The 72,089-nt window shown below is 38.9% G+C and overlaps 1 pseudogene; it reads right to left on the reverse strand.

The window, feature by feature from the left end:
• Window positions 1–34,871: 34,871 nt before the first annotated feature.
• Window positions 34,872–53,037, reverse strand: LOC123328966 (annotated as a pseudogene).
• Window positions 53,038–72,089: the final 19,052 nt, after the last annotated feature.

Consider the following 72,089-nt stretch of genomic DNA (forward strand, 5'->3'; position numbering starts at 1 on the left):
ATGAAAAGTGTAGAAATCCTGGCAAATAATTTTTTAAAAATCACAATTTAATTCTAACTAATTAAAAATATCTCATTTAGCTCTTTTTTGTATCTTTCCATGTCTTAAACATTTGTAGAAATGTTAGTTATATTAGTTTGAGGTTTCCTTTCCCTAGATTCACATACATTTTTTTCTATGAAAAATAAAATGACAAAATCTAACAGCATCTTCCCTAAGAGTGAAAAATTAATAAGAACAAATAAGACCATGTAATTTCAGGATGTTGTACTGAACTTAAAAGCTAACTTCCACATTATCTTAATATTTAATACTTTATTTTTATGATTATGTATTCATAATCTAAAAATACTTCCCATTTATTAAAATCTTATCTTATAATTAAATATTTTAGAAAAGTTGTGTAGAATTTCATAAAATGTCCTCATAATGATATTTTGTACATTCATCTGCATCATGTCTTACTTTTCTGTTTTTACATAGTATTATTTCAAATGGAAAAAATGGTAAAACAGGACACAATAATTTTTGAAGGACAAGGATGAGCAAATTTTTCTAAAGGAGTTTATTGAATGGATTATAGATTCAATATCTGTGAGAAGGACCCAAGTAACTGTGGTTTAAATAAGATTATTTCTTTCACAACAGAATTCAGGGCAAACATAAATGGCTCTGAATGCCAGGAATCCAGGCTCCTTTATCATTTACTGTTTCAGGATCCTCAAAAAATTATTTTCACTTCTTGTTTTAAATGTCTGTTCCAACTCCAACCATTATGTCAGTGATCTAGCTGTGGATGTAGAGAACATAACAATTTGTTTTCATTGGTTAAGCTTGAAGTTTCACACATCACTTTTTCTCACAATCTGTTGGTCAGGATTTAGGCACATGGCCATGAAATAGATAGAAATGCAATCCAGTTGAAAATCTGATCACTATGCAAGGGGAAAAGGGACATTATAAAATAATTAGCAGTCTCAGCAGCAAAGGACTACAGTGGAGATCTCTATAAATGATCACCTATGAGACAAAGGACGTATTTATTGTGGACCTTAATCTACATTGGTTTTACTGGAGGGCCAAAGGGCCTGTCGATGCCACATATATGGTATGTTTTCCTTCAGTCTAGTGTATGCTCTTTGAAAGTAATTATTTTCCATCCTAAGGTTATTTTTGCATAATAAAATAAAAATAAGGCAAATAAGGCAGTCTTCTCTTCAAGGAATTTATCCTCTATTAGGAAAAAGATAAAAATAAATTAATGTCATGTGTTAAATGTACTGATAGAAGTTATGTATAAACAGGCGGGATAATAGTGATTAAAACAATTACTTGGTTCAAAGAAAAATTTTCAAGGATCTATATAGTACTTGGGGCTTCCCTGGTGGCTCAGAGGATAAAGAATCTGCCTGCAATGCAGGATACCTGGGTTCAATACTTGGGTTTCAAAGATCCCCTGGAGAAGTGAATGGCAACCCCCTCCAGTATTCTTTTTTTTAATTAATTTATTTATTTTAATTGGAGGTTAATTGACTAGCACACACACACATAGAGTACTTGAGTTGGATTTGAATGTGAAAACATTTTTAAGTTTTTATCTATTTCTTGGACAAACAGCAATGACACACAACTTTAGCTTATTAAGGAATTATTTCTCATACTGAATGATCAGTTAGTAATACAAGTAGAACACAGAAGGGCATGTAAATAGTGAGATAATTCATATAGCATTCTTGGTCAAGGGCATATCATACTAGCAAAAATAAAGACCTTAAGGGTTGACTTTCTATAAATAAAGAATTAATATAGAGGCATATGATTTTTGAAATATATTTTATGTTCAATGAACTGAGCTTATGATTTTAAATAATCATAAAACTCTTTAAATTAATTAGTATTAGAAGACTGAGAGCTATTAATATTTCCAGTTATAGTATGGACACTAATTTCAGTTCAATAAATTAAAAAATAAAATGATAAACAAAAAAATGTAGTAACTGTGTACTTTATAAATAAGTCCTTATTTTCACTGCTCAAGAGTTTAACCTAAATTGCAGATAATGGCATATAGTCAATAACAAGATACTGTTATTCAAAATATATGTGGCAGCGCTAATGTAACACTCAGAGGTAAATTCATAATGAAAATATTTTCCATATGTTAGTGAAAGATTGAAAATAAATAAACTAAGCATTAAAATGAAGAACTGAGAAATTTTTGAAAAGCTATGTAAGGGAAATATAAAGAAAATATTAAATTAAAAAATAGAAATATATATTAAATGATGAGTAATTCCAAGAGTTAATTTTTCTTAAAAGAATGAAATGTCAAATAAAATAATATTTTCTGATGAATCTAATCAACTTAGAGAGAGATTGCAGGAAGCATATTTGGGAGGAGAACAGATAAAACAAATTAGAAAAAAAATTTTGAATCCTAATATTGTTTTCAAAAGCATGTGTTATCTTACAGTTTGTAAAACAAAGTTTAAAAGCATGAATTCTAGATGAGTGGAAGACTCTAATTTAATTCTGGGAAATATAAATTACCAAAATTGATTTAAGGAAAAATCCAAAATCTAGAAAAAAAAGATAGTTAAAATGTTTTAAATTATAATCTCTAAATAATTTCCATGTTCTCTCTGGGTTAGAAAGTTCATTAAAAACACATTCAATTGTCTTAAGAAAGACAAGTGGAAAGACAAAATACCACAAAATTTAGATTAAATTGCTTATTCCTGCACTAGAAAATCTGAGACCCTTGATGAAATGGATCTTTTTTATCTTTACAGAAGCATAAGGATAGGAAGCTCTTTTCCAAAAACTTATTGATAATTTTCTTGACAAAGACTTAATGCACAAAGTAACTATTGAATAATTTGACTTTTGCTTCTAGTTATGATGAAGTAACAGAGAATAGATTTAGCTTCATGCAGAGAAGGGGCTCCAAAGGCAGATCATGCCCATCTCCCTGAGCTGAGGATCAGAACTTTAAGGGCAGACTTTCAGAGACAGGCAGCTCTCAACATTTAAGGGAAAAAAAGAAAAAACAACACCAAATTCTTCTAGAGACTTGAAAAGTATAAAACATCCCCTATCTCTTTTGATGAACTCAACATAACTTGGAGAGCAAACTTACAGGAACATTACTAAATAATGTCTATTCCAGTCATTTGACTCATGAACACTGATGCAGCAATTCTAACTAAAATACCAACAAACTGAATCCAGAAACATATTTAACTCCATACCATGTGGTAGGTTAATTGTATGCTTTTTCAGGAATGTGAAGTTTGTTCAATAGTCAACATTCCCTACACTATTCCCTCTAGTCCCCATGAACAAAATAATGGAGAAAAATAACATAGCTGCCAAAATAGCTACAGAAAAGCTTTGATATTAGATATTTAGTTATGAAAACACTTTTATAACATTAAGAATAGAAGGGAACACTGTGAATATGATAAACTCCAATTCCTGAACTCAGCACCATTCTTAGTGATAAAATGTTGATAGCTTTCACTTTGGGAGTGAAACAAAGCAGGGATCTTTGCTATTAATCACTTATCTTCAATATTATACTGGAGGATTAGGAAAATACTATTCAATAGAAAAGAAAAAGCTATAAAAAATGGATAATTTTGACTGTATTAAAGGTAAAACCTTGCATCCCTTAAGATAATCTTTTAAGAAAGTGAGTATTAAGCCAAATAACAGAAGATATTTGTGACCTATATAAGTACATATGGCCCAGATTTCATAAGTATTTCATAAAAATCAATAAGGAAAATGTATCTGGTAGAAAATTGGGCAACAAACTTGAACAGACAATTTGTAAAATGGCCACATTGTGCAATAACTATTCAACAGCATATGTGGTGCTATTTTATTAATAGTAATGCCACTGCTGCTGCTGAGTCACTTCAGTCGTGTCCGACTCTGTGCGACCCCATAGACGGCAGCCCACCAGGCTCCCCAGTCCCTGGGACTCTCCAGGCAAGAACACTGGAGTGGGTTGTCATTTCCTTCTCCAATGCAGAAAAGTGAAAAGTGAAAGTGAAGTCGCTCAGTCATGTCCGACTCTTAGCAACCCCATGGACTGCAGCCCACCAGGCTCCTCCGCCCATGGGATTTTCCAGGCAAGAGTACTGGAGTGGGGTGCCATTGCCTTCTCCAATTAATAGTAATAGTGAAGCATAAAATAAAACCACAGTGAGATCTCATTAGATCCTACCAGAATGGCTAAGATTTTAAAAAGCCAGAAAATACCAATTTTTTTTTTTTTTTTTGCCAAAAATGTGAATCCATAGGAATTTTCATACAGCTTTGATGAAGTGTAAACTGGTGCAACTATTTTGGAAACCAGTTTGTTGTAGTTGTTGCTCAGTTGCTAAGTCATGTCCGAATCTCCGCAACACCTGGACTGCAGCATGCCAGGCCTCCCTGTCCTTCACTATCTTTCAGAGTTTGCCCAAGTTCACGTTCACTGAATCAGTGATGCTATCCAACCACCTCATCCTAAGTATAGAATTTATGTGTTCATTCCTTATTACTCATAAATTCTATACTGAGGAAATTTCCAGCAGAGGTGTTAACAGATTTTTCCTAGAGGAAACATACACAAATACTCATAGTAACAGTCATAATCGCCCAAGTTAGGAATAATTTGAATATCTACTATATGGTGGGCCCATGAACTGTGGTTTATAATTACAATGGAATACTATTCAAGAAAATGAATGAACTTAACTACAGGTAAAATATGGAATAAAATGAATGCTTATTATAAACATATTGTTGAAAGAATCCAGAGTCAAAAAAGATGTGCTATACAATTTCATTTATATAAAGTTAAAAAATGGGTTAAATAAACCATGTGTTTAGAGTTGTATCCTGACAAGTGTATAGAAAAGGAAGAAAAGGACTACAATAAAAGGTCTATGGGAGAGAGTGCATGCTAGCTGTTTTTGAAAGTCACAGGCAATGTTCTATTTCTTCATCTGTTTACACGGGGGTTTCAGTTCAGTTCAGCCGTTCAGTTGTGTCCAACTCTGCGACCCCATGAACCACAGCATGCCAGGCCTCCCTGTCCATCACCAACTCCTGGAGTTTACCCAAACTCATGTCCGTTGAGTCAGTGATGCCATCCAACCATCTCATCCTCATTTGTCCCCTTCTCCTCCTGCCCTCAATCTTTCCCAGCATCAGGGTCTTTTCCAATGAGTCAGCTCTTCACATCAGGTGGCCAAAATATTGGAGTTTCAGCTTCAACATCAGTCCTTCCAATGAACACCCAGGACTGATCTCCTTTAGGATGGACTGGTTGGATCTCCTTACAGTCTGAGGGACTCTCAAGAGTCTTCTCCAACACCACAGTTAAAAAGCATCAATTCTTCCACACTCAGCTTTCTTTATAGTCCAACTCTCACAACCATACATGACTACTGGAAAAACCATAGCCTTGACTAGACAGACCTTTGTTGGCAAAGTAGTGTCTCTGCTTTTTAATATGCTGTTGGTCATAACTTTCCTTTCAAGGAGCAAGCATCTTTTAATTTCATGGCTGCAATCACCATCTTCAGTGATTTTGGAGCCCCAAAAAATAAAGTCAGCCACTGTTTCCACTGTTTCCCCATCTATTTGCCGTGAAGTCATGGGACTGGATGCCATGATCTTAGTTTTCTGAATGTTGAGCTTTAAGCCAACTTTTTCACTGTCCTCTTTCACCTTCAGCAAGAGGCTCTTTAGTTCTCCTTCACTTTCTGCCTTAAGGGTATGCCTCTGCATATCTGCATATCTGAGGTTATTGATATTTCTCCCAGAAATCTTGATTCCAGCTTGTGCTTCTTCCAGCCCAGCATTTCTCATGATGTACTTTGCACATAAGTTAAATAAGTAGGGTGACAATATACAGACTTGACATACTCCTTTCCCAATTTGGAACCAGTCTGTTGTCCATGTCCAGTTATAACAGTGGTTCTTGACCTGCATACAGATTTCTCAGGAGGCAGGTAAGGTGGTCTGGTATTTCCATCTCTTTGAGAATTTTCCACAGTTTGTTGTGATTCACACAGTCAAGAATTTGGCATAGTCAAAAAAGCAAAAGAAGGTTTTTCTGGAACTCTCTTGCTTTTTAGATGATCCAATGGATGTTGGCAATTTGATCTCTGGTTCCTCTGCCTTTTCTAAATCTAGCTTGAACACCTGTAAGTTCATGTACAGCTGACGCCTGTCTTGGAGAATTTTGCTAGCCTATGAGATGAGTGCAATTGTGCGGTAGTTTGAACATTCTTTGGCATTGCATTTCTTTGGGATTAGAATGAAAACTGACCTTTACCCAGTCCCGTGGCCCCTGCTGAGTTTTCCAAATTTGCTGGCATATTAAGTGAGCACTTTAACAGCATCATCTTTTAGGATTTGAAATAGCTCAACTGGAATTCCATCACCTCCACTAGCTTTGTTCATAGTAATGCTTCCTAATGCCCACTTCGCATTACAGGATGTCTGGTTCTAGGTGATTAGAATTGTTTTTTAATCATACACAGAGCTGATTTTTTTTTATAAACACCCATATTTTCTCCTCTCTAGTTTTACATGTATCCTTGAAAGATTGTTTTACAAATATTTTCTACTGTGTTGCCTTTGAGCACGTTTATCACAAGTGGGCATAAATGGATTTAAGTAGACATGGCCCATGAAACACTTTTCTGGCTTGTGTTCCACAAAACCCTGAGCAATTGAAGCAATTTTGCTAAGGTCCAGAGATATTGCTTTTGTAAAGAAAACTAGACAAAACGAGAGAGTTCTGGTGTCTGCAGTGTCCAAAGTTCCTGTGTCCTGTGATTAAAGAGATTCATTTTTTGCACCATTTTTCCCCCAAGTACAAGGAAATTGAAGCCCCGAGAATGATGAGGCTTCACTTATTGCTGCTCCAAGGAGAAGGGACTCAGACTTAAATGTATGTTAACTGAATAATGAGTCTCGTTATGTATTTTTGAAGGGCACAGGTAGAAGCCTCTAAAATTTGATTTAATATTTAACTTGGGTGGTGAGTCTACCTGCAATGCAGGAGACCCAGGTTTAGTCCCTGGCTTGGGAAGAACTCATGGAGAAGGAAATGGCTACCCTGTCCCAGTATTCTTGCCTGGAGAAGTCTATTGCAAGAGGAATCCGGGGGGGCTATCGTCCATGGGGTCGCAAAGTGTGGGACATGACTGAGCAACTAATACTTCCACTCTGGGTTGTGATTGCATAAATGTTTGCTATGTAGGATCTCTTCTGTCCCTCTGCTTTTTTTTGGACCTTGCTTCCCCTAGTTTTACCCTGTGGTCTTTTAAGAATTATGTCAAATGCAGGGATTAAGTGCTGATGTTTGATTTGTGAGGTACAGTTCTAGCAAACGAGAGTGAGGGCCAAGGGAAGTGAGATAGGTGCAGTGCAAGGTGAAGCAGTGTGATGCTAGCCCTGTGTCATGATGTACTACAAAAGAGACAGCTGTCTGTTTGGTGAGGGGGGTCTCTTACATCTTATGCAGCAGTCGCCAACTTTTTGGCACCAGGGACTGATTCTGTGGGAGACAATTTTTCCACGGATGGGTTGGGAGGAGGATTTCAGGATGATTCAAGCTCGTTATATTTCTCGTGCACTTTGGTTCTGTTATTATTACATCAGCTCCAATTCAAACCATTGGGTATTAGATCTGAGAGGTTGGGGACCCCTTACAGGTTATCCCCAGGCGAGATCCACAGAGAAACTGCCTTGAGGTAGAACCTTGGCAAAGGAGAGGGAATTTATAGAACTGATGTGTTTTTGTCTCTTGCCCCACTGGGCGAAGTTCACTGCATGAGATATCAATTCCCTTGCACTTGTAGTTTGCATTATTTGGCCCCTTTGGCAGCTATGTGGGAAACCAGATATTATTCTCCTTGGTTTCTCTTGAGTGCAAGAAGTTTTTGAAGAGCCAGGTTCTCCTAGACTATGGTTGTTCCTGTGACTGTGATTTGGATGGAAATATAGTGAGAGCGACTGCTGTGAAGCAAATAGGAGACAATCCATGGGGCAGGAGAGACCATGAGGATATGTGAGAGGAAAATATTTTCAAATAAAAAACAAAGTCATACATATTTGGTATATACATAATCTTATACATAAAAACTTATTTCAAATAAATTCATCTTTCTAGCACACATCACTTTAAAATGTGTTCTTGCATGCTGATAAAAGAATGTCATCTTGATTTCTGTGCTAAGAAAAGTAAATTTTATTTCTGAGACAGAAAACAAATCAATTTGTAGCTTTGTATGGATAGAGACAGAAATTAGTTCATAATCATCTCTTTGTAATAGTTTCTTAAAATTTATGCATGGTTTCCAAAGGATGGTACCATTTATTATTATTACTATATAAACTGTTTTGATACATTAAGTGCAAATTTCCATTCATACTGCAAGTTACTTATTTTCAATCATTGATGCTTTAATATTGTGGTTCTAAGGAGTATTGAGAATAATTTCCTTATTTCCCATCATGTTAGTTTTTGTTAATGGGAAAATATCTTGAAATACTTTCTTCACTTGGTTTCCAACACCACACTTGTCTGGTTTTCCTCTTACCATTGTGGCCACTTGTTTTCATTGTCTTTTGCTGGTTCCTGTTCATCTCCTCTACACATTGGAGAATCCCAGGGTGGCATGGTTGGACATCTTCTCTTTTCTAGACACACTTCCTACCTAAAGTGATGTACTCAAGACACATGGGCTTTACATATTATCTACATGTTGATGACTCCCAAGTGCTGGATTCCAGAAATGCATGTACAACCATCATCTCCATTATCCCCATGACCACACCTGATCAAAGCTTTCAACATTTTTTAAACAACATCATGGTAATATGCTTCAGAGGGTCTCTCTGCTTCTGCCCTTCCCCATCCTCTCCCCTCTTAACACTTCAGACAGAATGATTCTGCTGAAATGTAGATTTTCTTAAAATTCTTACACTGTTTTTTATCTCACTCAGGAGGTCTGACAGGATCTAGCCCTGTGCTACCCTTCTGACTGCATTTTCTCCTCTTCTGTTGACTTTCCTCAGCAACCCTGAATTTTCAACAGTTCCTTGAACGCACCAGGGTCTTTTATTGGTTGTTCTCTCTGCTTATACGCAGGACTGGGGTGGCTCAGATGGTAAGGAGTGTGCCTGCACTCCTGGAGACTGGGGTTCCATCCCTGGATTGGGAAGATCCCATGGAGAAGGAAATGGCAACCCACTCCAGTATTCTTGCCTGGAAAATCCCTTGGACGGAGGAGCCTGAAGGGCTATAGTCCATTGGGTTGCCAAGAGTTGGACATGACTGAGTGACTTCACTTCCCTTCTGCTGTAGGTGCATATCAGTTATTATAGGGAAAACAAGCAGACAGAGAGAGGTTTCTCACAAGGTCTCTACCATTGTCTCTCTCCTCTCTTCTCCCCAACCCCCAATTTTAAATTTCAAAAAATTCCAATGCTATTTTAAATTTAACTAAAAAGATTTCAGAAATTGAGTGCTAAAGAGTGAGAATGAGGGGCAGAGAGAACTCAGATGAGATAGCATAAACTACGTCCACTTGATAGAGTAAGACTGTTTCCTAGAAATATAAGATTATATTTCATGATGTCATTTTTAACATTATTATTAATGAGTGAATTAATTTTTAACAAAAAAGCCCATTTGTGGTTGGAGGCAGCAATATTACTTAATGGTAAATATCATATATTTTTTGGAGTCAGACAGATATTGGGCTTAGATTCTGCCTTGAGGCTTTAATGAGCTGCTAGCAAGAACTTACAATTTAACTTCTCTTTAAGAGTCTCATTCTAACAGTCTCAGTTTCCTCATTGGCTCCATGGGCTAAATATTACGTATCTCCAAAGATTGGATTGAGGTTTAAATGACTCCGTACTTACAAAGATCATTGCACAGAACCTGACACTTTGCAAACACTCAGTAAGTTAAACAATAATAATTCTACCTAATTTTACTTTCTGAATTCTAACGATTTAAACAGCAGCAATTTGCAACTCCTAATTAAACTCTAGTTCTGCCAAGGATTATCAATTAGTGTAGACTATTAGGTTTGATATGTGTGTTTACTCAGTTGCGTCTGACTCTTTGTGACCCCATGGATGTAGCCCACCAGGCTCCTCTGTCCATGAAAATTTCCAGGCAAGAATATTGGAATGAGATGCCATTTCCTCCTCCACAGGGTCTTCCCAACCCAGGGATCAAACTTGAGTCTCCTACATTGTCAAGCAGTTCCTTTACCTCTAGCGCAACCAGGGAAGCCCCAAGACTGGATGTTTGAAGAATGCCAAAGTAAAACCAGGGCTTCCCTGGTGGCTCAGACAGTAAAGAATCTGCCTTCAATGCAGGAGACCTGGGTTTGATCCCTGGGTCGGGAAGATCTCCTGGAGAAGTGAAAGGCAACCCACTCCGGTATTCTTGCTTAGAGAACTCCATGGGCAGAGGAGCCATGGTGGGCTACAATTCATGGATTGCAAAGAGTCAGGCATGACTGAGTGATTCGCAAACAAAAATAAAACCACAGAGATAACTTTCACGTCCTAAGGGAGAGAAGTAGCTGTACTTGAAGGAATCAGACTATTGTGATCTAAATTCATGTGGTTAATCATGTGGCAAATCTCAGTGTCCTGAATGATGAGTCATCCAGACGTCTCCTGATGTGATGATGTGAACTGCATCTTCTATGGTGTATTCTGAATCCACCAACCATTTGGAGCCAAATTCAAGAGAAAAGAACAAGCTAAATTACTCTACAGCACATCTAGAAGGTGAAATATTCTTCAGGAGAACTGGCAAGGTCTCCTCAACAAGTCAATACTGGGAAGGGAAATAACAGAAGGGGAAAGTGTGTTAATTAAAAAAAAAGAGATTCAAGGGCTGTTAAAAAACAGACACCAATATCTGTTCTGGTTTAAATAAACCAAATGTGGTGGGTATTTCTGGGTCAGTTGGGGAAATTAGAATATGGACTGTAGATTAGGTAAGATGAAAAGTTAATAAGGAAATGTAGCGATTAAGCAACTAAGAAAAACATGTGGGGTGTGTGTGTGTGAGATACCAAAATGTCTTGGAAGTTTGACCCTAAGGTCTAGTCCAAAGAGTGTGTGTGGTAATATGTGGGTGGTAGAAATATGGCATTTTTATCTTCTTGCTGTTGTTTATCTGAATTTCCTTACTTTCTACAATGCACACAGATTGCATTTAGACAACAAAGACATATTGCCTTTGTAATCAAGCAAATTTTGAAAAATTTTTTGAGATAAATGTCAACAGATATATTAAGGGACCACATTGGCAGTGCATTTATATTGTATAAGTCAAGGATCATTTAAATTGAATACACAGGCTTGGGTGAACGTGAGGGCATCTACAAACTTTTTCCTAGTTGGGTGCAGGCTGAGCCTAAGGCATCAGCCATTGTCAGTTACATGGATCCCACCTCAGCCATCGTTGTTATTGATTGTTTGGTCTCTAAACCACGTCCAGCTCTTTGTGACCCCATGGACTGCAGCATGCCAAACTCCACTGTCCTCCACTATCTCCTGGAGTTTGCTCAAATCCATGTCCATTGAATGCTATCTAACCGTTTCATCCTCTGTCACCCGCTTCTCCTTTTGCCTTCAACTTTTTCCCAGCATCAGGGTCTTTTCCAGTGAGTCAGCTCTTCACATAAGGTGGCCAAAGTATTGGAGCTTCAGCTTCAGCAACAGGCCTTCCAATAAATATTCAGGGTTGATTTCCTTTAAGACTGACTAGAATACAGCTAAGTGTACAGTAGAGAAATTAATAAGCATCATTGTTTCTAATTACTAATGAAATTATAATTTTACTAAGATTTCTGTAAAGAACATAGTCTGGAATTCAAATAATTAAATAAACTCAAACAACACTATAAATAATTTTTATGTCAATCATCTAACAATAATCATATTTTTCATAAAGTGATTATCAGCAAATTGTAACGTATCTAATTTGTCATGGTTCTTCAGAATGTATTTGCTAACATTTTGCTGTTAGAAAATCACAAAGCAACCAATATTTATAATGTTTTGAATTACACTTTCCTATAATTTACTCTTCCCTTTCGAACTAGTTATTTTCTATCTTGTTAAAATGTAGCATTGCTAACCTTCACATACATTCCTTGTAATTTTCAATTATTTCTATGAACTATTGGTAAACATTCCATTTCTTTTTTTTCATAAAATTATCATTGAAGAACAGGTACAGAATTTCAATATGGGATACTGTTGTGGTTTTGATTTGCATTTCCCTAATGTTAAGCATCTTTTCATATATCTATTGACCACTTTTATATCTTCTTTGAACAAATGTCTATTCAGTTCCTTTACCCATACTTTTGTATCAGCTTTCTGTGCTTTTTGCTATTAAATTCTAGGAGTTTGTTGTTTATTTTAGATATTAACCTCTTGTGCTTCCCTGGTGGCTCAGATGATAAAGTGTCTGCCTGCAATGCAGGAGACCTGGGTTTGATCCCTGGGTCAGGAAGATCCCCTGGAGAAGGAAATGGCAATCCACTCCAGTACTCTTGCTTGGAAAATTCCATGGATGGAGGAGCCTGGTGGGCTACAGTCCATGGAGTCACAAAGAGTCGGACACGGCTGAGCAACTTCACTTTCTTTCTTTCTTAACAGAAATCTGGTTTGCAAATATTTTCTTCTGATCCATAGGTCTTTCCTTTGTTGTATAGAAATATAGATATATTTGAAGAAACCTGTAAAATGCAAGTTTAAGGAAGTGCTTATTGCTTGATTATATTATCTGTGTTTATATGACTGTTTCAGAATATTGATCAAGCCTCACTCACTCCATTTTTTAATAGATAAGGTCCTTGTCATCCAATCTTATCTTCCTAGATCTGTTCTTTAAGATAGCTGTTCTCAAACTTGAACATGCATCAATACCTGGAGGGCCTGTTACTAATGAAACCTGGATTGCTGAATCTCATCTTGAGTTTCTGATTCAATAGATGGGTGGCGGCCAAGAAATTAGTTTTTTCAGTTTGTCTGCTGATGGTGCCAATATGAAGCCCATGGTTTGAGAACCCATCCCTGGGTCGGGAAGATCTCCTGGAAAAGGAAATGGCAACCCACTCGAGTGTTCTTGCCTGGAGAATTCCATAAATGGAGGAGCCTGGTGCGCTACAGTCCACGGGGTTGCAAAGAGTCGGACACGACTGAGCAACTTCACTTACTCACTCACTCACTATAAAGAAGGGAGAAAAAATCAAATTTCATTTACCTAAACCACTGGAATCCATCTTATGGCCTTTCTCTTCACCGTTTCATTTTCTCATCCAAAATGACATCCAAGTTCTTAACTATCAGAACCCTTGATCTCATGGTCAATATCACCTCCCTGAAATGTCAACCATGAGGGTAACTTCCTATCATAAAACATAGCTCCCAGTCACTCAAAAGTGTCTAATTCAGCTCTTCTGAACATTTTCTGTGTCTCCTTTTTCTGCAATGGTTGAAACTTGCTTTCTGCTATGGGAATTAAGACATTACTCATCCCAGTCGTTTTTGGCTGAGGTCAAACTTCTCTCAGCAAACCAAAGTTGACTTTTTCCCACCATGTACTAAGCGGTCAGCTGCTTCAGTGCTCCTGCCAGCATTTCGGACTCCCTGGTGTGCCCTCCCCATCTCCAGCCTTGGATGGCTCCATGGTGAGCCTTCTGCTTGCAGACTGCAGACGGCTCCCAGAGAAAGTCCTGTGGCTTCATACAGCTGGCGCCCTGCTAGAGCCTGCTGTACAATTTCAACTTGGCCAGCCCCTCCTGCTCAGCTTTCCTTTTATTTATCCCTTATTCATTCCCTGGATTATTCTTCATAAATTTCCAGGACTTGTTTTTTTTTTTTTTTTTTTCCTTTCTTTAAGACCTCAGTTTCATCATATCTCTCACCTTTAATTTGATCTACCTACCTATTCATGTTTATCCACCTCTCAAGTCTCTGAAGAAGATATATCCTTCTCTCAAAAATTGTCTGATGTTTCCAGCCAGATGTCTGCTGTTTCTTGGCTCTCATCTCTTTATGCTTCTGAAGGAGCTTGTTTGACTCTTCTCTTTCCTCCCTTTCCCTTTCATTTTTCCTGCCCTCTTCTAATCTCGCCCTTTCCCAAGCTTGGACTCCTTTCCTTCTGCTTTGAATGTTGTCTCAATCATCTCTATAAAAGTGAAATGTTTAGTGAAAAATGCACTAACATTTTCTGTTTTTCTCTTTTTCTCTGTTTTTTTTCATCTTTCTCAAACATTTCCTGTTTCCTCTTCCTAATAGCTCTCTATCTATGTTATCAATCATGTTCTTTGAATAAATGGTTTTATTCAGTGCAATTCATAAATTTCCTAACATCTTTCCTTCAAAATTTCTGGCCGTTTGAATGGGCATCCAATCACTCCATGAAATTGCTTTCTCTGAAGCTAGTTGTGGCAAATTCCATCTCTCCTCTCTTCCTGTTGTAACTGCACTGAATGCCTCTCCTCAGCATTGATTCTCCTTGATTTCTCTGCTGTAATTGTATCTACTTACTTTTCCATTCTCTTAAAAAATACTTTTTTTTTTTTTTTTTTTTGACATCTGAGATACTATATCCTATTGTTTCTAGTTCTCTGGGCACTTCAGTTTCGTATTTTTTTCTCCTAAACTTAACTGTTCTGTCCACTCCCTTCCCAGCCCAAGCTTCATCTTTGGCTTTCACATTCCATTACTCTTTGAAGGATATAGCCATCTAGTCTTGATGAATGAGTGTTCCTGGTGGTGCCACTGGTAAGGAATCTATCTGCCAGTGCAGGAGACACAAGAGATGCAGGTTCGATACCTGAGTCAGAAAGATCCCCGGGAGAAGGAATGGCAACCCACTGCAGTATTCTTGTCTGGAAAATCCCACTGACAGAGGAGCCTGGTGGGCTACAGTCCATGGGAACTCAAGGAGTTGGACATGACTGAGCACACACACACTAGACATTTGACTCAAAATCTTAACTTTGGTCCAAATCCCTAACATGTCTAGATACTTACTGAATTCTTCCTTTGAAAATGTAAAAATTTCCTATCAAAAAATTCCCCTTCTTACCTTCTCTCCCTTTGTATTTACTTACTTGTTTATTTATTTGGAGCAGCATTATTCATAGTCAATATCTTGAAAAAAAATTTTTTTTTGGCTTGTTTGTTGATCTGTGCCTTCCACAAGCTGCTGATCACTGGGCTCATTTGGTGCTTTGGATTCTCTGAATCCTTCCTTCCTTTTTTAAGTTACTATCTGCTTTTATGAACCTATGTTTGGTTTTCTCTAATGCTTACTCCTTGGAAGGAAAGTTATGACCAACCTAGATAGCATGTTAAAAACCAGAGATATTATTTTGCCAACAAAGATCCATCTAGTCAAGGCTATGGTTTTTCCAGTGGTCATGTATGGATGTGAGAGTTGGACTGTGAAGACAGCTGAGCACCGAAGAATTGATGCTTTTGAACTGTGGTGTTGGAGAAGACTCTTGAGAGTCCCTTGGACTGCAAGGAGATCCAACCAGTCCATTCTGAAGGAGATCAGTCCTGGGTGTTCTTTGGAAGGAATGATGCTGAAGCTGAAACTCCAGTACTTTGGCCACCTCATCGAAGAGTTGACTCACTGGAAAAGACTCTGATGCTGGGAGGGATTAGGGGCAGGAGGAGAAGGGGACGACAGAGGATGAGATGGCTGGATGGCATCACTGACTCGATGGACTTGAGTCTGAGTGAACTCCAGGAGTTGGTGATGGACAGGGAGGCCTGGCATGCTGCAATTCATGGGGTCGCAAAGAGGCGGACACAACTCAATAACTGAACTGAACTGAACTGAATGGTCACCTTACAAGAAAAACAATGCATCTTTGTTTCAAACAGCAGTTTACTTTTCTTGCCATGCTGCTTGTATCATGTCATCGAGTTCTGAAAGTCTGTCATGATTCCTTATTCCTCTTGGTGATCAGGTTCATCAGCCTTTGGTTAAAGTATGTATCAACTGGCCCCTCAAATGTCCTGCACCCCCCACTTCCCCCTCAAAAAAGCTGCACCTGTGGTCAGGATTACTCTCTCACCATTCCTATCTACTTGTGTCCCACTTCCATGTCTGACTCCCATCCCTGCCTTAAACTAAATTGTTGCTTTTTTTTCACCTTTCTTCATACTTTTCTTTGATAATCAAATGCCTGTGCTTCTGTTAGGATGAATACTCCTTTCGCCTGAAGCTTTTACTTATTACTGCAACCCACTGCCATTGTTCCACTACTCAACTTCTATAACTCTGTTAGAGTCTATCATTAAATTATGTACTCAACCGAGCCCTTTGTAAAGATTTCATATATGTATATCAGTTTCCCAGTGAAATATAAGTATCAGATTCTTGAGTTCTATTTACTGCAAATATGCATTGAATGAGCCCTCTATGGCTTATTCCATCAGGCCCTGGCTCCTAGCCTTGTGCTGCATAAAAAAGGGGGCCTGAGATGGATTACTTTCCTATTATTTAGAAAGATAGAAGGGCTTACTTTCTGACTCCCCTTAGGCTTTCTGCATGGCCAATTTGCATGATTGACTTTTTAAACCACAAAGTACTAGGTAATCATTATTTGCAGTTGGTTCTTAGCTTAACACTCATAACTATCAGCATCATTGTTATCAGAAACTCAGCCTAAAGAACTAAATAACTGCCTCAAGGTGCAAAACTTTGTACCACAGATTTTGTAGACTTTTAAAAAACTAGAGCTGTAGTCTGATTCTTTGGTCTCTGAGTTTAGCACCTGGGGCCTAGTCAGACCTTAACAGCGGTGTCTCAGCACAAATTTCCTTCATTAGAATGAATTATGTAATATTTTAAATCATTAGCTCAAAAGAACCTAGAAAGAAAAAATGTTGATTGTTTAGAATAGCACATACCATTCATTAATGGTGCATTTTAATTTAAATAACAGTTGTTATGTTTGTGAATCATGTCTCACTCTTTGTGACCCTATGGGCTACCGCACACCAGGCTCCTCTGTCCTCCACTATCTCCTTGAGTTTGCTCAAATTCACATCCATTGAATCGGTAATCTACCTAACCACCTCATCCTCTACAGTACTCTAACCAAAGATAAGTGAAAAAATATTACCAATAATACAAGCCATACTGTTTCAAACTTTAAAAAATAACTTGTAGATTAAATATTTTTAAAATTAATTAATTTATTTTAATTGGAGGCTAATTACTTTACAATTTTCTGGTAGTTTTTGTCACACATTAACATGAATCAGACATGGTGTACATGTGTTCCCACCCCATCCTGAACCCCCCTCCCACCTCCCTCCCCATCCCATCCCTCTGAGTTGTCCCAGTACATCGGCTATGAGTGCCCTGTTTCATGCATCAAACTTGGACTGGTCATCTATTTAAGTGGTAAGGGATATTAATTTATTAATGAAGGTAGAATGAAATAAAACTAAATGTTATAATTTTTATTTTTCTGATATATAAGGTAGTTCAGTTTATGAATGACAAGTGACATGGTAGAGTTTTATTACACTTATGTTAAAATGATCAGTGGTCTTTTTCCTATGTTTAAATAAGAAATACATAAAAATATTTCTGGAATGACCTGAAATCCTGCCACTGACTTGTCATGGCCACTGGATGTCACTAAGACCAATGACATGGATATGAGCCAAAATGTTCATGAAAGGCTTAAATACTAGTATTTCATTTGATTTTAAATTAATTTTATTATCCAAAGTGGGGAAATTCAAGCTTATTAGGTACAAGTGATTTATAAGGAGATAGAGAAAGAAGAATAGGACGATAGTAAAATTAAAATATTAAAAACTTGGTAAAGGAAAACAGGAGATATGAATTATGACAAACCTCAGTGTGACTCCAATAGAGAGGTTTAGCTCTAGTAGGGCAGCCGTTTGTCTTAATTGATGGAAATACAACTTTAACTGAGCACTCAAATAATCCTGCTGAAGGAAGAAGCCAGATAGAAATTGTACTTGGTATTAAAACTAAGCTGGACCCTGTGGGGCTCCTCCCAGGTACAAAAACCCTCTTCTGGGTCCCTCATTTCTTTTTGTTTTTTAAAAAAACGGCTTTAGTCTCCTTGGCTTTTCCTGAGTTCCAAGGAGAAGGCTCAAATGGTTACTAATTAGGGAAGTGAGGGAATGCAGAAGCAAAGGACAAGCAGTTAAGCCAGATAGCTAGAACAATCAGATCAGATCAGATCAGTTGCTCAGTCGTGTCCGACTCTTTGCGACCCCATGAATCGCAGCACGCCAGGCCTCCCTGTCCATCACCAACTCCTGGAGTTCACTGAGACTCACATCCATCGAGTCAGTGATGCCATCCAGCCATCTCATCCTCTGTCGTCCCCTTCTCCTCTTGCCCCCAATCCCTCGCAGCATCAGAGTCTTTTCCAATGAGTCAACTCTTCGCATGAGGTGGCCAAAGTACTGGAGTTTCTGCTTTAGCATCATTCCTTCCAAAGAAATCCCAGGGCTGATCTCCTTCAGAATGGACTGGTTGGATCTCCTTGCAGTCCAAGAGACTCTCAAGAGTCTTCTCCAACACCACAGTTCAAAAGCAGCAATTCTTCGGTGCTCAGCCTTCTTCACAGTCCAACTCTCACATCCATACATGATCACAGGAAAAACCATAGCCTTGACTAGACAAACCTTTGTTGGCAAAGTAATGTCTCTGCTTTTGAATATGCTATCTAGGTTGGTCATAACTTTTCTTCCAAGGAGTAAGTGTCTTTTAATTTCATGGCTGCAGTCACCATCTGTAGTGATTTTGGAGCCCAGAAAAATAAAGTCTGTCACTGTTTCCACTGTTTCCCCATCTATTTCCCATGAAGTGATGGGACCAGATGCCATGACCTTCGTTTTCTGAATGTTGAGCTTTAAGCCAACTTTTTCTCTCTCCACTTTCACTTTCATCAAGAAGCTTTTTAGTTCCTCTTCACTCAATAAAAAACAGAGTCCTAGTTCCCCCTCAGGGGCTTCCACAGTGGCTCAGACATAAAGAATCCACCTGCAATTCAGAAGTTGAAGGTGGGGAAGATCCCGTGGAGAAGGAAATGGCAACCCACTCCTGTATTCTTGCCTGAGAAATGCCATGGACAGTGGAGCCCAGTGGGCTACAGTCCATGGGGTCGCAAAGAGTCAGACATGACTTAGTGGCTAAACAACAGCAAAGTTCCCCCTCAAGAGATATACATAATCTTACAGATACTTTGGAGTTGTTACCAAGCTCAGATGGAGGCTGGTGACTACATCTGACCATAAGCACCTGTAGATCCTAGACCCATTGAAATCAGAAGCTTGATGATTGGAATTCTTAAAACATCACCTCAGTGTTTCACCACCAACCAATCAGATGAAAGTCATGAACCCTTCAGGCCTCACCCTATATGTTGTCTTTAAAACCCTTCCCTGAAAACCAGAGGGGAGTTCTAGTCTTCTGAACATAAGAAGCTTGTATTCCTTACCTGTGTGTTAAGTCACTTCAGTTGTATCCAATTCGTTGCAACCCTATGGACTGTAGCCCACCAGGCTCCTCTGTCCATGGGATTCTCCTTGCTTGGTGCCATGCATATAAACATGTACTTGCCTTCACTACAACCAAGTGTTAGTAAACTGGCTTTGCTGTGTGGTGTGTGAGGGAACCCAAGTTCAGTTCAATAACAGTGTCTGGATTCTTGGTCTCTTAAACAAGGTTAAGTCCCTTTTAGTTGGTGTCTGTTATGGGTTGAACTGTGTCCATCCCTGAAATTCATATATTGAAGTCCTAATGCCCAATAATTCAGAATGTGACCTTATTTGGCCATAGGGTCTTTCCCAGAGAGGATCATATTAAAATGAGATCAGTAGTGGGTATCCTAATCTGAAATGACTGGGTCATCATATAAAGGGGGAATTTGGACATAGTAATATGCAGAGAGGGAAGACCACATGAAGAGACACAGGAGGAAGATGGTCACCCGCAAGACAAAGAGAGAGTTCTGGAACAGGTCCTTCCCTCAGAGCCCTCAGAAAGAATCATTTAATTACCATCACAGCCTTATAAATAAAAACTATTCTGTCTTTTACTCAAGTAAAACTTAGAGATAAGTGAATTATAAAAGGCAGAGTTTATCTCAATCTAAAACCTACACTTTTTCATGACCAGAACAATTAATTATTTTTCTTTACTATTAGACTTAAAATTAAAAGGAACACTTACATCTTTATGAATAATTGGCATTACTTTTAATCATACTTACATAATACTAAAGACTTTTCTACTTGTGTTTCTAATTTCAATAAAAATATAAACTATAAACAATAAATCTAAAACACATTGTAAGTCATAATCCAAATAGAAATATTGTTGCCCAAAGAAAATTGCAAAAATTTATATCATATAGTAGATATTTTTTAGAAATTGGCAATGGTAATTATTTGGATTAATAAAGTTTCAGTAGTAGGGACATTGTAAAAATGGGGCAACACTTTTTAAAATCAAGTGTGCAACAATGAGGAAGTTAGTTGATAGAAGTTGTTAATATAATTAGATTTTATTCTTTGAAGTTAGTTGATAGAAGTTGTTAATATAATTGGATTTTATTCTTTGAGCTCTCAGATTCATGCCCGGTAGTGGGGAAAAATACAATGAGCCATGTGAAAAAATTGTATACTATTACAGGATATGTAAAGGCACCATTACTATTTCTCAAATGATAAGTTAAAAACCTATATGCACTTAAATATTAACAATAATGAATAAATATTTTAAGGTTTTGGGAGTTCTGTTAAAAAAACAAATTTGTTCCCAATTACCAAAATTAAACTTACTTACTAAAAAAAGGTTGAGATGACACAGGAAATGCAAACTGTTCTGCCTTTGCAGTTTCACTGCCTGCTCTGCCACCTGTTACTAATGCTGATGCCAACTAGCTAAGTTTATGCCAATGCCCATTCCACATCTGAGATTTTTCTTGCAATCATTGCAAGTTTGATAGCATCTGTGAGCTTTTTTAAGGTTTGGGCTAAAAAGGGGAATTAACAGTGGACTTGAGCACATAATTCAAGGTACTCATATGTGTATATAATATTGCATTTATGTAAATTTTTCAATAACACCTAAAAATGCTAAGTGGAACATAGATCATCTTGTTCATCTCAGTTTGGCCACTTCATTTTCATCAACAATACTTGATCTCTATTTAGACTTCAAAAGCTTTGCAGTTGAAAAGTAGGTTCACATTCCTAACCTGTTTCAGGGCTTCCCTGATAGTTCAGTTGGTAAAGAATCTGCCTGCAATGCAGGAGACCCCAGGTTTATCCCTGTGTTGGGAAGATCTGCTGGAGAATGGATAGGCTACCCACTCCAGTATTCTTGGGCTTCCCTTGTGGCTCAGCTGGTGAAGAATCTGCCTGCAATGCAAGAGACCTGGATTGGATCCCTGGGTTGGGAAGATCCTTGGAGAAGGGAAAGGCTACTCATTCCAGTATTCTGGCCTGGAGAATTCCATGGACTGTATAGTCCATGGGGCTGCAAAGAGTTGGACATGACTGAGTGACTTTCACTCACTCACTCAACTTCTTCCAAACCTGGCTCAGAGGGTAAAGAGAGTAAAGAATCTGCCTGCAGTGCAGGAGACCTGGGTTTGATCCCTGGGTCGAGAAGGCCCCTGGAGCAGGCAATGGTTATACACTCCTGTATTCTGGCCTGGAGAATTCCATGGACTGAAGAGCTAGGCTGGGGTCTCAAAGAGCAGGACATGACTGAGTGACTAACACTTTCACTTTCTTTCAACTGCATTGAGTATCAAGAAAACATTCCCCTGTAATATTTGCATCCATGTTGATCAAGCTGGTTTACCTCTTTTAGAAGAAATGATTTCATTTTGAAACTTTGAGGCAAAAGAATATCAATTTCAAAACTACACTTAAGTTGGTTAAATTTATTAACTCATGCCATTGAATTAATGACAGTATTAATTATATGGGCTTCCCTCCTAGCTCAGTTGGTAAAGAATCTGCCTGCAGTGCAGGAGACCCTGTTTCAATCCCTGGGTCAGGAAAATTGCCTGGAGAAGGAAATGGCAACCCACTTCAGTATTCTTGCCTGGAGATTCCCATGGACAAAGAAGCGTGGCAGGCTACAGTCCATGGGGTCACAAGAGTTGGACATGACTTTTTAGTGACTAAACCACCACTAATTATATAAAATTCAAAGGAATATTATATACATTAAAAAGGAACTCTAGATTTACCAATGTCAGCAAAGCATTAAGATTTTTCTGGTATATATGTTTTCTACATATATAAAATTTTTTAAATAAAACTGTTCAAATTTATTTCTGCTTAGAATCATACATTTTGTTTTAAGGCAGCAGGTAATACTAACTTTGCAAATTTATGATAATATTTCTATTTTCTTAAAAATCTATACTATACAAATAAAATATCAATATTTACCTTGAAAAAGCAGTTTAAGTTAGTGCAAGAAGCTCACTGAAAACATAGAATATATTCTCTTTGAGAAAGAAATTCAACACTCATCTTCTGTAAAGATCTTACCTTACATCAGGGTAAAAAAATCACATTAAATACCAAATATTGATTAGATCATCTGTCAGAAAATTTATGGATGGAACTAAGGGTAACTTTTGATTTTTTAAGAACTTTAGAAACTCATTCAACATCATACATTTGTTGAACAATTCATTCAAGCTTTTTTTTTTTATGGGAGGAGGTGACAAAAATATGTCTTCATGAGAGAACTCTGTTTAATCAAGTTTATCAAGTTTAATCATAAACATGAGATGTTAATCTTCTTTTTCTATTTTATAAACAAGGTAGAAAGGACAGTCTAAACTTCTACATTTATATTTCTACAAAAGTTAAACCCAGTCTTCAGTTCAGACATGACAATTTCAGCTGAGATGCTTTCCTTACAAGTGGATTGAAGTGAAGAAGTGAAGTCGCTCAGTCATGTCTGACTCTTTGCGACCCCATGGACTGTAGCCTACCAGGCTCCTCCCTCCATGGGATTCTCCAGGCAAGAGCACTGGAGTGGGTTGCCATTGCCTTGGCTTCCCTGGTGGCTCAGCCGGTAAAAGCTTTGTCCACAATGTGGGAGACCCGGGTTCGATCCCTGGGTGGGGAAGATCCCTGGAGAAGGAAATGGCAACCCACTCCAGTACTCTTGCCTGGAAAATCCCATGGATGGAGGAGCCTGATAGGCTACAGGCCATGGGGTCGCAAAGAGTCAGACACAACTGAGCAACTTCACTTCACTTCTACAAGTGGATTAGCACTTGCCTATATTGTATTACTACAAAAGTGGTTAATGATCTGCTTTTGTTCAGAAATATCAAAACTAAAACTAAAACCCTCATATTGTTGATGAGATGCTGTCTTAGGCATACATAACAGTCTAGAAATCAATATTTACAAGAACCATCTGAATGTTGAAAAAAAAAATAGCTCAAGTTGTAACTAAAAGATAGCTAATTCCCATCCAGATTTGAACAAGAATCTGGATGTTTGGCGTCATGTAGGAAAGTTCCAGATGGTTGACAAGACTTCTCACTTTTCATTTGGATGTTTTTCCCAAGAGTTTCATTCAGTTTTAATGTTCATCCATGGAGACAATTTGTGACAGACATATAACTGTCAGGCATATTCTTATAATCTATTAACAGAACATGAGTCACATTTGGGCATGCCATCCTTCAGGAGATTAAAATAACAGTAGGAATTAAATTATTTGTGTATTTGAGTTCTTTGGTAATAATTATTAAACTTGTACCTTACAATGACCTCAAGATACCAGTTAACTCCATTTCAAGTGATATTCAGTGTCTGAAAGATAATGGGCACTCAATAAATGTTTAATTAATGTACAAAGAAAAATAATTAAAGATAATTTCAATGGAAAATATCTATAATAGGTAAAATCTACAGATCAAAGTTAAAGGGGGGAAATAGAAAATTAATACGGTGTGTGAAGGAAATTTAAATATTTGAACTGCGAAGTAATATGTGGAGATGTTGTTTAGTCTGATTTGCATCATTTGTCTGTCTGGCCACACTACATAATCATCGATCTTCTCTGTTTGCTGTGTGCTGTGAAGCAGCAGACATGGCATGAAATACAACAATCCGGGGGTATTCCATTTTACCTTCTGGAGTGCTGGCTGACAGCAACTGGATTGGGATCTCTTTTTTTTTTTTTTAGCACATGACATGAAATGTTAACAGATTATAAATACTGTTTTTCATGGGAATAGAAGTGATTGAAAAGCAGTTCCCTTTTATGTCAAAAGCTATTAAGCTGGGGATGTGTTAATAAACAAGTTACTGTTCTAACAAAATTTAGAGTGCTTGTGTAGAGATGCTAATTTAGGTTACTGAACAGGGGCTAGAATTGGGAAACTGGATTCTGGGCAAGACATTAAATATTCCTAAGTATCAGTTTCCTTGTCATCTCTAACACTTACTTAGGAGTTCATACACTTATGAATATTCAACTTGTGCTGATCAAATGGGTGTGAAAGTTCTTTAAACAAACCCGCCATTCAAAGCATAAGGTGTCTGTCATTACTATGGAAGATTGTAGAACATTCTGCACTAGAGATCTCGCCTAATTTCCCTCTAGATTAATATTGTGATGACAAGTAGGGAAACTTTGTAATCCACTGGCCTCTTTCACCTCCATGCAAATAGCCCAAATGTTCTGATATGCAAGCATCAACTTTCCTGAGAATGGCAGCCAATGGTGAGATTGCTGACTGGCAGTTCCAGCCAAAGGCAGGCTCTTACTGCATGCTTAGCTACCCATCTCACAATTTTATGTTTTGTTAATGAATCATCGACACCTCTTGTTAGCTCCTGAGGTTTGGTGTTGCCCTACTGGCAGCCAAGAATCCCAGATTTCAATTATTTTGGCTGGTAACTCACCACATATGTTTTTGGCATTGTTAACTGAAAAGGAAAAAGAACAAGTTGTGCAATTAAACCAACACTGTAGAAAGGAATAGTGTACGGTCTTTTATTGTGACCAACAAAATCACGGATTTTCTTGTCAGTGGGATATATACCACAGGTAAGTTGCTATTTAAAGACATTTAATCAATACAGATTCTTAAAATTTGTATTTTTTTTAGAAGAGAAAGTAGTTTCACATTTTTGTTTTTGAAAACAAAAAAAGTAGAATATACTAATCCAATCCTTGGAGACTCAAGAATGAATTCAAAAAATAATATGCCTCTGGTGTTTGCTAGCAGCAAGGAGAAAACTTGTAAAATAATACAACTGATAAATATTAACTAAGACTGTTATGTGTTGGAGTCTTTAGGTTTGCTAAGTCAAGAAAATGACATGTTCAAATATGCTTATCTTTAGTAACAGTGGTTAGTTAAAAAACAATGACACTAGTAAAATATAAAACTTTTTGTTTCTGAAAAAAGATTGACTTGTCATAGTAACACCCACCAAGTCACCTGACTCATTAAAGCAGGAATCAACATGGACTCCTTCCCTCTTCCTCACCCCAAACCACACACGGTCTACTGCAAGTTCATTCATGTTTGCTTCTTTAATAGTTCTCACATCTGTTTCTCCTCTTCACCATATCTTTTCTGATGAATTCATGTGCTCACCTTCTACTTATAGGGCCCCCACAATCATCTGTGACCTAATCTTCTGGTTTGTCCTTCATACCCCATCCTTCTTTGAAAACTATTTCCATACAGTTTTCCTATTGTCTTAGTAATTGGATGCTTGTGTCCACATCCTTCCATGGTTTCAGCCAACCATCTTTTTCAGCATTATCATTGAATGCTCCCTCTCCAGCTCTTTCTATTCAACCTGGGCCTTTTTCACCTCTCCATGTAACTTTCTGTGTACCAGTCCAGTGGAAGCATTTGCAACTTCCTCTTGCATGCCATGCTCTTTTGTGGTTCAGGCTAATCTTCTGTGGGGGAATTATTCTTCCAATTCTATTTACTTGGAGAACATGAACTCTAAGGTGGTCATTGCTCCTAGACCACATTTCTTGATCCCCTACTCCTCAAGGGAAGAACCAGCCATGTTCCTCTGCAATGTGCTTTGTTGTATTTTGAAATCATTTTTTGAACCTGTTTTAGTTTCTGTTTTATAGTTTCATTAAGAACATATTCATTGGCTATTTACCACGTGGAGTCCACTGGTTTTATAGTCCTGGCATTGAGTACAGTCCTTGGCATGCAGTAGGTACTAGAGGAGTGTAACATTTGAACTGAGGAGGGAATGGTGACATGGGTCACAAAAGAGAATTGTGACACGAGGAGAAAATGTTCCATGCAAAGAAAGCGCTTTGTTAATGGAAGCTTGGCTGGGAATTTCAGGGTATAGGGGAATTCTGTCTGGATATATGCGCTTCCCTGGTGGCTCAGATGGTAAAGAATCTGCCTGCAATGCGGGAGACCTGGGTTCGATCTCTGGGTGGGGGAAGATCCCTTGGAGGAGGGGATGGCAACCCACTTCAGTATTCTTGCCTGGAGAATCCCTATGGACAGAGGAGCCTGGTGGGCTACAGCCAATATGGTCTCAAAGAGTCGGGCATGACTGAATGACTATATACAGTACAGGGATTCGAGGCTGAGCGATATGATTATTGAGATAGGCAGAAGCCAAGTCATGGAAGAATTTATGTTGGAAATTTGTTTCTGTAGGTTATGAAAAGAATTTTCCAAGTATGTGAGTGCTATGACATGAAACCTTTTAGATCAGTAGGGTGGATGTATTTGGGGTGAGCATACTGGAGAAAGACATGGAGAAGCAGAGTGATACAGAGATCTAAGGTAAAATAAGAAATAGATTGATCATTTAGTAGCTCATTGCAGGATTCTAGATAAGAGATAACTATGTTGAAGTAGGGTAATGGCAGTTGAAATGGCAAAAAGGGGGGTAATTAAAAAAGACTTAGATAGTCAAGAATTCATGCCCAACTCTATGCTTCATTATGCTAATTGGAGGATGAAAGTGAAGTCTCTCAGTCGTGTCCAACTCTTTGCGACCCTGTGGACTCTATCCCACCAGGCTCCTCCATCCATGGGATTCTCCAGGCAAGACTACTGGAGTGGGTTGCCATTTCCTTCTCCAGGGGATCTTCCCAACTCGGGCATCAAACCCAGGTCTCCCGCATTGCAGGCAGACTCTTTAACCCCTGAGCCACCAGGGAAGACCAACTGGAGGATAGAGGAACCTAAAATGACTCTTAGATTTCTAGCTTAGACCACTGGATAGAAGGAGGCCCTTTAAGACCAGAAACAGTGGAAGAATGGCAGATTTGGGGAAGGATTTGCATTATGTTTGAAGAATGTAAACCTGTAGATGTTTATGAGTCCACCAGTTGGACATATCTTGTGGGCAATCAAGTATTATTGGTCAGAGATCAGAAGAAAGATCCAAGTAGAAAAAAATAGACTTGGAGGTCATCACATTCTATAGACTGAATTCATATGTATAAGAGAAACTGCCTAGCGATTGCTAAAAATATAAGAGGTGAGTTGAAAGAAACGTGGAGAATGTATTTAGAGTCAAAGAACTAAAAGAACAAGACAGAGATTGAGAAATTCCTATACCCCAGTGTTTAGAAATCTAGAAATTATTGGTTTTAATAAACCAAGTTAAGAAATATTTTAAAATAAAGGTGTGGTCTATAGTGCCAAAGAATGCAGAGAAATAAAGTAAGAAAAAAAATTGAAAACCAATTAGATTTTAGCCATCAGACACCCTGAGATTTTAGAGGGCACTTTCAAGGGAGTGGTTGGGGTATGGCTCCTATGCAGTGGGTAGAAGTTCAAGTGGATGTCAGCTATTAGGACATGTGGTAAAATGTTTATTTTCTAAAAATGTTGATGTAAATAAAAGGAGAATTGGGGTGACATCTTGGATAAATTGGCCAATTTAAGGGAGGTATAAACAAGGTCAAGTGAAATTTTCTTCTCTCAACCTCAACCTTTGGTCCCTTGCTCTAGTTTTTAATTGCTCCTTCCCTATCTAATTTTCTGCTCTCTATTCCTAAAGATATGACAGATTATTTTCATCTTCAGTTTTATTCTTTTCTCTATTAGCTCATCTTTCAGAGATTTTCCAAATCTGTAGCTTTCTTCCAAATTAATTTCATTAAAAAATATTTCATTTCAAATTCTGGTTCTTGATCCTAGGCTGCTTCTACTCTATAGCTTGAACATTTCTTCCTGGATAAGATTTTGGAAATACCAAGTTAGCATTTATAAAGTAGAACTCTCCCCAATATATTTGACCCACTGTTTTTGTTATTTCCTGTTTTCAGGGTAATCGTCCCTTCATTTGTGTTAAGTCACCAGGTTCTATCTGAGCTTTGCAATGTCTTTTCCATTGGTCCCATTTTTTTTTCTCTTTCTATTGTCACTATCTTCATTAGTTTCTAATTATCCTTGCTGGAATACTGACAACAATCTCAAAAAAAAAATTATCTGAAAGGTATAATGGTCTCTAATGCATTATTTCGATTATATCTGTTCATTAATAGAGAATCATGAATGTAGACTGTACGCAATACTGTATATGTTAAGATTGGCTTTCCAAAAATTAATTACCAGTGATGGGAAAGAATTTCTTAAGTAACTTACTTGAGAAAGACTTACTGTGTGTGGGCAGAGAATTAGGGCCTGGGAGAACAATAATAACTCATGCTTTAAATAAGCACCTATTTAAAAAAAAAATTGACTTAGCTAACAGGATCATTTACCTGTGATCACATTATTGTGTACAGAGAATAATGAAAAATTCGCTTTTACTGGTACCCAGATACATCCTATTTGGTTCAGTTCAGTTCAGTTCAGTCGCTCAGTGGTGTCCAACTCTTTGCAACCCCATGAACTGCAGCACGCCAGGCCTCCCTGTCCATCACCAACTCCCGGAGTTCATTCAAACTCATGTCCATCGAGTCGGTGATGCCATCCAGCCATCTCATCCTCTGTCTTCCCCTTCTCCTCCTGCCCCCAATCCCTCCCAGCATCAGAGTCTTTTCCAATGAGTCAACTCTTCACATGAGGTGACTGAAGTACTGGAGTTTCAGCTTTAGCATCATTCCTTCCAAAGAACACCCAAGACTGATCTTCTTTAGGATGGACTGGTTGGATCTCCTTGCATTCCAAGGGACTCTCAAGAGTCTTCTCCAACACCACAGTTCAAAAGCATCAATTCTTCGGTGCTCAGCTTTCTTCACAGTCCAACTGTCACATCCATACATGACCACTGGAAAAACCATAGCCTTGACTAGACACACCTATTTGGTTAGGACATCCTAAACTGTCAGACTATCCTTGATGTCAAAAAAAGGAAGAGGGAGGTTATTAAGGCTTGTGACTGTGAGTGTCTATGTGTCTGGCTCTTCTTCCATTTAAATTCGTGTTTGTGATCCCTAAGCCACAGTGCAGAGAATTTAGCTTCAGAAATATCTGGCCAAACAAGCCCATATCTAGTTAACAGCCACTTCTCTATTCCTACTACTTCCTTTGAATTTGAAATGCAACATGGGCTCTTTCCTGTGTCTCCATCCTGAAGGCCTTTAGACATGAACTGCATTGTTGCTCTTTCCTGGATCTGTAGCCTGAAGGCCTCTGACTTGACATGCAGGACTGTCCCTTCTCTGGGTCTCCAGCCTGTTGGCCTGCCCTGTAGATTCTGGATTTGCCAGCCTCCTTAATCATTTGCGCAAATTTCTTAGAATAATTTGTTGAAATAAATTTCTTAAAATCTATCATCTACCTATCTATCTTTCACTATCATCTATCAATCCTGTGCCTTCCTTTTCTCCGGAGGACCCTGAACTAAAACACTAAGCAAGAAATATTGCCTCTTGCCAGATAATGTTGTGTACAGGGGACCCCCTTTTTGTCATCTTATTTGTTTCAAGACATAGGTCACAAGCTCAAGTATGGAAGTCAAGAAATGGTTCTGCTGATATTTGCAACAGTTATTCTTTGGTCTTGCCTTTTCTAGTTCATCTTGCACACTGCAGCCAAAGGGGCTTTCTAAAAGCACAAATATGATATTACCTTCTTCTGTAAGATTATTTAATAACTCATCATAACCTTACAAAAATCTAAACCCATGTGTGTGGCGCACCTGACCTTGTATTCAGGCCACTGTGCCTCTGTGACCTCTCCACTCACCCACCTCCCTCATGATCCAGCCATGGGGAGCCACCTGTGGCATTCCACCTATTCCAAGCCTTCTTCCTCCTGTAAATCTTTAATCTGCCAGCTGTTGATTCTGCTTAGAATACTTGCCCCTCATTTGTCTGTCTGTCAAGCACCTACTTGGACTTTCCCGGTGGCTCAATGGTAAAGAATCTGCCTGCAGGGCAGGAGCCAGAGGAGACACAGGTTTGATCCCTGGGTCGAGTAGATCTCCTGAAGAAGGGCATGGCAACCAACTCCAGTATTCTTGCCTGGAGAATCCAAAAGACAGGAGCCTGTGGGCTGCAGTCCATAGGGTTGCAAAGAGTTGAATGCAACTGCAACTGAAGTGACTTAGCACACACGCACCTACTCATCTTTCAGTTCTTACCTCAAACACTCCAAATGATATCATTTCCTACTTGCTTTGGCCAGTGTTGACTATTTTCTATTCTGTGCCCTCACAGAGATGTTTTAGGCAGCTCTGTTTTAGGCAGTTCATGATATCTCAAGTTCTCTCTGCCATCTACCTTTCCACATTCAAGGCTACACCCTGTACTGGAAGTGATGGCTAACGCTTGTTTACTGCAGCCTCAGGACTCCACGTGGACAGTGGTCACAGCCAGGGCTATTTATAAAAAATTGTATGCTTGTCTAGGCAATGGGAGCAATCTATATACCATTGAATCAGGCAATGATTTTAACAAAGGTACTCTGTATGTGAGAAAGTCTGTATGTATTTAAGAACAAAGATTGGGCTTCCCAAGTGGCACTAGTGGGAAAAAATCTGCCTGCCAAAGCAGAAGACACAGTTTGATTCCTGGGTCAGCAAGAAATCCTGGAGGAGGAAATGGCAACCCACCCCAGTATTCTTGCCTAGAAAATTCCAGGGAGAGAGGAGCCTGGCTGGCTGCAGTCCATGGGGCTGCAAAGAGTCAGATGTGGCTAAGCACGTTTGCATGCACAGGAACATGGTAAAACAGCAAAAGAGCTTTCAGCTTACATGGAGAAAATTTGGTCATATTAAGGGAGAGCTCAGATGTATCCGTAATATCAGAGATCAGGGTAAATTGCAAGTATCATCACAGGAGACTCCAGACTTAAGATCCCTTTATGTTTCTTGTTAAGGAAACGAGTTACAAGTTTGGAGTCATCTGTACATTATTCATTCAGAGGCCTTGTAAGACTTCCTTTCATAAAAAAAATAATAAATCTGTTTTTCTCTAAGAGATTGAAGACTCTATTAAGGAAAGGGAACATTGCCTGAAAAGAAGAAAACAAGAAATATTGGGTTGGCCAAAAAAAAACAAAAACAAATCATTGGGATTTTCCGTAAGATCTTATAGAAAAACTCAAAGGAACTCTTTGGCCAACCCAATATCTGTTGAGTGAATGAAGGAAAGGGTGTAAACAGATAATAAAAGCTTAACTCATCAGGTTTCAGTTGATTGTGGTCAGTCAGTCAGTTCAGTTCAGTCGCTCAGTCATGTCCGACTCATTGTGACCCCATGAATCACAGCATACCAGGCCTCCCTGTCCATCACCAACTCCTGGAGTTCACTCAAACTCATGTCCATCAAGTCAGTGAGGCCATCCAGCCATCTGATCCTCTGTAGTCCCCTTCTCCTCCTGCCCCCAATCCCTCCCAGCATCAGAGTCATTTCCAATAAGTCAACTCTTCGCATGAGGTGGCCAAAGTACTGGAGTTTCTGCTTTAGCATCTTTCCTTCCAAAGTAATCCCAGGGCTGATCTCCTTCAGAATGGACTGGTTGGATCTCTTTGCAGTCCAAGGGACTCTCAAGAGTCTTCTCCAACACCACAGTTCAAAAGCATCAATTCTTCGGCGCTCAGCTTTCTTCACAGTCCAACTCTCACATCCATACATGACCACTGGAAAAACCATAGCCTTGACTAGACGGACCTTTGTTGGCAAAGTAATGTCTCTGCTTTTGAATATGCTATCTAGGTTGGTCATAACTTTCCTTCCAAGGAGTATGTGTCTTTTAATTTCATGGCTGCAGTCACCATCTGCAGTGATTTTGGAGCCTCCAAAAATAAAATCTGCCACTGTTTCCACTGTTTCCCCATCTATTTCCCATGAAGTTATGGGACCAGATGCCATGATCTGGTAGTAACTGAAAATTGATTGTGGTAATAACTGAAAATTAGTCATTTCAATTAGTAACTGAAAATTGAACCCCAATAATCCATGCAGTGTAGATAATTGAAAGGGTTGACTTTCCCCTGTTCCTATGTATCTTCTCCTATTGTCCTTCCAGCACAGGAGGCACTTTTATGTTATCTGGTTTGACCTTGACAACCAATACAGGAGGTAAATGCTATCTTCATTTTATAGATAAGAAAAGTCAGGCACCAAGGAGACAAATGATTGTTCAAAGTCTCATAATAGCAGAGCTCCGCATCTCATATGCTCTTTCCAGCCTGTATTTAAAGACTGGCCACGCCTGTATAAAGCCCTTCACTCAAGTTAAACTGATCCACTTAGCACCCCTTAATGCTTCTGCTCTTTAGTTCTTTGTATTCATGATTCTTTACTTCCCTCTGTCATATCTTTTCTCTTTCATTCGTTAGCACTTTAGTAAAATCCCTATTATGAAAACGGCTTAGCTTTAGTCCAGGGTTTCTCAACCTTAGCACTGCTGACATTTTGGCCAGATAATTCTTTTTTTGTGGAGAACAATCCTGTGCATCATAGGATGTTTAGCAGCATCCCTGGCATCTAGCCATGAGACACCAGTAGCGCTCCCCCGCCCAACTGTGACAGCCAAAAATACTGCCAAGCCTGCCTTGCTCAGCATCTTCAGGGGAGCCAACTACTCTCAGCTGAGAACTTTGTTCTCATATATCCCCGCCTGTAAGTCTTTGCAAATCTTTTCGAGGTCTCTGCAAAAACCACAGCCCTTTATTGGTAATCTCTGTATTTAAACACTCATGTCCTTAAGACCTCCCTTTCCTGGTTTTCTTTATATTTTCAGTGTTGTGTTGCTATTTAACTTTTCATGTATAGAACTATCTCTCCAACTTTCCTAAAAGTTTTTTTCAAGTAGAAATGAAGCCCTTTCTGAATCTCAATTAGCCTTTGTGTTTTGCACAGAACACCAATTTGATAATCTGATTATTTTGTGGCATGGAAATTTGAATTAACTAATGATGAGAAATTATTTGACACACCTAATGACTAATGATGCCCAGCAGCAGCTCAAGTCCCCGTTGTGAAGTCACCTGGAGGAAATCGACAAATGCCAACTACTGTTTAGTTTCCATTTGTGCGCTAAGTTAATTCCTTGAACAATAACAAAAACTTGGATTTCTGCATAGTTTCTCTATTATATTGTAAAAGGCAAAAGATTTTTTAAAAATGAGGTGAATTGATTAAATCATGAGATCATGTTTATACTTTCATGCAAGCGCATAGCCACTGTTTGCTGGAGAAAAGAAGACTTTTTTAAAGCTGCAATTTTTTAACCTTACTGGAGAACACATGAACATTTCTGCGTTTCCACAGGTGTGAAAAACAAGCAGATTCTAACTTCTTTCAGGTGCCTGGGCACATGGCCCATTTTAGAAATCTTAGGTTGTACTTATGATTTCACCATCTCATATAGCCACTTTGTTTTGTTAAAGTGGTGAATATTCCTTCAGGACAAGACTTCTGTGAAATCTGTTTTTATTAAAAATATACAGAACATAAAATTTGTCATCCAAATCATTTCAAGTGTACAGTTCCGTTTTGCAAAATGTCTTCACATTGTTGTACAATCTCCAATCATTTTTCACCTGGCAAAACTGAAACCCTGGAGTGAGTAAACAATTTCCCCCTTCCTTTATTCAACCGCTCCCAATCACCAACCTACTTTGTCTGCCTATGGATTTGACTACTCCAGATACTTCACATCAGGGCGATCATACCTTATCTGTCCTTCTGTGACTAGATTATTTCACTTAACATAATATCCACACGGTTCATCCATGTTGCAGAATATGTTAGAATTTCCTTCCTCTTTAAGGCTGCATTATATTCCATTGCATGTATAGACCACATTTGTTTATTCATTCATCTGTTGATGGACACTTGGGCTGCTTCCTTCTTTTAGCTATTGTGAAAAATGCTGATATAAACAGTGTATACATATCTCTTGGAGACTGCTTTCATTCATTTGGGGACATAAACCCAGAAGTGGAATTGTTGTATCATACGGTAGTTCTGTTTTTAATTTGTTAAGGAACCATCATACTGATTTCTACAGAGACTGCATAATTTTACATTCCTATCAAGAGTGAGGAAGGATTCCAGATTCACCACATCCTTGCTGACACTTGTTTTTTGGTTGTTTGTTTTTGGACACTAGCCATCAATGAGTAGTATCTCACTGTTGTTTCGATTTGCATCTCCTTAAGGATGTGTGAGGAGAAGGCAATGGCACCCCACTCCAGTACTCTTGCCTGGAAAATCCCATGGGTGGAAGAGCCTGGTAGGCTGCAGTCCATGGGGTCGCTAAGAGTCGGACACGACTGAGCGACTTCACTTTCACTTTTCACTTTCATGCATTGGAGGAGGAAATGGCAACCCACTCCAGTGTTCTTGCCTGGAGAATCCCAGGGACGGCGGGGCCTGGTGGGCTGCCGTCTATGGGGTCGCACAGAGTCGGACACGACTGAAGCGACTTAGCAGCAGCAAGGATGTGTGATGATTTGAACAACAGATGATTTGAGCAACCTTTCTTGGGCTTGTTGGTCACTTTTGTGTATCTTTTTTGGAAAAACGTCTCTTCAAGCCTCTTGACCACTTTTTAACTGAGTTGTTTGTTTTCTGTTTAGTTCTGGTCATTCTTTACATATTCTGCAGAGTAACCATTTATCAGATATATAATTTGCAAATATTCTCTCCCATTCCATAGGTTGCCTTTTCACTCTGTCCATTGTGTCCTTTGATACATAGAACTTTTTAATTTTGATGGAGTCTGATTTATCTCTTTATTTTTCTGACATCTTATTCTTTAATAAAATCAGGGGTCTCCAGGGGTATAATCTGGAAGCAGAACTGTGCTAAACACTATCGCTGATGGACTGCAGGCCAGCGGAGCCCTTGGTGAAACCAGCCTAAATAATACATAATACAGTATAATCTCTCTGTTCTGATTCATACAAAAACTACAAAATATTCCCTGCCCCAAATCCTTACATTATGAAAATGAAATAAAACCCTAGAACGAGGTGGTTTTACAGATATATTAGACTGGAACACACAGTAAAGCTGCCCTCTGGACATGGCTGCCTCCAGCCAGCAGCTCCAGGCTGAGGTGGTGGTGCAGGTCCTGGGACGGGGGTCTCTCCTGGGACAGGACGCCAGGCCCCCTGGAGTCCCCGGCCCTGCTCCCTGGCTCAGGTGCATCCCAAGCAGGGAGCCGCAGCACTCAGTAGCCCCCACCTCTCTGCTCTGTTGTGGGCAGGCAGTACTGTTTCAGGCTGGGCTTGGTGTCCTTCTGCATGTCTGTCTTCTGGGCTCCACCGACGAGCTTCAGGGGTCTCAGCAGTGGCACCTTCGGGCAAACACTGACTGCAGTGCCGGGCTGGAGTACGAGGCTAGCTTGGTTGCTCCCGACAGCTTGAACCTGGGCAGCTCCATCAGGTAGGTGGATCCCTGTCTCCGGGGCTGGTCCTCCTCAGGCCTCGGGGAGGGGCTGTTTCTGCCTCTGGCCCTTCTGTGCCGTCTGCCAGGTGTTGCTGAGTAGTTCTGGTGCCATGGGGCGCTCAGAGAAGACAGCCTTTCGCCTGTCCCTGGCCGGAGCTTGCTTCTCAGCAGCCCTCTGCTCCTGGAAGTAGGGGTGCTGCAGGACCTGGTGGCCAGTGATTCTCTCATCAGGCTCATAGGCCACCACTTCCGTGCAGGAGGGAGAGCCATTGCGGGGACAGTAGAGGTATCCCTGATCCCTTTTTAAAGGGAAAATAAAAACTCAGCTCTGGACTGTTTGAACTTGGCGAGGGTCTTCTCCGCAGGCATGCCCATGACGTCGTGGATCCTTGAGATCTGGACCAGCTCGTTGGCTCTGGGGAAGAGAGGCTGCAGGCTGGCCATCTTGTAGAGCTCGCAGCCCGCACTCCACAGGTCCATCGTGTAGCTGTAGAAGCCATCGGTGAGGAGACACTTGGGCTGGTACCAGTGGGTGGAGATGTACTCCATGTAAGGCTGCTTAGGGTAGACACTGGCACAACCTGAAGTACCCTAATTTCAGGACATCCTGCTTTATTAATACGTTTTCTGGTTTTATATCTCTGTGAAATATTCCATTTCTGGGCATGTGACCCAGAGACTTACACAACTAGTACATATAGTGCATAATTTTATTTTTTTTTCTGATAATAGGTGTCGTCTCCCTCATAAATATTCATGTCCATTAAGTTCACATTGTTAGTGCAAGAGAACCAGATTTTCTGTCAAAAATCGCTTTGCGCAGCATGAGAATGTTTGGGTGTGGATTGAGGCATCTCAGTGCTTGTATCCTTCGCAGATTGTTCACTTGCTCAATGCTTTCAAAATGCTGTTTCACTTGTTTACATGCATGGCAGATGCCATCTCTCAGGTTCTGCATCTTAGTAACTTCAGAAAACATTCCCTCTTGTATTTTGTCCATTGCTTTATAGTTCTGCATCCTGGATGTGGAAGCGGGTGACAACCCCTTGCTGGTAGTGGTCGGAGAAGAAAGGGATAGAAAGTGGAGGCCCTGGTTTCCACTCCTTAGAGGCAGGGTCCTTCGCGGTGGTCCCTAGATGGAGAGTGTTAGGATCTGGCCGCCATGTGTATCCCTGTCACTCTGGCCTGATTCATCTCTTTATACTTTTATTGCCTATATTTTTGGTGTCAGATCCAACATATTACTTAAATCCAATATAATGAAGGACTTCTGTCAAATTTATCTTCCTCACAGAATCTAGAGCTCATGAATTACTTCCATTTTTGTTGACTGAATGTTTTAAATGTTAAGTAGCAACCAAATCTTCATAAAGTTTCCTCACTGCAGTTCTACTATTTCTGTCCATGGAATTCCCCAGGCAAGAATACTGGAGTGGGTTGCCATTTCCTTCTCCAGGGGATCTTCCTGACCCAGGGATTGAACCTGGGTCTCCTGCATTGCAGGCAGATTCTCTACCAACTGAGCTACTAGGGAAGTCCTTTCACCAACAAAATCTTCATAAAGTTTCCTTACTCTAATTCTACTATTTCTAGAAACAATTCTATTGTATAATCTAGGGGAAAGTACGCTCTCTCTCAATCTATCTTTCCCACTCCACCCTGGCTTTTGTGCTCTCTTGTGTATGGAGAATGGAACCCCTCTATTCTCTTTAATACCAGTCTGTGTATAAAAATAAGAGAATTATACTATCACCTAACATTTTGTAAGAATTAAATGATAAAAACTTATGTGTAGGTTTGGTGACGCTTGGAAATAGTAATTGGTCATGAATCATGGTAATTAGTTATTGACGAAAAAGAAATCAGACAGAACCTAGAAATTCCTTAGGACTTGCTGATACTAATATCTGCCCAACACTGTCAAGGAATCATATTCTTGTTGGGAAGATAAGTTTAGATTAAAACATGTGTATAAAGAGAAGCAAGATCATCAGTGAGTAAAGCAAGTACTGATGTCTATCAAGTGTTCCAAGGAGAGATTACTACAAAATTGAGCAGCACGATAAAGTTTCATGGAGAAGATGAACTTGGGCATCATCTTGATGGACAGCTGAATTTAGATAACAGGAGAGGAAAAGAAGGATGCACCAAGACAGCAAACGCGTGAAGGATGGTTGGTCTATCAGCTGGTCTTCAGAGTGTGGGAGGACTTAAGCATCACACTATGGGTTTTGTACTTCATCTTCTCAACCAAGGGTTGGCAAACTTCTTAACTTTTTCTGTAAAAGGCTAGACAGGAAATATTTTAGACTCTGTATTCACAAGCATTCTCTGTCAGATATCTTCTTTGCTATTTTTTTTCAACAACATTTTAAGAATGTAAAACCCATTTTTAGCTCTCAAGCTGCACAGAAACAGGTCACAGACTGGATCTGGTATAGTTTGCTGACCGAGAGACTCTATCAAAGATTTTTTTGAACAGTCACTTGACATGATCAGAGGTACATTTGAGGCAAATGGCTGAGGGTGGTGAGAATCACCTTATGTATCTTTCCTACCTAGATTTTGTATCTTCAGAGAAAACATGTTTTATAAATTAAACTGGAAGGACAAAGCTTTATATTTTCTGGCTCTGTATATAGAGCAGAGAATTCTACCATCACTGAGAAGACTACAGTGTATAAGTTCTTTAGGATAACATTTTCACTGCATCTCACCCTCTTGCTGGCTACAGATGGCATCATAATTGCTATTAATAGCATTACAAATGGGTACATTGTTGGCACTTAATGGCTACTTTAAGAAGTGAATTTAGGAGGTGAAAATGCTTTATGAACTCTATAATAAAGAAATTTTATTGCAGCTAGTTAAGAAACAAATGTTATGAGAAGAGCAGACTCTTCTAGTATGTATCATAAAATATGACAGTCTTTATGCTAGCAACTTAATTCTACAAGCTTCGTGTGTTTGCCTTTAAAGGTATTTCCATCAAAATGATGATATGGAACCAAAGCCATATATTGTCCTTTTCCTGAGCTCCATATCAGTCAATGATGACCAGGGAGATTTGGGGCAGCTTTATAGGAAGACTGATGAAGGATTTTGTTATATGAACAAAATTAAATTTTTTCATCTTTTAATGAAGTATAGGAGAACCCAAACATTTTGAGTTTGTGATAGTTAATTTTATCCACCAGCTTGGCTAGGCTACAGTACCCAGATATTTGGTTAAATATGATTCTAAGTGTTTCTGTGAAAGCATTGTATATATATATGTATATATATATATATATGCATTATATATATGAAAAGGCAATGGCACCCCACTCTAGTTCTCTTGCCTGGAAAATCCCATGGATGGCGAAGCCTGGTAGGCTGCAGTCCATGGGGTCGCTAAGAGTCGGACGCGACTGAGCAACTTCACTTTCACTTTTCACGCATTGAAGAAGGAAATGGTGACCCACTCTAGTGTTCTTGCTTGGAGAATCCCAGGGACGGGGGAGCCTGGTGGGCTGCCGTCTATGGGGTCGCACAGAGTCGGACACGACTGAAGCGACTTAGCAGCATATATATATATATATATACACACACACACACACACACACATACAGTTGGTTGTTTTTCTCTCAGTTCAGTTCAGTCGCTCAGTCATGTCCGACCCTTTGCCGCCCCATGGACTACAGCACACCAGGCCTCCCTGTCCATCACCAACTCCCGGAGAACCCTAATACAGAGGGCATGTGTGTGTGTCTGTGTGTAGTATCTAACTTAGATACTAGTTGTGTGGTGTACTGGCATATACATAATTAATTTATGGCAATGGAAGGTGAGCTGGTAGGTAAGAAGTCATCCCTCAGAGTGACTGGAATCAAAGTCTGCTACTTGCAGGTTCTTATACACTGCATGCATTAAGCAAGTGGACAAAGAGAACAAATAACAATTTCAACTATAAGTTTTCAAAATTGAAGTCATATGAACAGATGTTGAAGTATTACAAGCTGCAATGGGTATAATGCCAAGTATCCTTTATGGAGGGTAGCTAAGTCATGTGTTTTTCAGAGGGTTGCAGGGTAACTATCTGGATAGTTAATAATTCTTCCAAACCATCTAGTAAAACCTTAAAATTTTTACTCTGTCAGAAGTATTAACGATTACCGAGAGCAAAGTTTCTTTATCAATGATACAAAATATTGGACTAAATTGGAGGCAACTCAGTTAAGTTCAAGCAACTTTTTCTGAGTGACTCCCATGTGCTAATACTAGGCACCATTCACAGATGAATAAGAGACAGTTCTCTCCAGACTATAGTTTCATGATGGCTTGTTGTTGTTGTTTAGTTACTAAGTTGTGTCTGGCTCTTTTTCACCCCAGGGACTGTAGCCTGCCAGGCTCCTCTTGTCTTGAGATTTCCCAGGCAAGAATACTGGAGTGGGTTGCCATTTCCTTCTCCAAGGATCTTCCCAATCCAGGGATCAAACCCACCTCTCCCGCTTGGCAGGCAGAGTCTTTACCACTGAGCCATCTGGGAAGACCTTCATGATGGCTATTAAGCCGTTAAAAGAATGTCTATAGTAATAAGTATGTAGTTTATATAGTCTAAATTCATAAATATCTTTATTGGCATAAGGAAAATTTTCATCTTAATCACAGTTTCTTTGACAGAGTAAATGAATGAAAGAAGCTGGAAGTTGAATTTCACCCACATGTTCTTTGGGAACAGAGTTCAGGTCATGGATATTTTCATGAAGAAGAAGACAGACAAACAAGAACTTGGAGAAATGGTATCTTCAGAGACAGAAACGTATGTGATGAGATCTATTGTGAGACATTAGGCAGATAAGGATGGAATCGAGCCCTGGAGGTTGTGAAGGGATGAAGGACCATAAGTATGGTGGGGGGCAAGGTGCTGCCTAGATGCTTTACCTTGTTGATAATCGTGTCTATAATCCTCCAAACACTTTGACTAAGCAGTTCTTTGATGAACACCCCCAAATGCTTCATGTGGAACTTAAATTGAAACTAATATTACAAAAGGAAAGCATTTAGTTTTGCGCTGATTCTATCTAGACTGTTACTGAGGCTGTAATTTTCCAGTGCTATCTATCCCTGCTTCTAATGTTTTATAGATTTTCTTTTTCTCTTAGAGCAACTAAATTTCATTGGTAGAGTCTGAAACACTTAACAGATTTTTAATCATAGAACTATCTTTTGCACAATCTCCCTGAGGAAAGTAACACCATTCTGGCATTTTATATTGTGGGAAAAGAAGCAATGTTATTTCTTCGAACACTGAAGCTGACAAAGAACCCATTGACTCGCAAAACAGTCCTAAAATAAACTGTATTGCTATTTGAACCATGGGTACAATTACCTATTTTCTACTTCTATTCAGAGGGAATTCAAATAATGGAGAAAAAAAATATTGAATGTCAAAGTGCATTTGCCTTTGCAGAAATAGTCTGAGGTGTTATTAATGAGGATCTGCAAATAACCACAATTTTGCACAGCTCAACATTCATAAATAACTACTGGTTTAATCGAGGGAGCAGTTTCTGCTTTCATTATATCTTGCACATGAAGAGTACATGTTATCTTAACATCAAAGTATGTATAGTACTACCAAAGGAAGGAATCTGATGATGGAAGTATTTTGAACCACAGTTATCCATCGATCACTTAGTGGTATGGCAGTGTTCCAACCAGGCAGTTTTCTTTTATGCTGCAAACAAAGGTTGTTCCTTTGCCCATGTTTGAAATCTGCACTGATATACATGATTAGTTCTACTAGGCTTCTGGCTGATTTAAGTAGACGAGTATTTCTGTTGATTTATATTGTAATATTATTATACCTCATGTGAAGAGCCAGCTCTTTGGAAAAGACCTTGGGAAAGATTGGGGGCAGAAAGAGAAAAGGGTGACAGAGAATGAGATGGTTGCATGGCATCGTCGACTCAATGGATGTAAGTTTGAGCAAATTCTGGGAGATAGTGAGTGACAGGGAAGCCTGGAGTGCTGCAGTCCATGGGGTCACAAAGAGTTGGACACAACTTATCGATGTATATATGTATGTGTATATATGTGGGGTTTCCCTGGTGGCTCAGTTGGTAAAGAATCTGCCTGGTATGTAGGAGACCTGGGTTTGATCCCTGTATTGAGAAGATCCCCTGGAGGAGAGAATGACAACCCACTCCAGTATTCTTGCCTGGAGAACTCCATGGACAGAGGAGCCTGGCAGGTAGCAGTCCATGAGATCCCAAAGAGCTGGACACAACCGAGTGACAAACATGTGTATATATGTGATTAGTTCTACTAGGCTGCTGGCTGATTTAAGCAGATGAGTAGTTCTTTTGATTAGTAATGTAATATTATTGTATATGCATAATATATATGTGTATGTATATGCATGTATGTGTATGTATATGCATATATATGTATATATATTGCATTGGGCAAAATGTTCATTGGTGTTCTTCTGTATGGTGTTATGGAAAAACCCAACAAATATTTTGGCCAAATTTACATAAATTTTTAAAATTGATGAATGACTCTTTGGTAACAGTATATGCTTACCTGGCTGTATTCAGAAATCTAGTTATTGGCTCAGAGAAGACAATGGCAACCCACTCCAGTACTCTTGCCTGGAAAATTCCATGGACGGAGGAGCCTGGTAGGCTGCAGTCCATGGGGTCGCTGAGAGTCAGACACGACTGAGCGACTTCACTTTCACTTTTCACTTTCATGCATTGGAGAAGGAAATGGCAACCCACTCCAGTGTTCTTGTCTGAAGAATCCCAGGGACGGCGGAGCCTGGTGGGCTGCCGTCTATGGGGTTGCACAGAGTCGGACATGACTGAAGCGACTTAGCAGCAGCAGTTATTGGCTGGTAGGGGATATTGCTCCTTGTATAAATCAAATATTGATTACTTCTGTTAAATTGCCCCCTTTTAGGCATTATTTATATTTCAACGTTTCAAGTTTGAAATTGGCAGACTAGCCGCCATGAGTTAAAATGGCTCTGTTTTTGGCTTAGGTGACAGTAATTTAAAATTCCTGCAACTATCCACAACCTCAAATAGTTTCAACATGTAATTTTCTGTTGGATTCTTGCTACTACCCAAATTTGAAGTCGAATATGATTTTGGATGTTGCAACTTTAATTCTAACTTGAACCCCATTGGGCAAAAGAAATTTTTACGTTTGATTTTATTTTTCTCTGCTTTAATTTTTGTTCATTGCTTTCCAGCCTTCATGGCCACTAGTGGCATGTTGAGCTGTTGCTTGAGGCACATGCTGCAGATCACTGAATAATGTAATTATAGTCTGTTGGCTGAGCTCGCAACTCCTACTGCAGGCTGTATCTTGCAAAAGTGGTGACTCATGTGTACCATGTAGCACAGTGGGCTCAGAAAGAGCAAAATGAGATCTGCTGAAAGGAAAGAGTCTTAAATTTGAGCTTAGATTTCTGATAAGATCAAAATTTGGCAAATTCTGTTTAGAAGCATTATACAAGATGTGACAAATTGCTGAGCTATATGATCTTTCATATTTTGGTATCATACCATTGTTTAGATGATTATAAATAGCAAAGGAAAATGGATAATAAAAGATATATGATGCTTTGGGTAAAATTGTCTTCCAGAAATTCTTGGTACATTTTATGGAAGTCTTAAAATGCTCTTTTGAACTACTCTGGACATATTGGGCATCCCAGGTGGCTCAGTATGTAAAGAATCCGTCTGCAATGCAGGAGACATGGGAGACTCAGGTTTGATCCTCAAGTAGGGACTATCCCCTGAAGTAGGGCATGGCTGCCCACTCCAGTATTCTTGCCTGGAGAATCCCATGGACAGAGGAGCCTGTGGGCTACAGTCCATGGGGTCGCAAAGCGTCAGACACGACTGAAGTTACTGAGCAGGCTCATACATTGGGTATATTGGTGAGAGGGAATCTTAATTTGTCCTTCCTTTAAATATTTAATGAACATTCCCTGCTTGTGAAATTTTATATGTATAATTGTTTTTCTGCTCCTTAGGGGTAACTTTGGGATGATACAAGCTTTATAGTTTTGTTCCAATGGACTTCCACTCATATTCCATATCTGAAACTGTGTAGAATAAACAAACATTCCAACCAGGTGGCTCAGTGGTAAAGAATCCACCTGCAATGCAGGAGATCCAGGAGATGCGGGTTCTATCCCTGGGTCAGGAAGATCCCCTGGAGGAGGAAACACCAATCCATTCCAGTACTCTTTGCCTGGAGAATCCCATGGACAAAAGAGCCTGGTGGGCTGCAGTCTATAGAGTCACAAAGATTTGGAAACAAGTGAGCGACTGAGTATGCAAACAAAGAAATATATCTGTTTACAAAGCTGAAGTGGATCGAGTTTAAGGAGAGTAAAGTAAACTATAATATCAAGATTATATCAGTTACAGTGTAGGCGGCCTAATTTTAAGTAAGATGAATACAAATTTACAGAAGTATCCTTATCAGCTAAGGGGACTAGTCAGTATTAATGGCTTCAATAAGATTAAATCTAGTAACCAGAGGAACAGATTTTAGTTGTAATTTAAATGAAGTTTTTCATGATGTGCAGTGACACAGATATTTTAATATCCAATCCAACATGCCACCTACAAGTACAACAGAAATAGAAACACTGTGCTCTGTGTGCCAAACCGTCCCTCAGTGTTCTTTAGATATTCTATTGTCTGATGAAGAACTTTTTCACTGATCCCCTGCAATACATTTCTGTGTAGACATATTGTTACACAGACATGCATTGTTATCTTGTGGATTTTACTTTCCTAGTATTCGAATCAGTTCTTCATCCCTGCCTGTGTTGTAATCACATGCCATGATGTTCAATGTGCCACTGATGTGAACCTTGTCTGCTGCCTGTCTATGAATAATAGTATCAAGGATAATGGCTTGAATGGAAAGACCCTAAAAACAGCTTGAATAGAAAGACCCTAAAAACAGCTTGAATAGGAAACTTGAAATAGCCTTAACTTTTGCAACATATTGATATAACTTGGTCTACTTATACAGCCCAGTGGATAAACTTCTAAGGAATCCTTTTATTCAAGACTACCTAATAGTTTAATAATTTTATGTTAGCGAAAGCACAGAATAAGATTTATTAGGCTGAGTGAACATAGTTGGAATAGCTTCAGGACTGATTTTACCACCTAAGTTACACTTTCAGGGTTGTAATTTTAAAAGGTGGATTGAGAAAATTTCAAGAACTTGATTTGAATGAGATCATCTAAGATTGGGTCAAAGAAAATCAGGGTGCATTGAGTGGAAATTCTAGAGAGAAAGAATGAAATAAAATTCAAATTATAAAAAAGACCTTGAAGGAGACAGCTAATATATCCTTTAGTATTCTGAGGTTGAAATCTAAAGGACTTTAAAGTTTGGGGATCTACTTTAGCATCATCAGTCTAATATTATTCAAAGGAAAGGAAAGAGAGGAAATTTGTAACACTTTTTAGAAAAGAGTTCAGGACACTACACTAGAATGAGCAATGCATGTGTCTTCACTTTGGGTATAAGGTGCGGTGATCAGGAGGAGAGCATGTTAGATTCAGCAAAGACTGAAGCTTATATATATATGTATTCTCTTAAAATGAGACAAGTAAATGTCATTGGGTAAAGTTTTTCTATCTCACAGACCTTTATATTTCACTGTAATCTCTGCCTGCATGGCCCAGTGCATACAGTAATTGGGCATCATTTCTTGATTTTAGCCTTTCTGTGTCTGAGAAGAACATTTCTTTCTTTGCTGTAGTTCAGGGATTTTTCTCTTGAGATTCTGGTTCTCCTCCAAACATAACACCTTCTGCATCAGTGTCATGTGTTCTGGATGTGCCTGCTTTTCATCAGCATTTCGGAGGCATCCATGTACCCCTTACAAAGCTCTGCCAGGATAGGATACAGACAGTATCTCTGAGTTTGTTTATACCTCTGAAACTAATTGTGGCTCAGCTGGTAAAGAATCTACCTGCAGGAGACCCCGGTTCAATCCCAGGTTTGGGAAGATCCCCTGGAAAAAGGAAAGACTACTCACTCCAGTGTTCTGGCCTAGAGAATTCCATGGACTGTATAGTCCATGGGGTCACAAAGAGTCAGACAAGACTGAGTGACTTTCACTTTCTGAAACTAATTCTTTTCATTAATGGATTTTCTGTTTTTATCTGGCTCTTAAGGAAATTCAACAGACTTTCTTAGGGCCTCCCAATCTTTCAGTATCAACACTCCCAAAGAATGATTAGTCTCAATCCTACATACATATTTGAATCACCTGGGAGACTTAAAGATGTGTGGTTCCTGGGTCCCATGCCCAGAGATTCTGAATGAATAAGTGTGTGGGAACTGGCAAGGGGGTGGGGACAATACTGTATGTTTTTAAAGCTTCTCTAGCCTAGTGGAACCTGCAGTATAGCACAGGGAGCTCAGCTCAGCGCTCTGTGATGACCTAGGTGGGTGGGAAATGGGGATGGGGTGTTGAGAGGAAGGACCAAGTAGGAGGGGATGTGGCTAAGGGTATATAGCAGAAACTAACACAACATTGTAAAGCAATTATACTCCAATTGAAAAAAAATTAAAAACTTTAGAAAAATTTCCATGACAATGGGAAAAAAAAGAAAGCTTCTCTAGATTATTCCAAACTGCAGCCAGACTGAGAGAACCACTGACCTAAAGTGTTACGGAGCTTCACATTTGAATTAGTCGAGGTAAATTAGGAACAATTCTGAAAATTAGCATGGAAATGTCTTTTTATGCTGCTTGTGGTGATCAGATTTGATTATGAAAGTAAAGAGGAAAAAAGTGACTGTATCTATTATTTATATATTTCAGTGTTTAACACCTGCCTGAGATGGTGTTGCCTCTAAATTCATGGTAAAGTTGTGTTAATATGAAGAACTGTATCTTTTCCTGGATAAATCCTGTGTAAACAATTAACATAAATACAGATTATAGAAATTTGACTGTTCAAAAGCATTTAACCAAATGTAAATATTGAATCATGCATGTTATTCATGAAACATTCATCAATAAAACATTACCCTGCCCCATCTACTTCTAGAGGCTGACTAGTTTTCAAATTAGGTCATTGACAAATCTCCTACAACTATGCTGAGATTTTAAAATAACTTGTTTCTAGTATTTGATGGAACCTGGAGTTGAGTACATATGTGTTTTTATGTATATTAAAATATTTAAAAATTAAAAGACTACGAAAATAATGTACTTCTAGATTTCATAATAAGATTCTTGAAATGCAGGTGAAATTTTTAACTTTTCTAGGTTTAGTGTTTTAGCCTAAAGCCCCTCCTTCCAGTCTTATACAAAATCCATATTTATTTTTTTTAATTTAATTAACAGAAATTCCTGCTTTGAAGAAAATATTTTCCCCTTTCTTACCCTGTTTCCATTTCCCTTTAATTTTTAAATCAAGATTCAAACCAAGTCTTATTCATTGATAAGCTAAATAAACTGTTCTCTAGCAAAGAGACTGCATTCTAATTAGCTATGGGATATAACTAGTACATTCTCTGGGCCAGTAAGAACTGAATTTACCAGATGCCAGCAACTGATAATCTGGGCCATTGCTAGTGGTAAGAAGGCAGAAGTGTTGTGGAGAAATGGAAATAAAGGAGTATCCCAGGTGGTGCTAGTGGTAAAGAACCTGCCTACCAGTGCAGGAGACGTAAGAAACATGAGTTCCATCCCTGGGCTGGAAGCTCCTCTGGAAGAAGGCATGGCAGCCCACTCCAGTATTCTTGCCTGGAGAATCCCATGGACAGAGGAGCCAGGTGGACTACAGTTCATAGGATGGCAAAGAGGTCAGACATGACAGAAGCGACTTAGCACTCACATCCTTACTTTAGGAGGACAAGGCTGTCAGGATTTAAGGGAGGAAATTTCTGACAACTTAGTTACTTGTACTATCAAACATGTTAAAGGTTCAATTATCAATATACAAGACTACCAGATCAAAAGAAATTACAGAGGATTCTGCATCAATAATCACGTATTATGACAATTAATCCATGAAGTACAAAGCTGCCATAGATGTAAAGTATCTTAGCTGAAAACCAGAATCTTGGCTGTAAGTCAAAGTTTAATTTTTTGATAAAAGCCTGCAGTTGGCTTCAGTATTAGTCTAGCACCAGGACACCATGGACCCGTGATAAAATTTTATTACTTCTTAATAAGAAACCAGACGATGAAATAGTTTAACTCTACCTCATTTTCATGAAGTTCCAATTTATCTAATCCAATTGCAGACACACATATGCTGATCAAAATGAAGATCTAATAACCTTTTGAGCTATTTTTTTAAGATCTGAAATAGAAAGCAGCATATTAGATTTGATTTTGAAATAAAAGTACATTACTTACAAATAGAGCAAAAAGTTTCATGTTTGACTAAATCCTCTGAGAAATTTCTGGTGAACAGAAATGGGATCTAAAATGGGGCATTGCAGTACCCTATGAAAATAATCCCTAGGGCCTTTCAAGTTCATTTTATAATACTTGAACTCCTTACCAGTTGGTAAGCAAAGAAGTGATAGTTATTATGAATGCTTTAAAAATATTCAGAATTGCCTAGTATTCAAAGTATAATAGTATTATCAATATGTATTATAAAACCTTTTTAACTGAAGCTCTGTGTGCTAAGTCGATTCAGTCGTGTCCAACTCTGTGCAACTCCATAGATGGCAGCCCACCAGGCTCCCCCATCCCTGGGATTCGCCAGGCAAGAACACTGGAGTGGGTTGCCATTTCCTTCTCTAATGCATGAAAGTGAAAGTGGAGTCGCTCAGTCATATCCGACTCCTAGCGACCCCATGGACTGCAGCCCACCAGGCTCCTCCGTCCATGGGATTTGCCAGACAAGAGTACTGGAGTGGGTTGCCATTGCCTTCTCTACTCTTAGTGCTACTGGTGGGGAATTTATGAAAATACATTTATTCATTTCCTGCCACAAAATTTATGAATTCTGGATAAGCAAGAGTCTTTGAGCAAATATATATGTATATATATATTTTTTTCCCTAAGTATATATATTCCAAATATATATGTAGACATACATATACATACATACCCATGTATGTAGACCTAGATTTAAGTTTTAATTAGAAGGCAGGTAATGCAAACAATTCTAATTTTCTGAACAGTCAACTCAGGATTATTCAGATTGATAGATTAGAAATGATTCAACATAAAAAATGTTTGAAGGGATGGATAATGTTTACCTTGAAGAAGAAAGGATTTAGTAGGACTATAACAGCTATTATCAAATATTTAAAGGCCTTTTATTAAGGACTGATATTACTAGGAGTAAGTCTTTGTGAAAACTCAGGGAGTTATTCTTCAGTGCTCTGAACATGTGCCTAGCACTTGGTCAGCCCTTGGTAGGTGTTACTATGTTTTACTATTAAGTATTTTAATCACATAAAGTGAGATAAATCTCATTCCAGAAAATTTAAGGGCCTGACCACAGCTTACTCTCTAGTTCCTACAGTTGTCTGTGTTTCAATATCCTATATGAGGGGGGAATGGTAGCTCAGATGGTAAAGAATCCGCCTGCAATGTGGGAGACCTGGGTTCCATGCCTGGGCTGGGAAGATCCCTTGGAGAAGTGAAAGGCTACCCACTCCAGTATTCTGGCCTGGAGAATTCCACGGACTGTATAGTCCATGGGGTCCCAAAGAGTCAGACATGACTAAGCAACTTTCACTTTCATATTCACTCAAAGGTATGCAAGGGCGTCCCTGGTGGCTCAGACAGTAAAGACTCTGCCTGCAATGTAGGAGATGCGGGTTTGATTCCTTGGTTAGGAAAATCCCCTGGAGTAGGGAATGCGTACCCACTCCAGTATTCTTGCCTGGAGAATTCCATGGACAGAGGAGCCTGGCAGGCTACAGTCCATGGGTCATAAAGAGTTGGACAACAGTGACTAACATTTACTTACTTAAAGATATTTGAGGTCTTAAACCCCGGTGAACATGAATGTAACCTTATTTGGATGTAAGATCTTTGCAAATGTCATCAAGTTAAGATGAGGTCATTAAGGTGGACCCTAATGTGAGATGACTGGTGTCTTTAGAAGAAGGAAATTTGGTCACAGACTCAGGAGAATATCATGTAAAGACATGGAGGCATAGAAAAAGAATGCCTTATAAAGACAGAGACACACAGGGAGATGACCATGCGATGACGGCAGCAGAGATCAAAATGCTGCAGCTGTGCACCAAGGCATGCCAAGGATTGCTGACAGACACCAGAAACTAGAAGAGGCAAGGAAGAATTATCCCCTCCAGGTTTCAGAGGGAGCCTGGCCCTGCTGGCACCTTGATTTTGCACTTCTGACCTCCAGATCTTTCAGAAAATATATTTCTATTGTTTTAAACCACCCAGTTTGGGGACTTCCCTGGTAGTTCAGTGGCTAAGACTCTGAGCTGCTAATGCAGGGTGCTGTGATTCAATCCCTGGTTGGGGAACTAAATCCCATATGCTGCAACAAAAGATCCTGCATGCTGCAAGGAAAATAGGAGATCCCGAATGCTGCAAGGAAGACGTGGTGTAGAGGGAAAAAAAAGCAAAAGCAAAAACCCACCAGCTTCAGGTACTTTGCTGTCGATATCAGGTGTATTTAATATTCCTTATCACCAGAGGGTTTGTATCAAGGCTAATAGAACCATCAGTTAAGAGTGTGATGGGAAAGAGCCCTTCCCTGTGTGGAAAGTAGACTAAATCCAGTCAATGTGACATATTTTAATTAAAAGCCCATAATTAGGAATGCAATGATGAGAAGTCATTGGCTCTTATCCTCAGTTATTTCATAGTTTAGATCACTTCTAAGGTTTACATAACTCTATTGTATTATTTTATGGTAATTAAGGTGTATTAACTGTGGAAAATCAAATAGCTTGTCACATTGCAGATAAATTTAATAATAAAAGCATACAAGGAAAGACCTAATAGAAGGAGTTTGCTTATCAAGAAAGGATTTTGATCCTAAAATGTCAGGTGATTAAAGATGAATCTTTTAATATGATACAACTTTTCTTTCTTAAAAAAAATTTTTTTTATGTAGGCCATTTTAAAAGTCTTTAATGAATTTGTTACAATATTGCTTCTGTTTTATTTATTTTTATTTCTTCCATTTTTTGGTTGCAAGGCATGTGGGATCCTAGCTTCCTGACCAGGGATCCAATACCCCTTGCATCGGAAGGCAAAGTCTTAACCACTGGACCACCAGAAAGTACCAAATACAACTTTTTTATACAAATTATTTTCCAGTGTCAAAAAAAGGCTCCTTCTAATACAAAGGTTGATACACGCATATGACTAAAATAGCATCTGTGGCTTGAACACAGTTTATGTTTATGCAAGTATATTATTTCTCTGCATTTAAATAAAAGATTATATTTTCAAACTGTTAGTTGGAAAGTGTACATATAATAATTAAGAAAGATTTAGAATTTTAGTTTTAGAAAACTAAATATTGTGGACTACACATGCTTTCACTGGTTCCATGTGAATTATTTGGTTTTACAATTTTTATCATGAAAATTTAAAAATATACCCCAAATTGGAATAATGTAATCAGTTCTCCTGTAGCCATCACTCTGGTCCAACAATCAACATTGTAGAGTGTTTTAAATAACCACTTTCATGATTCAAGGACAGTAAGCCTGACATCAAATGAGCAAACAATAAATTTGTTAATACTTAAATATTCCACACTGAGAATAATGCCAGGCTCATGGGAGACTCAATACTTTTGTGTTAATAATATTGCTGTTTTATAATCCAAGAGAGGTCTTTGCTTGCTTTGTAAGAGTGCATTTTGAAAAGTTAAAGGAAAGGCTGTAGAAAAGTTACTATTGTGATTGTATTAAAAAATCACTCACTTATGATGTTCAGCAAGGTGAAAGACTATTGCCATTTCTCCTGGCAGGCACTTAGTCAAAGTAAGTTAGAATGTAGTGAGACTTTTTAAAGCATCATGCTTTTAAAAATCTCTCTCCCCTTCAAAACACTGCTTAACTTAAAAAGTATATAGTTGAGATCCCAGGGCTTTTAAAAATATTATTATTCAACATTTTCCTCTATCGTCAAAATTAGTTTTCAAGCTGCATAGTTCTCCTTTGTGTGAACTACTCCTTATTCAGCCTTTCCCTGTTTGGGGCTGTTAATGGTCATTTCAGGTTTTAGCTATTATACAGAACACTGCTCTGGGAGTCCTTATGCATGAACTCTAATTGCATTCTTAATTATTCCTTAAGACACACACCTGTAGGTGTAATTATATCGATAAAGATCCTAAAGCATAATACTAAAATGCTTTCTAGAAGGATCACAGTATTTTAATCTTCAACCACCACACAGTAGCAATAGGTATTATTTTTTTTAATCTAATTTAGAGGGAAAACCTTAAATTTTTGCACGTTTTCATTCACAGATTTATAAGGTGGAGTATGTATGCTTTTTCCTGTAAATAGAACATTCGTATTTTATACTATGTATTCATTTTTTTAGTTTAACTGTTTTTCTCATAAGGTTTTATTTTTTTAAATTACTTATTTATTAGCAATATTTAGATAACATAGGTATTCACCTAAAGGGTTATTTTGGAGATATATTTATGCAGGTAAAGTTCTTTTCTCTTTTTGGCCATTTCTTGTGGCACATGTTATCCTGACCAGGGACTGAAGCAGTGCCCCCTGCATTGGGAGCTCAGAATCTGAACCACTGGACCATCAGGGAAGTCCCTGGTGATATATTTATGAGTAGAGAGTTTTTAGTTTATTTTTCTGTAAATCTTTAGAATCATCATCAAATGAATATTCAGTAGAATTATTTGCATACGTGACTCCTATGTATAAAGCAGTTCAATAATTCCCTGTAGTGGATGAATAATGAGGTCTCCTCTATATCTATTTCCCCCCCATCCCCACCCTCCCCCACGCCCACCAGTATCCCCACCCCGGTGTGGCCGCTGAGCGGTCGGGTGACGGACTTCGACTCTACGGGCAGCCCCAGGTGTCTAACTTCATCACAGTAATCTCGTTCTCCTTGCTAGGGATTGGTCAGGGTTCTAGGTCTGAGCCAATAAGGGCCTTGGATCTGATGACGTTGGGGGGGGGGGATTAATTCTGCAGAAGGCAGGTGAATTAATCTGGCAAATAAGATGTGAGTATGAGTTCTCTGGACGCGACTTGGAACTGCTTGGAACTGCTCTGGAACGGCTTGGAACCGTTACTCCTAAGAGAGCGTCACGTACTGAAAAGACCGTTGCCTTTTCCCTGGACGCTGTCATGAGTGGATTGTGAAGTCAGAACAGTGGTAGTGGTTTAACAGCCAGCCTGAGGATACAGCCGGAGCAGACAGGAGGGTAGAGCCAGAAGGGGATCCAAGATGGAATCATGGAGTTAACCATAACCAGAATCGCCCGACCTCCAGGTAGGAAGGTTGTTAATTTCCTTCGTGTTTTTTAAGCTTGAGTTGAATTTTCAATTAATTTCAAAGCAAATATTGAATCGATACTTATTTAAAGTTACCTATTAAATACAATCCAGACTTTTACCTTGGCCTGTGATATCTCTGCCCCTTTCCTGACTTATTCCCCTGTATACTAGCTCCGTTAGAGTATTAACTATGGCTTCCAGTTTCATTGTTTAAAATGTTTCTCAATCATAAGTTATAAAAGTTTGAAGTTCTAGCTAAAATCGTAACGTCCTCTAAAGCAGGGATCCCCACACTCTCGGCTGTCAGATGGGTACCTCCTGTCAGATCAGCCACAGTATTAGGTTAGAAACAAAGACCACAATAAATGTTAATGCACTTGAATCATCCCTGAACAATCCCCTTTACCCTGGTCTGTGGAAAAATGTCTTCCATGAAACCACTCCCTGGTGCCAAAAAGCTTGGGGATTGCTGCATAGGGCAGTCCACGATGACTTCAGCTGAAATGAATCATATGCACCTGTAAGTTATTACATTTACTTTGTTTTCTCTTTTGTTCATTCATTTACCCAATGCCTAGTTTAAGCATCTTAATTCTCATGTGTATCACATGCTATCTCATGGAGTTTATTCCTGTCCTATCCTTCCTACAAGACTGTTGGCTCCTTGAGGACAACTGTTGCATCTTTCTGTTTTTACCTATTGTATAAAGTATAGCCATATGTAACTTTATTTTCTATTCCTCAAGGGCATACATTTTTAAAACTCTGTGATATGAGAATAGTTGTTCTCTTTTATATAAAGGTGAAGGAAGTAGAAAGTCATTTCCTAAAATTAACCAGCAAATTATTTGTTCTATTGTAACCACTGAAAAATATAATTTATAAACTGGAGGTGCAGGTACTGACAAGTTGAATCTGAGATGGGACTTGAGTCCCATTGTATCCATGCTTTGAGCACTATATAGCATATAGTCAGCTCTCAATAAATGTTATTTGAATATGCAAAATGGGGCCTCCACTGAGGAAAAAGTAATGAGAACTTTGAGAATCACTGGAATGATATTAATTAGATGAGCAGATTTAAATGAGTTCTGCCTTGCTTAAATAACAAAGCGAAATCTGCATGATTTAGAGCTGTGACTAGTTTCATGGGCTCCGTAGCCCATGAAATAATGTGTTATTCAAAATTCACAAGTGATGAAGTTCCAGGTATTTTTAATGAGCTCCTGAAGATTAATTTTTACTCAACGCTTTTTATATGCCAAGCACTGTGCTCTAATGCTCATACATTTTATTGAGACCACAATTTCTGAACGCTAAATACGTTGCCAAGGTCTCATGGCAAACAAGTAACAGAGCTGGGGCTGCAATTCAAGCCTGTCCACCTTCAAGGACCTTGCCTCTTCCACTCCACACTTCTGTCAGCTGAGCAACTGCCAAGCAATCTGTGGTGAAGACTGTTGTTCTGTGTAGTTTCCTGGGGGCAGCGGGAAGGACTGGCTCATGCCAGGCCTCTGCTCCTGACACTCGGTGGCCTTCAATCCCTTAACTCATTCTGTATTCATTCAATCTGTAGTTACCAAGAGGCCATCCAGTGTTGGCTACTTCAGTTCAGTCTCTCTGTCATATCTGACGTTTTGCGACACCATGAACCGCAGCACGCCAGGCCTCCCTGTCCATCATCAACTCGTAGAGTTCACCCAAACCCATGTCCACTGAGTCAGTGATGCCATCCAACCATCTCATCCTCTATCGTCCCCTTCTTCTCCTGCCCTCAATCTTTCCCAGCATCAGGGTCTTTTCAAATGAGTCAGCTCTTCGCATGAGGTGGCCAAAGTATTGGAGCCTCAGCTTCAACATCAATCCTTCCAATGAACACCCAGGACTGATCTCCTTTTGGATGGACTGCTTGATCTCCTTGCAGTCCAGGGGACTCTCAAGAGTCTTCTCCAACACCATAGTTCAAAAGCATCAATTCTTTGGTGCTCAGCTTTCTTTATAGTCCAACTCTCACATCCATACATGACTACTGGAAAAACCATAGCCTTGACTAGACAGACCTTAACTGTGTGTTAAGCTTCCAAAATGATTAAGGCATAGTTTCTTCTGTGAAGGTGCTTGCAGAGTAGTAAATAAGGCAGATGTTCCTGCTGCTAATGTAGGAATCATCAGAGTCTATGCTTTTCTCTCTCTGTTAACACTCACTAAACCTTTATCATAAGCTCCCCTGTTACAACTGTTGATAGTTCTTTCCTGTTCTTCCCGAATCTGTATGTTGGTAACGACCAGGTTGACATGTATAGCCCTAACCTCTTGGCTGCACCACAGGCTCTAACAGCCTCTACTCGCCATGTCCAACTGGATGATCAGTATACAACCACTCTGTCATTTCCAAACCACCGCACCAGAATCCTCATCCTCCCACTCCCAAACGTGTCCCTTCCTAGTCTTTTCCCTTATCTGAATAAATCACTTATTTGTACATCTCAGAATAATTTCATTTATTCAGTTGCTCAAGCCAAACATCATGGCCTCCTGACACCTCTCCTTCTTGTTTGTGTCACATCTACAAAGCAAATCATGTTGATGCGACCTTCAAGTTATATTACAGTCTCCACAGCCACAACTCTTAGTCCATCTGGACGGAGGCCACAGCATCAGCACCCATCTATTTCCTCTTTCCCATGCCCTGATGCCTGTCATCTTTTCTCCACCCAAAGACCACAGCAGTTCTTTAAAAATAACAAAACAACAAAAAACAATCCAAAACAGTCAGAATCATGTTATATTACTTTATAGCACCAAATGATTTAGCTGCATTCTGTTTCACTCAAAATATAACCCAAAATTCTCATCTTGCTTAAAAGGCTCTTCCCAGTCTGACCCCAAGCTGCTGTATAATCTCATCTTCTCCTACTCTTTTTTTTTGTTACCTCAGCTCCAAAACTCCCTTTCTTACTAAACCGTTGAACAGGTCAAGCTTGAACACTTATCTGGAGCTCTTCCTGGAATAATATCCCCTGATATCCATAGGACTCACTTCCTGACTTGATTTAGGCCTCAGCACAGAGACCAGTTATTTCTAGGAACTACTGCTAAGTCACTTCAGTCATGTCCGACTCTGTGCAACCCCATAGACGGCAGCCCACCAGGCTCCCCCGTCCCTGGGATTCTCCAGGCAAGAACACTGGAAAACTCTATCTAAAACATAGTACCTCCCATCACACCTTATCTGTATAGTCTGCTTTATTCTTTTTCTTAGCAGTTATCGTCACCTAGAAGGTATCAAATTTTGTTTTCTGTCTTGCTTTACTACAATAGAATAGAGACTGTGGGAGTTGGTTTTTTGGGTCAACTTGGCTAGGCTGTAGTACCTAGTTATTCAATTAAACATGAATCAGTGTGTGGCTATGAAGGTATTATGATTATGATGGTTAGCTGACTTTAAGGAAGGAGACCAGCCTCCTCTATAATGCAGGTGGGCCTGGCCCAAACAGTTGATGATCCTTAAGCGAGATACTGAGGCTTAAATATGGAAGAAATTCTACTTATGGACTTTAGCTTCTCTTGGAGAGTTTTGAGCCCGCTTTGTCGATTTTGGACTTCGCAGTCCCTTGGTTTTGCAAAACCAATGTCTTGAGACAGATCTCATTATAAATGTGTATTTCAACACATATGTATATGCTACATGTATTTATATTTTAAATATATTATAGATATTTATATATTTAAATTAAATATAAATGCATTTTTATATGACATATAAATTATACATATTTATATAAATTTCTGGGGGTGGGTGTGTGTATCCTACTGGTTCTGTTTCTCTGGTAGACCCTGACTGAAGGAGAGACTATGCTGAACTTTTTGCCCCTTCAGATCTCTCTCTGATCTTCGCCATACTCTGTAGCCCTGCATGGCCCCGGTCTGACTGCACTGGGGGCCTCCTTGGCCTTCTAGTTGGAGTCAGCTGATGGGAGTGAGTTGGAAGAACTTGAGATCAGGAGATGGGGTATTTATTCACCAGAGTCACTCCCAGCTGGCACTGCAGGCTGATAATGACCCTTTATTGAAAGCCACACCTCTTGTCAGGCAGCCCCTTTCCTGAGTCTTTTCCTAGGTTCTGATAACTGCTCCCTTCCATGCTTCCTTCAAACCTTGAGATATTAACTGCTTCCCATGACTATTCAGCTCAGTCGTGTCCGACTCTTTGCAACCCATGGACTGCAGCACACCAGGCCTCCCTGTCCATCACCAACTCCTGGAATTTACTCAAACTCATGTCCATTCAGTCGGTGATGCCATTCAACCATTTCATCTTCTGTCGTTCCCTTCTCAGCCTGCCTTCAATCTTTCCCAGCATTAGGGTCTTTTCAAATGAGTCAGCTCTTCGCATCAGGTGGCTAAAGTATTGGAGCTTCAGCTTCAACATTAGTCCTTCCAGTGAACACCCAGGACTGATCTCCTTTAGGATAGACTGGCTGAATCTCCTTGCAGTCCAAGGGACTCTCAGAAGTCTTCTCCAACACCACAGTTCAAAAGCATCAATTCTTTGGCACTCAGCTTTCTTCACAGTCCAACTCTCACAGCCATACCTGACTACTGGTAAAACCATAGCTTTGACTAGATGGACCTTTGTTGACAGTAATCTCTCTGCTTTTTAATATGCTGTCTAGGTTGGTCATAACTTTCTTCCAAGGAGCAAGTGTCTTTTAGTTTCATGGCTGCAGTCACCATAGGCAGTGAATTTGGAGCACATAAAAAAAAGTCTGTCACTGTTTCCATTGCTTCCCCATCTATTAGCCTGGGGGTATTGCATTATCCTTTGCTAATTACCTTAAAACCTGCTCAAATCTTTGACAAGAGTCTTTAGATTGTACTCTTCCCTCTCACCCTGTTCAAATAAGCTCTGTGTGTGTTTCCTGCTGAGACTGTAAGTGATACAGAAGTTTATCTTCCCCCCTTTTTTTTTTTTTTTGGTTTGTTTCTTACTACTAACTAGGGCTTCCCTGATAGCTCAGTTGGTAAAGAATCCACTTGCAATGCAGGAGACCCTGGTTTGATTCCTGGGTCAGTAAGATCCGCTGGAGAAGGGATAGGCTACCCACTCCAGTATTCTTGGGCTTCTCTTGTGGCTCAGCTGGTAAAGAATCCCGCCTGCAATGTGGGAGACCTGAGTTCAATCCCTGGGTTGGGAAGATCCCCTGGAGAAGGGAAAGGCTACCCACTCCAGTATTCTGGCCTGGAGAATCCCATGGACTGTCCATGGGGTCACAAATAGCTGGACACCATCAAGTGACTTTCACTTTTCACTGCTAAATATATCCCAAGAATCTAGAATAGTAGGATCTCCATAAATATTTGCTAAATTGATGACCAGATGAGCATGTAAGCTTCATTTTAGTCACTCTGTCATAAATACATTTTACTGTCTCAGAAGCACCCCGCATTTACTTTCCCATCTCCCACCTAGAACAACTCTCCTCTATCTCTCTATCTATGTATCCAACCACTGAGATGGAGGTTAAATGTGAACTTTAAGTAAACATTCCCAGTTATTCCAATGGCCAGGATTGACCTTTTATCTCTTAAACAGAACTTAGAGTTTAATCATATCTAGACTTGTACTGGTGATTGTAAGTTCCTTGAGGACAATAATCAGTTTTTAACTGTTTCTTTTATAAAGCCCAAGTAGTGCTGATTATTTATTCAAAATGGCTTAGAAATAACATCCTTTGGTATTATTTCTGGGGACATGGAACCATTGGAATTTTCTCAGTTGATGTTTGTGAAAGTAGTTTCTTCATCTTAGTGTGGTGAGAATTTTAAAATCTATATGCATCTTGATTATAGGCACTACATTTTATTTTGGGATATAATGCTGCATTTAAAAAAAAACTTTTTATGGCCAACTTCAATCTGTGACTGCACATCCTTCTATAAGAAACAAAAAAGCAAAGGCATTAAGTAACAGCAAGGTAAATTGTGCTCTCTCTCACTTAATGCACAAAATACCATTTTTTAAGAATTTAGGATGCTGCATAGCCTGGAGCTTAAAGCAAAGTGTTGTAATCTGGGTTTCTGATTTGAATTGAGCTGTTATTTCTGAGAGGTCATTTAATCTTTTCTGTACTCTGTCAATCCAGCAAGAAAGCCTGCATATTTACAAAGCAAGAATCAATTATACAACAAACAAAACTAAACATGCTATGTCTGGGTTAACAAATCGTGCTTCACTAAGCTTTTAATAATACTAATGCCTTGGGACTTCCCTGGTGGTCCAGTGGTTAAGAATTCACCTTCCAATGCAGGGGACGCAGGTTCGATCCCTGATGAGGGAACTAACATCCCACCTGCTGTGGGGCTACTGAACCTGCATGCCATATTGAAAATCCTGAGTGGCACAACCAAGAGCAGATATAGCCATAAATAAATAAATAAATAAACAAACAAACTAATGCCTTTAAATGCTCTTGTGGTATTAAAATGATATTGTCAAAACTTACCAGATACACAAAATAGGCAGTCTTAAGTGGAAGATTCCCTGGAGGAAGGCATGACAACCCACTCCAGTATTCTTGCCTGGAAAATACCAGGGATAGAGGAGCCTGATGGGCTGTAGTCCATGTTGTTGCAAAGCATCAGACATGCCTGAGCATGCACACGCATGCAAAAAATGTCAGCCTACGTTTATGTGGAATAAATATGCCTGGAGAAAATATCCTCTTGTCCATATTCCTAGGTTTTCCCCCTGTGAATAATAAAAATTCCTCCTCCCCTGAAATCATCAGAAGGACTAAGTGGTTCAGGGCTGAGCTGCTCTCTATAATATGCTTTGAAGGAGAGCAAATGTGTTTTGTCAATTAGCTAGTTATTGCCTCTTTCCTTTTATAAAGATCAACTAGGGCCGATTAGAAAACTAGAGAAAAGGAACTTTTAACAGCAAGATGAGGACATTAAAGCCAATATTGTAGAGAACCAAATGGAAAGCATTAGAACGACATTATTGATTGTTCAGCCTGAAAAAAAAATATGGTAATTATTCCTCAAATAGCAGGAAAAATGGACCAGATCATCTACTGTGTCTCTTCCAGCTCTGCGATCTTACCTAACTCTCTTGGGGTAATAAAATGTGAATGATGCTTTCAGACGCATTTGGAGGTGTCTATATCTGTGGTGCTTGAATCATCCAGGCTTTCAAAAAACAGCATGTAATTTCTCCCTTAGCCATGTAGCTTACAGAACCAACACACCGGGTCTCTTACCTTAGACCTTATAATTTAATACAGTACCAGTAAGTTGAACCTAGAGGAAATCTGAGTCATGCTTTTGAATATTTTCATAACTTTCTGAAAGCAGTCTACTCAAACAAGTTGTGTTTCTACTGACATTCAAATTCGATACTAACATCTCTCCATTTATCCTATTAACTTTTCCTTCATTGTTACTAACATGAGGATTTGGTATTTTCAGAAAATACCATGTATTCCCAAACACCGCCTTTTATATTTCGAAGATTTACAATGTCTTTCCGAAACTCTCACATTATTATCCTGTTAGGTGTCATTCTGCTAAAACCATGTATCACTAATATGTCACAGTGATGTTGTGATATTTTCACTTGCAAAATGTTTAAGATTTTCCAAGTAGACACCATCAAGTGCTCACCTTCAATACAAATTTCCCCCTGGAATTCCTTCCACAGAAAGCAATCTTGTTCAGTAGCCTGTTAACAGCACATTTTTTACATGAAGAGGTAAAGCCAATTGTTGGAAACTAATCCATATTGGAAACAACAGGGAGTGCACCTTACTGGGATCAAACAAAGCATTACTGAAATTTTAGTAAGAGATCACCAAGTCACGTTATTTCTAAAGCATCTGAAAAATACAACATCTAGCTTGAGAGAGAGGAGATGGAATCAGAGATAAGAAAGGATAGTCCCATAATCTTGGCAGGCCCATGAATGATTGGAAAATTCTCCCAAGCTCTGGGGCTTTTAGTCTGACAGCCCTGATACGTCATTCTTCCTGAATATACACATTCTAATTGGAGATGTGGCATTTTATGCATACGCACGTGTGCAGTCAGCATAAAAGGGCAATGCATGTCTTAGATTCATTTTACAGAGATAATATTCATGGGGAAGGAATTGAACAAAACACATCACAAATCACCTTTTTGTGCTTCTATGAGAAAGAACCTCCCTCCCTGAACTATCTATTGAGATTAAAGAATTCCCCCCACCACCATTACTTACCTTTAAATACTTATTAATTTATGAAGTGGATAAACACACTTTTGTGAAAAATATGAGTTTTGTTTATTGTATAGCAGATCTTATGGACTAAAATTATGTTCTTTCAGTACATAATTCTCCTTTGGAGCATATTAACCCAATACAGATATTTTCCCTTTCTTCAGTTGTTTTTCCTTATATTGTTTTAGTACAAAGAATGCTACAGTGTAGAAGAATAAGGTCATCTCCTATCCTAATGACTTGGTTCACTACCCAAAATGGCAATTTTGTTTCCTCTGTGAAAGAGAGTGGGCTTAGGGTCTTCCATTCAAAGTGCTAGGGAACGCTGCAGAGTGGGTGACCAAACAGCTAGATGGTGAAGTCTCATCACTTACTAGTACCTTCTGGTCCAATGTAGTCACTGTCAAAATCTGTAGTAAGGTATCTTTTATCTAAGCTATAGATGCTTAGTTGCCCAGTTGTGTGCGACTCTTTGTGACCCCATGGCTTTCTGTCCATAGGGATTCTCCAGGCAAGAATACTGGAGTGGGTTGCCATGCCTACTTCCAGGGGATCTTCCCAACCCAGGAATTGAACCCAGGTCTCCCGCATTACAGGCGGATTCTTTACCATCAGAGACACTAGGGAAGCCCTTTATCTAAGCTGCTGCTGCTGCTGCTAAGTCGCTTCAGTCATGTCCAACTCTGTGCGACCCCATAGAGGGCAGCCCACCAGGCTCCCCCGTCCCTGGGATTCTCCAGGCAAGAACACTGGAGTGGGTTGTCATTTCCTTCTCCAATGCATGAAAGTGAAAAGTGAAAGTGAAGTCACTCAGTCGTGACCCCATGGACTGCAGCCTACCAGGCTCCTCCGTCCATGGGAGTTTCCAGGCAAGAGTACTGGAGTGGGGTAAGCTAGATAGTCCCAAATACCAGGGCCAATTATGACCGAAGCAGTGAAGCTTTCAGCTGCAATTCATGCCTGTTCCAAAGGCCTCTCCCTCTGTACCAATTCTGCCAGTCTGTAATTCACTTTAAATAACTTTAGAACCACTCCATTATGTGAGACTTATTACCAATTGAAATGAAGATGTACCCTTGAAGTAGAACACCTTTAAAAATTATGATTTTAGTATTATGTTCTGGGCTCAGGCCATGAATGATGCTTTATGAGAAAAGGTGGACGTTTTTTAAAAAACAATTACTCCTAAACTAAAATTATGAGCCATCTGGAGAAAATTTAGTAATACAGGGAAATTATCCAAACAATACACAAAAAAAATATGTTTTGAGAAAATTAGCATTTTTGCCTTTGTTTGAGTATCTGGATAATTGTGTTAAACTCTAGCCAGAATTAATCACTAGAAACATAGTCATCCTGAGTTTTCATGATTACTTTCACTGTAATAATTGCTTGTCAAATGTCAAAACCAATCTGGCTTGTGTTCTGACTTTCTGCTCTTATGTACAACTTTTCTTTTGTTATATTAATTTTCAGACATGCTCATTTAGATCCACAAATAACTTAATTCATTCCAAAATTAGACTCCCGAGATTCTTTCCTCTGAGCCTCCTAAAAGGTCTTCTTGCTGCTAATTCAATCTCCCCAAAGCATTTTCACAATCAACAAATATGAATCATGCTATAACATTTTGCTAAATCTAATAATCTACATTTTCTCAGTCTTGGATATCACTCACCTGCAGTTATCCCAGTGAAATGGACTTTTGTAATTCTTACAGAACCAGATAACCAGATTATGTGAATTAAAGTTGGAAGGCAAGGGCCATGTGGTGTGAGACACAGAACATGGCTATTTAGGAGATAAGATCTTAGAGGCCGATTAGTCTGAGACTCTCTCTTTGTTTTTACGAAATGAAGATACACTGGTTATTCTGTGGATTATGTGACTCTGTTGAAAAAATTCCCATCTCAAGATATTTTCATGTACACTTATTTCTTAATGAGCTATTTATGTATGGCAGCTTCTTCCAGATGTAATTTTAAAATACCGTCACTCATTTTATAGAATAGAATAGTGCTTAGAAGAAGCCAATGAATGTGTTTTTTCTGTGTCATATTATCATCCTCAGTAGTCTTCATTTATTTAAAAAGTTGCTTTTCCCATATGGGTCATTACATAGCACTGAGTACTTCCCAGGTGGCGCTTGTGGTAAAGAACCCATCTGCCAATGCAGGAGACATTAGAGATGTGGATTCAATCCCTGGGTCCGGAAGATCCCCTGGAGATGGAAATGGCAACCCACTCCAGTATTCTTGCCTGGAGAATTCAATGGACAGAGGAGCCTGGTGGGCTATATAGTCCACGGGGTTGCAAAGAATTGGATATGACTGAAGTAACTTAGCATAGTATTGAGTGGGGTTCCCTGTGCTGTGCAGTGGATCCTTGTTGGTTATCTTTTTTTTTTTTTTTTTTTATGTAGTAGTGTGTATTTTGTAGATAGTATTGTGTCTCCTGGTTTATCCCTCCTCCCAGTCCCCCCTTGGTAACCATGAAGTTGTTTTCTGCATCTGTAGACTCTATTTCCATTTTGCAAGTGGGTTCCATTTATACCATTTTTTAGATTCCACATATAAGTGATCCCATACTATAAAAAGTGAAATTAAAAAAGCTTCTGATTTTTAAAATATTTTGTGTATAAAATACAGAGAAATTGAGTCTCTACACCTAAATATTTAGTAGTCAGATATTTAATGGGGGCAGGAGGAACCCTCTTATATTTTCTCTTAAATGAAGATAATGCTACAATAAATCACATAATACCAAAAATGTAAGTTGGGTTTTGGTTTGGAATTGCATCTTACATATTCAAAGGGTGAATATTGACAACATAAACAAAGCATTCTCTTTCAATACTTGAATTCTTGCTTCCTGGGATTTTGTTGTGGTTGCTGGCATTTTGTATTGAAAAGCTTGATCTTTGATGAAATGCAGAAACATTACAATTCAAAATATTCCAGTAAAGGACAAATTGGGCAGTGTTTTTGATAGAAACAAACAGCAAGGTTTAAAGGTGGCGTGTATTTTTAGAAATACGGTTTACTCATCTGTTCAACATTAGACATTTCTTATACACTAAGTGCTCCGTAGGCAACGGGGATAAGAAAAGATGAAGAAAAATAGGCCTCTGCCCTTACTGAGTTCAACCTCTAAGGCAGTCTTTTTGGAAGGTGGGTTCTTTGCATTAGTTTAAAATGTAGGATGCTTGTTTAAAATGTAGGTTTCTGGCTTTCCTCTCTATCCTTGAATCTCTAACAGGAGAATCAGCACGTGTTAACAAACTCCCTTGGCAATTCATTTGTTCTCCAGATTAAAGGAGGCCTTGAACATTGTTTAAACAGGAGTCAGAAGTGCAGTCTACCACTCCAATACCTGGGGTGAGCTTGGGACCACCATTCTGCCTTTTTTCACTTCAAATTTTTATTCCATAAAATGAGAGTGAAAGAGGTGACTTAGAAAATACCTAAGATTCCTTTTCCTACTTTCATCTAAGGTAAGGGATGCTATTCCATATGGTATTCCATCCCAGGTCCTCTGGTACCTGGTTTCCCTCTTTCTTGCAGTGTTACATCTTGCTGCTATTGTTTCTGAAAAGGGACAACACAGCAAAATAACAAAGAGAAGGAAACGAATCAAATATCTGACTTTTGAGTTTCAAAAGGCCACATCCAGGCAAAAGACATTATTATATTTAGAGGAATATGAAATCAGAGGCATTGTTTTTTCTTGAACTCCCCAGATCAGATGAAAATTTTCTAGGCTGGTAGGAGAGAGACCAAATTACTCAGATTAAAAGACAGGACTAGGATATAATGAGATACACTTGGTTATAGAAAAATGATTATGTTTCATAGGTCCTGCTTTTATGCTCTGGGATTCATGTCTCACTATACACTGTAAACATATGTATGTTAATCACTCAGTTGTGTCTGACTCCTTGTGACCCCATGGACTATAGCCTGCCAGACTTCTCTGTCCATGGAATTCTCCAGGCAAGAATACTGGAGTGGATTGCCATTTCCTTCTCCAGGAGATCTTCCCCACCCCGAGATTGAACCTGGGTCTCCTGCCTTGCAGGCAGATTCTTTACCATCTGAGCTACTGGGATTCATGTCTTACTATAATGGCACCCCACTCCAGTACTCTTGCCTGGAAAATCCCATGGACGGAGGAGCCTGGTAGGCTGCAGTCCATGGGGTCGCTAAGGGTCGGGCATGACTGAGCGACTTCCCTTTCACTTTTCACTTTCATGCATTGGAGAAGGAAATGGTAACCCACTCCAGTATTCTTGCCTGGAGAATCCCAGGGACAGAGGAGCCTAGTGGGCTGCTGTCTCTGGGGTCGCACAGAGTTGGACACAACTGAAGTGACTTAGCAGCAGCAGCATACATTACAAACATAACACCCTGTGAATGCCCCCCTATTCTTCTAAACTCAGGTTAAAAGTTTACATTTTTGTGAGGTCTTCTCTTTTGCTTCTATCAAACCACAGACATTTTTCCTTCTATATTCCCACTGCATCTTAAACCTATTTCTGTTATTTTTCATATTTCATTTTATGACCATTGTTGCTTGGATGTCTGACTTGTTCTTAGTCTCTGAGAACCTCATTTCATATATTCCATCTGGCTTTTTGCCTGTGTGTTCTCATGAATGCCGCAGATGACCACGTAGTTAAACTCAGCAAATATGCCCAGGGCTTATTCCCATCAAATATGTGAAGCCTTTTGTAATATTAGAGAGACGAAGTGAATTTTTATAAAATGAAAATTAGGGTGGAATGTTAAGAGTTGGGAAGTGGAGAAAGCTACTGAAGAGAAGATCAGAAAGTATCACTTATCTTTCTATCAGCCAGAGTGAAAAGAAAAAGTGTATAACTGAGTAATTCTCATTTAATAAATGATGCCAAGTCACTGGAAATAGCCAATATGTATTGGTTCTGAACCCAGAAAAATATATCATATGTATTATTAAGTGAGATAGAAGTTTATAATAAACTCTTATCATGTATAAACAATAATAAATGAAGCCATATTCACTATTTCATATACTGTCCGGGTAAAATTCAAGGTTCAGTGTTCAGTTGTTCCGAGAAGACATTTCTGTGTGGGAAGAGTTAATGTACTGTAATAAATGTATTTCTTTTTCATAATCTGACCTGATAAACAGATGAAAACTAGAGAATCTGAGGGGAAAATAGCTAGCCTGTCCTTATCTGGAGCAGTAATTGTCTCCGTGGCCTTTCTGATGGGAATTGGTCAAGTGTAGATATTCTGTCTTATTGATTGAAAGGCAGCCCACTTGCTTTAGAATTTAGGCAACACTGACATTTGATGAAATAATTAAAGAGCTGAACTAGTGTTTCTTATCCTTGGAAGTCTATGACAGTAATACCTTCAGGTAGGGCCAAGACCTTTCTCAAAAAGCCTTTTCAGAGAAACACAAATGCTATAAAACAATGCAAAATAAAATCTAGGATTTCTTATCATTGAGAATATACAAGATGAATTTAGCTAAGGGGGTGGAGGTACCAGAGGTTACTAGAAAGCTGCCTTTATTGTGATTGTGACCTTGATAGGTTTCATTATTCATCATGATTGCATCATCATTCATGAGTCTGAATCAGGCTTCTCACTCATACATTCTGTGCATAGCAAATTTCTGTGTATTCAAGTGTTTATATACAAATTCATGTAATTTTGCCTCCTGCAGTTTTTCTCAAATCTGTTTACTGCTCCTACAACCACAAGGTTATATTGCAAATATTTGGCTCATTAAAAAAGCATTATATGATTATTGTGTTGGTGAATACTGAGAATGTGTTTATTCTTTCTTTTAGCCAATAATGAAGAGGTTCAATAAGATAACGACAAGGATCCTAATCCTAGAAATTTACACAGGTAAAAAGATATCAAAAATATTTCCAATACAGTTTTAACAGTTCAGTTCAGTTGTTCAGTCGTGTCCGACTCTTTGCGACCCCATGAAGCACAGCATGCCTGGCCTCCCTGTCCATCACCAACTCCCGGAGTTTACCAAAACTCATGTTCATTGAGTCAGTGATGCCATCTAACCATCTCATCTTCTGTTGTCCCCTTCTCCTCCTGCCTTAAATCTTTCCTAACATCAGAGTCTTTTCCAATGAGTCAGCTCTTCATATCAGGTGGCCAAAGTATTGGAGTTTCAGCTTCAACACCAGTCCCTCCAATGAACACCCAGGACTGATTTCCTTTAGAATGGACTGGTTGGATTTCCTTGCAGTCCAAGGGTCTCTCAAGAGTCTTCTCCAACATCACTGTTCAAAAGCATCAATTCTCCTGTGCTCAGCTTTCTTTATAGTCCAACTCTCACATCCATACATGACTACTGGAAAAACCATAGCCTTGACTAGATGGACCTTTGTTGACAAAGTAATACCTCTACTTTTTATTTTATTTTTTTTTTAAATTTTATTTTATTTTTAAACTTTACATAACTGTATTAGTTTTGCCAAATATCAAAATGAATCCGCCACAGGTATACATGTGTTCCCCATCCTGAACCCTCCTCCCTCCTCCCTCCCCATTCCATCCCTCTGGGTCGTCCCAGTGCACCAGCCCCAAGCATCCAGTATCGTGCATTGAACCTGGACTGGCAACTCATTTCATACATGATATTTTACATGTTTCAATGCCATTCTCCCAAATCTTCCCACCCTCTCCCTCTCCCACAGAGTCCATAAGACTGTTCTATACATCAGTGTCTGTTGTGCTGTCTCATACACAGGGTTATTGTTACCATCTTTCTAAATTCCATATATATGCGTTAGTATACTGTATTGGTGTTTTTCTTTCTGGCTTACTTCACTCTGTATAATAGGCTCCAGTTTCATCCACCTCATTAGAACTGATTCAAATGTATTCTTTTTAATGGCTGAATAATACTCCATTGTGTATATGTACCACTGCTTTCTTATCCATTCATCTGCTGATGGACATCTAGGTTGCTTCCATGTCCTGGCTATTATAAACAGTGCTGCGATGAACATTGGGGTACTCGTGTCTCTTTCCCTTCTGGTTTCCTTGGTGTGTATGCCCAGCAGTGGGATTGCTGGATCATAAGGCAGTTCTATTTCCAGTTTTTTAAGGAATCTCCACACTGTTCTCCATAGTGGCTGTACTAGTTTGCATTCCCACCAACAGTGTAAGAGGGTTCCCTTTTCTCCACACCCTCTCCAGCATTTATTACTTGTAGACTTTTGGATCGCAGCCATTCTGACTGGTGTGAAATGGTACCTCATAGTGGTTTTGATGTGCATTTCTCTGATAATGAGTGATGTTGAGCATCTTTTCATGTGTTTGTTAGCCATCTGTATGTCTTCTTTGGAGAAATGTCTATTTAGTTCTTTGGCCCATTTTTTGATTGGGTCATTTATTTTTCTGGAGTTGAGCTGTAGGAGTTGCTTGTATATTCTTGAGATTAGTTGTTTGTCAGTTGCTTCATTTGCTATTATCTTCTCCCATTCTGAAGGCTGTCTTTTCACCTTGCTAATAGTTTCCTTTGATGTGCAGAAGCTTTTAAGGTTAATTAGGTCCCATTTGTTTATTTTTGCTTTTATTTCCAATATTCTGGGAGGTGGGTCATAGAGGATCCTGCTGTGATGTATGTCAGAGAGTGTTTTGCCTATGTTCTCCTCTAGGAGTTTTATAGTTGCTGGTCTTACGTTTAGATCTTTAATCCATTTTGAGTTTATTTTTGTGTATGGTGTTAGAAAGTGTTCTAGTTTCATTCTTTTACAAGTGGTTGACCAGATTTCCCAGCACCACTTGTTAAAGAGATTGTCTTTAATCCATTGTATATTCTTGCCTCCTTTGTCAAAGAAAAGGTGTCCATATGTGCGTGGATTTATCTCTGGGCTTTCTATTTTGTTCCATTGATCTATATTTCTGTCTTTGTGCCAGTACCAGACTGTCTTGATAACTGTGGCTTTGTAGTAGAGCTTGAAGTCAGGTAGGTTGATTCCTCCAGTTCCATTCTTCTTTCTCAAGATCGCTTTGGCTATTCGAGGTTTTTTGTTTTTCCATACAAATTGTGAAATTATTTGTTCTAGCTCTGTGAAGAATGCTGTTGGTAGCTTGATAGGGATTGCATTGAATCTATAGATTGCTTTGGGTAGTATACTCATTTTCACTATATTGATTCTTCCAATCCATGAACATGGTATATTTCTCCATCTGTTAGTGTCCTCTTTGATTTCTTTCACCAGTGTTTTATAGTTTTCTATATATAGGTCTTTAGATTCTTTAGGTAGATATATTCCTAAGTATTTTATTCTTTCCGTTGCAATGGTGAATGGAATTGTTTCCTTAATTTCTCTTTCTGTTTTCTCATTATTAGTGTATAGGAATGCAAGGGATTTCTGGGTGTTGATTTTATATCCTGCAACGTTACTATAGTCATTGTTTAGTTCTAGTAATTTTCTGGTGGAGTCTTTAGGGTTTTCTATGTAGAGGATCATGTCATCTGCAGACAGTGAGAGTTTTTCTTCTTTTCCAATGTGGATTCCTTTTATTTCTTTTTCTGTTCTGATTGCTGTGGCCAAAACTTCCAAAACTATGTTGAATAGTAATGGTGAAAGTGGGCACCCTTGTCTTGTTCCTGACTTTAGAGGAAATGCTTTCAATTTTTCCCCATTGAGGATAATGTTTGCTGTGGGTTTGTCATATATAGCTTTTATTATGTTGAGGTATGTTCCTTCTATTCCTGCTTTCTGGAGAGTTTTTATCATAAATGGATGTTGAATTTTGTCAAAGGCTTTCTCTGCATCTATTGAGATAATCATATGGTTTTTATTTTTCAATTTGTTAATGTGGTGTATTACATTGATTGATTTGCGGATATTGAAGAATCCTTGCATCCCTGGGATAAAGCCCACTTGGTCATGGTGTATGATCTTTTTAATGTGTTGTTGGATTCTGATTGCTAGAATTTTGTTAAGGATTTTTGCATCTATGTTCATCAGTGACATTGGCCTGTAGTTTTCTTTTTTTGTGGGATCTTTGTCAAGTTTTGGTATTAGGGTGATGGTGGCCTCATAGAATGAGTTTGGAAGTTTACCATCCTCTGCAATTTTCTGGAAGAGTTTGAGCAGGATAGGTGTTAGCTCTTCTCTAAATTTTTGGTAGAATTCAGCTGTGAAGCCGTCTGGAGCTGGGCTTTTGTTTGCTGGAAGATTTTTTATTACAGTTTCAATTTCCGTGCTTGTGATGGGTCTGTTAAGATTTTCTATTTCTTCCTGGTCCAGTTTTGGAAAGTTGTACTTTTCTAAGAATTTGTCCATTTCTTCCTCGTTGTCCATTTTATTGGCATATAATTGTTGATAGTAGTCTCTTATGATCCTTTGTATTTCTGTGTTGTCTGTTGTGATCTCTCCATTTTCATTTCTAATTTTATTGATTTGATTTTTCTCCCTTTGTTTCTTGATGAGCCTGGCTAATGGTTTGTCAATTTTATTTATCCTTTCAAAGAACCAGCTTTTGGTTTTGTTGATTTTTGCTATGGTCTCTTTTGTTTCTTTTGCATTTATTTCTGCTCTAATTTTTAAGATTTCTTTCCTTCTACTAACCCTGGGGTTCTTCATTTCTTCCTTTTCTAGTTGCTTTAGGTGTAGAGTTAGGTTATTTATTTGACTTTTTTCTTGTTTCTTGAGGTGTGCCTGTATTGCTATGAACTTTCCCCTTAGGACTGCTTTTACCGTGTCCCACAGGTTTTGGGTTGTTGTCTTTTCATTTTCATTCGTTTCTATGCAAATTTTGATTTCTTTTTTGATTTCTTCTGTGATTTGTTGGTTATTCAGCAGTGTGTTGTTCAGCCTCCATATGTTGGATTTTTTAATAGTTTTTCTCCTGTAATTGAGATCTAATCTTACTGCATTGTGGTCAGAAAAGATGCTTGGAATGATTTCTATTTTTTTGAATTTACCAAGGCTAGCTTTATGGCCCAGGATGTGATCTATCCTGCAGAAGGTTCCATGTGTGCTTGAGAAGAAGGTGAAATTCATTGTTTTGGGATGAAATGTCCTATAGATATCAATTAGGTCTAACTGGTCTATTGTATCATTTAAAGTTTGTGTTTCCTTGTTAATTTTCTGTTTAGTTGATCTATCCATAGGTGTGAGTGGGGTATTAAAGTCTCCCACTATTATTGTGTTATTGTTAATTTCTTCTTTCATACTTGTTAGCATTTGTCTTACATACTGCAGTGCTCCCGTGTTGGGTGCATATATATTTATAATTGTTATATCTTCTTCTTGGATTGATCCTTTGATCATTATGTAGTGACCATCTTTGTCTCTTTTCACAGTCTTTGTTTTAAAGTCTATTTTATCTGATATGAGTATTGCTACTCCTGCTTTCTTTTGGTC

The sequence above is a fragment of the Bubalus bubalis genome, chromosome 13 (assembly GCF_019923935.1).
Source record: "Bubalus bubalis isolate 160015118507 breed Murrah chromosome 13, NDDB_SH_1, whole genome shotgun sequence".
NCBI lineage: Eukaryota > Metazoa > Chordata > Mammalia > Artiodactyla > Bovidae > Bubalus > Bubalus bubalis.